The sequence below is a fragment of the Thalia democratica genome, chromosome 5, assembly GCF_965202585.1.
Source record: "Thalia democratica chromosome 5, ktThaDemo2.hap1.1, whole genome shotgun sequence".
Lineage (NCBI taxonomy): Eukaryota > Metazoa > Chordata > Thaliacea > Salpida > Salpidae > Thalia > Thalia democratica.
The window spans coordinates 20761579-20833667 of NC_139169.1; the positions used below are offsets into that span (position 1 = coordinate 20761579).

The window sequence follows — 72089 nt, forward strand, 5'->3', positions numbered from 1 at the left end:
AGTTTTAATGACGTTTTAAATGCCTTCAAGAAAGAAAAAGAAACCGTCTGCGAAAGATAAAGCTGATGCAATCAAAGCGGTAAGGAAGGATTCGTTCGAGAAAAACGAGCTTGTTTTTGCTTTCGTTTCGGGACACCCGCACTGGCCCGCCATGGTTGAGAGATTCAACGAGAAATCGTTCGACTATTTCGTGTTGTTCTTCGGCACCTTTGAAACTGGGAACGTGCGCGTCAGAAACTTGTTCCCGTTCGAAGAAAACCGCGGAAAGTACGGCGTGCCCTCCAGAAAGATCGCGCCGAAAAAGATGAAGCTGTTTGAGAGGAGCGTTGAGGATTGCGTGAAATTTAAAGCTGGAGAAAACGAGGATTACTTTCACAGGCTTCTATCTCAGCTCAACGAAAGTCGAACCTCTGACTCGTCACAAAACGAGTCCGCTGAAGACTATGAGACCGATTCAGGCACAGTTCATGGCAATTTTAGCTTATGGTTTCCTCAACCTAGGAAAAATATACTTTCGAGAACCACACTTAGAGGCCCATCTACTTCCCATCCAATCAAGCGAGGACTGAAAGAGCGAAACCCTAACTTATCACAAAAAAAAGACCGACCCTCGAGAGCTCCAAACGGAAAGAGAAGACGTTCAGGGTCTAGTGCGTCCAACGCACCCCTGCCACCGAAAAGACTGAAAACCGTCAAAAGCCCGTCCACTCTGCTCTTTGAAGAAACGCACGCAGCGCTGAAGACGCAAATAAGCACCGGATCGTCGGAAGGAATCTACCGGGCGCTGGGGAAGGTCGGCTCCTTGGACTTCACCCAGGCGGCGAGCGTCGAAGTCGTGGGGCCGATAGCCAGCTTGCTCGTCGACCTGCGCAAGGACACGCGGAGGAGGGAGGTGATGAAGGAGCTGTGGAGGATCCACGAGAAGATGGAGGAGGAGCTGGTGGAGAAGTTCGGCATCGACCGGTACAACTGCATGCTAGAGTGATTTTTTGCACGCTCGAGTGAACGCAGTGTTGTGAGTGTCGACTTTTATTGTTGAACAGATCAGTATTTAAACGGCCTCACTCAACATAATTTTATAAGTTTTTAAGCAATTGAATGTGTTAGAATGCAATTTTCCCTCTGAATTCTGAAATGATTGAATATACGTGATGCAATTCATTCATTTAAAGTCATATTTATAACGTAATGAAATGTTTTAGTTTGTTATTTTGAATAAAAAATCTAAAAATAAAAAAACAAAAAAAAATCATCTTTTTTGTAAACTAGTATAAAGATTTTCGTATAAATAAATTCTCATCTAAATATTAATTTCCCATTGAAGGCTGTACTAAGTAACTGAAGATAAATAGCGCGAAAAACGTACGCGGTAATCTGAATATGATGTAGTTAAATAAAAACAATTATAATAAATTAGAAAGTGTTGCTTACGAAAATAAAACTATATATGAACTTGAAATTGTGTACAGTACTCAGTATAGTAAAGCTTATAGGTTAGAATTGTCAAATTATCGTCATATCAAAGTTTTTTAATCATTATTAAAGAACATAATAAACATTATTGAAATTATGAACTAAACTACTATTGTATACCAATGAAAAGGTCCATGGACTTGTATTATTATCAAGTGTTATCTATAACTAAGACACCGATTTCTAGTCGAATAACGTATGATGTTAAATTAGTGCGAACCCAATAAGTTTCTTATCTTTTTAAATATAAATAATTAATTTTACCGCAAGATCAACACCAATAGCATCCGAGACAATCCCACGACCGGTTTCGTCCTAATTAGGACTCTTCAGTCAGGAATTGTCGCGAGAAACCACTGTTGTGATTTTAACCAAACGGGCTTTAGTACAAAGCACTGAAGCGACCGTTTGTGGGTAAAGTTGAAAAAGTGTTGTTGTTGATCTTGCGGTAAAGTTCATTTTTATTATCGATGGAATATAACATCTCAATGTTGATGATGGCTAAAATACATACTGGCTTTTTTAATATACTGAGTTAAAACTTTAGATTTGAAGTTATAAACACAATTTTCTTGAAGTCGTTCAAGTTTTATTGAAATCAGATGCTACACTAACTAAAATTTATTATACACCAATCCAGATATTATGACGTTTAAAAAAGTTTTTATCGATCTTAGACGCATGGTATTTTTGAATGAACTTTAATCTAAAAATAATTTTTGATTTATAAACTATGTTTCTATAATTTATGTTTTTATATAATAACAGTTTAAAACTATAAAAAAATTAATTAAGTTTGACACATGATTTTTCTTTTACAAAATTACTTCTACATATTTTGGTGTGTATAAAAGTTGTACCAATAATAGTATTTAGGACTTAAGAAATTAACAACGAATTTACGGAGGTGACTGTTAAGTAAAAACAAGTTTTTCGATTAATTTGATTAGTAAAATGTCTCTAATAAGGCAAACTAAAAACTAAATAAAGACGTACTAAACTTAACAAGCAAAAATCAGTTTTAATTAGATAATGGTATACTTTTAAAAAATTATGAAACTTGTTTCCTGTATTACATTCTATTTTAACAAAAAAAAAAACCAGAACAGATAGTTTTTTACTTAATTTTTAAAACAGTTGTCAAAATATCTGTCTTCTTAAATAAAGCTTTTTAATGTTTGTACTTTGGTAAAATCATTTAGTAGCTTGTTTTAGAAAATTTGTCTAAGTTTCATAGAAAGTTTGTTTTAAACAACTTCATTTTTGCTTGTTGATAAATGTTAGCAGTACTTTTAATCCTGGTAGCACATAATTTATACTTGAAAAACTCACTACTACAAAAACTTGTTTTATATTTAGTTAAAGAATGGGTTCACTTAAGTTAGTTCACATCAGAATATTAATATATTTAAGTCATTTGCATTTTAGTTTTATTGTTGGTTGTTACGTTTTAAAACAATAGAGTAAGTTTAGCTGAACACAATCATCAGAATAGAATTGTTTTAAATCAAAAGCTCAAGTTCAATTGAACAACCATTAGCTAGTGTTTGTTTTCTGGACAAGACACTAAACTGTATCCGCGGAGTATGACTCGATAACCGAAAAGTTTTTTCGTACACCAGGTCCATGGACCAAACTTTTTGAGCGCTTGTTATTTTTTGCCGTTGAATAAACTTTTTAAGTTTTGTTACAACACATGGTGAAGTAACTTTTATTTGGCATAAAAATTACTAAATCGATCCAAAAATTAACCTACAATAATTTGTAGAAGTCGTCCTACGTCATACTGTTTCTAAATTCTACTTGACTACCATTGCATAAAATTTGAATTAAGTTACTAAAATAAACTAATTTAAAAGAATAAGTTTATAAATACTATGGTCGATTGAAGTAATCGGTATGTTATGTGGATGATATTTCTATGCATCCGAAAAGTTGTTCTCAAGGAGGATTAAATATACTTTGTAATGAAAAAGTACTACGTGTATACAATACAACTTTTGTTTTACACCATCATCTTCGGAACCTGTCTTTCTAGTGGTAAGTTAAAACATTTGTTTGGATTCTTAGTTAAACTTGAATATAACATTAACAAAATGTTTATACAGATAAATTTCCTGAGTTAAAATATAAACCATACCAAGAAAATTACTCAAAAAATAATACTAATGAAAAAGATTCATACGCCGAAAGTTTTGTTGAAGATAAGTCAGTACAGTTTTTTTATATTTATAACTGATTTTTTGGTTGTTTTAACTGCATTAAAGACTTTTTTGTATGAGATATAAGCATTTTAAGACATAAAAGAACTAAATATAAGTGCATCTTTTGCTATAGAAAGTTTTTATTAAGTAAATATACCAGTGAGAGTAGAAATGTTGTAGTTTTAAGCATATCTTTGACCTTGCAACAGTTTAGTTTATTTTTTAAAGTAGGTGTTTATTGAGGTTTTAAGTACCACTTCAAAGACTATATGATTACTAGTTTTTAACAATAAAAAACAACGTTAACAGGTATCTTGACTACAAAACTACTTCTACTGTAAAACCAAGTTTACCAAAAAAAGGTAAGTTTTGTTTAACTATGAATCTCGGTTGTAGCTTACTTACAATATATTAGTGGAAAATTAAATAAGAAATAATGTGTACTGAATAATTAAAAAAATAATGAGCCCTAAATTTTAATACAATATAACCTGATATAAAAAAGTGGAGCTTGTTTAAAATTGTTAATTTTTTTTATTGACTCCAATTCAAGAAATTTTACAAGTTCGATTGTTGTACAAAAAATAAAAGTTTCTGTTTTTATGTATAGTGTTTTTACTTATGGTTAAGAAGTCAAATTGGTTTTCAGTCCATTTAAAAGTAAACTGGACCTAATCTGTACTTCTTTTTGAAATTGTTTTAAACCAAAAATATATCTAAACAGTTTTACATTGAAAACATCAGTTTCAGACTAGCTAATTTAAAACTTACAAGCGTACAGATCAAGCAAATCAAACTATACTAACATTAAGTGTATAAATTTTAATTTGTTTTAAGTTTGCTAAAAAATAATATAAAATACCGCTCAAAAAATTAGTTTGTTTTGAAAACAAGCTAAGCTGGCTAAAAAAGCAGTTTTTTGTTAAACACTTTATTTCTAAATGTATTCAACGGCTGTGTTAAGGTAGATATAAAAACAGGAAAAATGTAGTAGTTCAACTAATTATCTTCCAGATCACAAAAAGAGAAGCATCATTAGGCAGTTTGATTATGGTTTCGTTTTAGAAACTAGTATTGACTCAATTTTTGCCTATGAGTATGCCTTGGATGCTAAGTTGAGATTTATTGATAGCCTTGTAAGTTTTTGTATTTTAATCTTTCAAATTGATAATTCTAAAAAAAATTGTTTTATTTAAAATTTAGGGATACTATTTTGACACGGATGACCTTGACGAAATGTTGGTTTCCAGAATTGATGTTTTGCCGTTTCTTGGTAGAAAATCTGGAATTATAGGACCTCAAAAATCTGTATTTCAGAAGGTAATTGTAGCTTATTTATTCTACACTTAAATACCAGCTAGAGTAAAGTTCTTTCGAGAAATGAAAGTGTTTTAAGCACAAAATAAAAAATTAATGAAAAATAATAATTTGTAAAAAACCAAAAAATAACATACTGTAAAAGTTTTGTTTAATTATCTTTTAAAAAAGCTGTTATGTTAAACTCTTATTAGTTTTCGTTTTATAAAGATGTCTTTAGATTATTTTCAATTATAAGTTATTTCAGAAAAGAAAACAGTATAAAGGCTAACAACTATTTTGTTGATGTATGTCTTAGATCTTTATACATTTTTTTTTGTTGAGTCATAGTGTATTATGGTATCTCTTAAAAACAAAACGCGAAAAAAAAAGTATTTAACTAGTTTTATAAAATACAAAAACTCTCTAAACTTATTTCGTCAAATTTTAAGTACATATAAAGAATTATTAGAGCTGTTCTTTTAAGAAAATTGTTTAATTATAATAGCTAAATAATTCTTTATCTCTTTTTCTAAATTTTATTACTCTGTATACACTTTTTGTAAACAAAAAAACACCAAGCGATGTATACGTATTGAGGTTTTGAGTACATATTAATGGCTAAAGACCTTTAATGTATAAAACAGAAGTGTAGCAGCTATACACAACGATATGTAGAAACATTAAACAATAGTTAATTTTGTAATCTAGAGCTAATTTTCCAAGGGCTTCAAAACCTATACTAAATTATAAAATTTAGGGCAGAGCTAATTTTCAAAAAGTTGGATTTACGTTGCCTGGAACTCATATTGTGAAGTTTTACGTTAGTTTTAATCAAAAAATACTTTAATTTTTTAAATAAACTCAAGCAAACAGTTTAAAGTAAGTCGTATAGCTTTTATAACTCAAGAGATTGCGTCTCAACAGATTCAAGAGCCGACCAAGTACGAAGTTGAGCCGCATTACTTCAGAATAGAAGTCAAGCCACGGCAATTAAAAGCTGTCTTTGTTTCCACAAAAGCAAAAACTCCTGATGAAAAGACAGAGTTGGAAACTATCGTTGAATTGTCAGGCGGAATGACTGATCTGATTGAAACGGTATGAAATCTGTTAAACATAACCTTTATTTATCTTTAGAAGATTTGGTCAAAGTAAAACAAAAAATATATTAAAACAATTTGATTTTGCTGACATAAAACAGTTTAAAATTTTGTAGCACCAAATAGTTTAAAAAATTATTGTACAGATTTTTAACACTTTGTCGTAATGATTTTTATTTCAAGTAGTTATGTAAATAGAGGCTTAAATAACTTGAATAAAAGTATACTAGATATTGCTAGTATATATATATTTATATATATATACTTAATAATATTAATATAATTTTTAAATAAAACTTTCAAACTACGCTCACAGCATCGAACAGAAAATATGTAAAAATAACTAAAAATATCCAGAGTGCAAAGTAAAACCTATCAAAAGCACTTTTAGATTTTTGAAGTTATTGTGTTTTTTTTATAATTCACCGCGGCTTTTAAAAAATCGTGTTATAACAATAAACTCTGAACTTAGACCTAATCAACTATTCTATTTATTTTAAATTGAGAAACGGACACTTTTTAGGGTGGTATCTTTAGTGGAAACCTTGAACTAATAAAACACACGTTTGTCAAACCAAATTCACAAGTAAAGCCTGACAACACTGCTATATTGCGGCCAGAAAAGAATTTTTTTATAAAGCAGTCTGATAAACTTCTTTCTGATAAAGTTTTTATTAAGAACATAGTTCGTGGGTATAAGTATAGTGTGCAACTGACCTATGATGACGACGAAGGATATGAAAATATTGTTTATCTTCCAACAATTAAAGTGAGTCGTAATGTTAATTAAATATTTCATTTATAAAAAAATTTTAAACTTTGTAATTTAAATGATGAGGGTTTCAAAAGTATCAAAAGTGTCTAAAAAGCTTTTCAAATTATAATAAACCTTAAAAATTTTGTTTTTTAGATTAAAAGTGAAACTAGTGGACAAACTTCTGATAGGACCCTTTTATCTAAATACAGGTTAGTAATTCTTTATGTGAATTAAAAAAAGTAAAACCATGGAGTATTAATATTATTGTACAATAAAGAAACAAAGTATTTTAGGTAAAAACAAACTTGAACTTAGTTACCGACAAAAAGTTTCGTCTTTTCTACTAATAATGTACAAACAAAAACTAGTTTTATTAGATTAACTTATTAATCAACTTTTTTCTTAGTTTCAATTAAATTTAAAATATTTTATCCTTGTTCTGTTATTTTTATCAATGTAGTGTAGATCTTTAAAAAATGTTACAGAATGACGTTTTTGGGAGAACTTCATGTAGATGTTGGGAGTACCACAGGAAAAGGAGCAAACAAAGCTCCGGAAGACGCCCAGCGAATATTTTCTTCTGCTTTTAACAACTTTCTTGTCAGCAACAAATTGACCGTTGTTTCTGTCAATTCTACACTTATTTGTAAGTTTAAACTATTAAAAGTATTGCATACAACTTTTACAATTAATAAATAATATAAAATGCAAAGTCATAATTAGCATTGTTTATGAATTTATCTTATTTTGTACAGGGACTTTGTTAAAATTAAACATATATAAACATGTAGCATTCATTTTATAAAGTACTTATTAGCTTTGAATGCTATGTTATTATTGAATGCAGTAGTTAGCGTAACTTCAGATACATGAGTTTATACAACATTTATAAAGCTGCAGACTTCCAAGTATCTTATCACAATCTAAAAAAAAAACTTGATAGACAAGCATCTGCTTTTACTAGAAAAATAAAAAATAAAACCAAGTAAAAAACAAACAAGTTTAATAATTTCACAACAGCCCCATACGCTATCGGCGTGGAGTTTGTGACGAGTCACTCGACCGACCAGGACCGCGAGACCAAGCAGCTGATCATCAGGAACATCTTCTCCGTCAACTCGGCCTTCCTCTACAACGATCGCAGGCTGATACTGCAGGTGATAGAGAATGGAGTCTACTGCACGATCAAAGTCGACGGGGACTGCTTCAGCGCCAGCAAGCCCGAAGTCATTCTGTCGGACCAGGTGAAGGAGAAACCTAAAAATCCTGTGGTTTCGGACGAGGTTTTCAATGCTACTCAGCCGATTACTGTTAAAACTGTGAAAGCTGAACAAGTTGCAGTGGAAGAGGGTGACAGTGGGGTAGGATATTATTGTTTAAAAAAAAGACTTGTTTGTTTTGATTTTTATTCGACTTGTACCACTTATCACCTAGCTTTTAAATATAACAGTATGTATTATTCAATATCAAATTTTTTTTATCATTTAAAGTCTTTAATTAAAGTTGATTAGATATTTGAAATATTAGTGATGTTTAGATCGTTACGATCTTTAAAAGCTTAACTTTAAAAGTGTCTTATTGATAAAAAACAAAAAGGTTATTTACCAAAATGTATAACAACTAATCATTACCAAAACAAAACTTTTATATCAATAAAACAGTTTTCACCTTTTGTGATGGCAACTTTCGGGTTTCTAGTTGGATTTGTTGTGTTTGGTGTTGCTTCTTATTCTTTGAAAGATGGCAATAAGGACAACACTGCAGCTGTAGGTAAGGTCTAACAAAACAATCAAATATCTTTTATCAGAGACTGTGCAAAAAAGTACCCAAAGTTACTTCATTTTTGTCACAAAAGTTTATAGCTTTTTTTCAACTTTTTATCTAGTTGAAATGTAGCTATTTTTACTGACAAACAGAAGACGAAGTATGTTTTTATCTTTTGAAGGTCTTCTCTACAAAATTGAACTAAGCTGCTTAGTAGCTTTATAAATACACATCACATTCATTTACCACTTGTTAAATATTTTTTCCAACCAAAAGCTTGTTTAAACAAGCTTCAACATCTGGGATTAAACAAAAAAATTTATTAAAAGTAAATGAATAAGTACCTTGTATAAAAAGCATATATTCAACTGAATAGTTTTTATTGTTATTCAGAAATAGCAAGCGAGCTGGAGAACAGTAAGAAGCTACTACGACAGCAAGTAGAAACAAACAACAAACTCGCGTAAGTTTTATTGAAAGTTCACTATAATACAACATTTCTTTAACTTCTTTTACTCCTTTATAAAAATTTAAAAATGACAATCATAAGCTCATCTTTGAGTGCTATTATCTGTTTAATTGTTTTTAAACTAGCAGCGTTTTTTATTCGATCCTTGTAAAATACTTGTAACTTTATTTTTTTGTTATTTCTGACCATATCAAGTAAGTCTTATTTATATTAAATTGCTTCAATAAGCTAAATTACAGTAAAATGTTCATCTTTTTATTTGTATTAAACAATTTTATAATTTTTCAAAACTTAAAAATAAAATTTCTTCAGGCTTGTGTCAGAAGTGAACGAGAAAGAAAAGGAGTCTTCAAAGAAAATGTTCAGCCAGTTCATGGAGTCCTTTGAGAATGAAAGAAGGCCGAAGCTGAAGCATGATGAAGATTCAAAAGATTACGAAAACGACGACGATTTTGGTGACGAGCCTCCCCCCTGTATGATGACCGAGCCGAAAAAACCCGCCATCAAGAAATCGACCAGCAAGTTCCAACCCGCGGTTCCCGGCATCAACGTCAACAAGAACAAGGCTGGGAGTCGGGTCCAAGAAGACGAAGAGGACTACAAGTTGAAAGTCACAGAAGTCCCAGCACCAGGACTAAGCGTGCCACCGGTCACCGTTCCAGGAACCAGTGCACCGGAAACCCCCGCCAAGTTCGGCACCTCTCAGGTGCGCTTCAGCCCTTCGATCGATCTGCAGCTGCCCTTAGACAACGAGAAGAACGTGCGCAACGACAACCGCTTCTTCATCAGCAGGTCCCTCAACAGGACCCACAGCGACGCCAGCTGCGACGGCAGGCTGCCCCAGAGCGTGTCCAGGGTCATCGACGATGACGTGACGGGCAAAACTAAAACGAAGCAGGGTACCTCGAACCAGATGTTGTCCAAGCTGCCCAGCGACACGAGCTACGTGTGCATGCACAGGCCGCGCAACAGCGAGGACGGGGCGAAGGGGTACGACAGCGACGACGCGCTGTACTCGCGCAGAGTGCAGAGTGTGCTGGGGGGCCTGCAGGAGAGGGAGGACGCCATGCTGCAGAGGGACGGAGTGATGAGGAAGAGGGTGGAGCTGCTGACGAACCGCGAGGGCTTTTTGCAGGTTTCAGCTTGTTTTTATGTGAAACTTTGAGAGGCTAGCTACCGCGAAATTGTTTCGTTAAAAAAATATTTTACTTTAAATTTGAATGAGAATGTAGTTTTTGTACATTCTAAGTTACGAATAAAGTATAAGTTGAACAGTAGCTTGAATGAACAAAAATGTAAGTTTTAGTAAAACTCAGCGTAGAAAACAGTACGTATGCTCTAAAACATAGCAACTTGTACAGAGTATTATTTTTAAACAGGGAAAGATAAAAAAGTTAAGCGAAGAGAAAAAAGCGCAGCAAGAAGAAATCAGGAAGCTTGGCGACACAAACTTCAAAAAAACGGCCAGATTAGTTGGAGCTTTTGTTTCAAAGTCAGTTTAATAATTTTGACAAAAAGTTTAAAAAGAAATGTTCAATTTCGACTAGTAAACACTTTTTTAGAAAAATCTTACTACGTTGGGCATACAAATAATTCTTTTTAGTTTACAATGTATAAATATTTAGTTATAGAAGTTTTACCCAACTTTTATATTTAAAATTATATTTTTTTTTTCAAATAGACTCTTTAAATTTTTTGACGCACATTTTATTTAATCTTTACATGCAAACAGGCATTCTACAAAGGTGAAATATGTAAAAGCTCTTTTTTAAGTTAAAAGGTTAAAGATGAACCAAATACTAGTGAACAGTAATAACATAATACAATAAAACTTTTAGATTTGTATTTACATGCTTAGTTTAACCTTCATAAGACTTGCTACCTCAGTAAAAAGAAAATATTTTGCGTAAATTTTAAATTGAAGATTAAAACATGTCTGTAATAGTTCAATTCATCTGCAATAGTTCAATTCATCAAATAACAATTTTTTTAATACTTTGAATTAGAAAAAAATACAAAAACTTGCGAAAAGTATAATGCTTTTTCTTTAATCTTTTTCTTCACAAATTAACTCACATATAAGCTTAAATATAAACAATACATTTCCCATCTACTTCTTGCTATAATATTTTTAAAACAAATCTAGTAGATATTTTAAAGCTTCAGACAAGTAACAACTTTTCACAACCTCGACTTTTCAAGCGTTCTTATATTTACTAATTTCTTTTGTTACAGCAAAAAAGTCAAGCCCGATCCTCCGCCGGAGTCCGAGGAAGAAGGCAGAGACCTGATCCTTCCCGAACTGCCCCCGATGAAGTTGATCGAGATCCCGCAGGTTAATATGAAGGTGTCGCAGACGAGCTCCATGTACTCTACTGCCAGCAAGCGGAGGAGAATGAGGCACGTTGGGAGGCGCGAGAAGCAGAAGGGATGGCTGTGCGCGTGAGTCGACTTTGCACTTTGTTTATATAATGTTTCATGTCATAACTACCGCTGTTTGTTGCAAACTGTATATTTTTTGTTAAATGATGTCGGCTTTAGCCTTGATCTCTAGGTTTTAGTTGAAAGTATTGTCAACTTAACTTTTTTTTTTAAGTTGTAAAGCTCATTGTGAATGTTTTAACTTTAACTGTTTTTTTATATATACTAATATAAGCTAAGTGAATGTTATTATAAACATTTTTTTTTATAAAGTTTATTTTCATCATAACGCTGCAACTAAAAATTTAAAGTCTGTTTATCACTTGACGTTTTTAAATTCTTAGCGACTTGATCTCTGATTTTACATTGATAATCATCGACTTTGAGCCCGAAAAAAAACTTCACTCACTTAGTGTAATTTAAAAAACCACAAACAGGTGTCCGTCCGACACGGAGTGTGGACAGCGCAGGGAGAGGTACCTGGCCCACCGTCAGAAGCAGCTGACCGCCAAGTTCCTGGTGAACCTGAGTCACATGACCATACAGTCCCACCAGCAGGTCAAAATGGAAAAGTCGAAGAAGAAGAACTTGGATGTGCAAAAATAAAAAAACTATTGAAAAATTGTTATAGTTTAATTTTTTTTGAGTATTGTTTTCTTTAATCTGATAGTAGAATATTTTCGTGCACACTCTTAAATTTTTAATCTATTGTTATAAAAATGTTTCATAAGTGAAAAGTTTGAAGATTGAATTCATTGTTATTTTTGTTAGCTAACTGTATTTTGTTTTTTCTTTTAGTTAGAGATATTATTAAACATTTATTGTATGCTTATTGTGTTTTAAAACCATTTAAATATTTTGAACAAAAAATAACATTTACTAAGCCAATATATCATGCTTTTGTTTTTCATAAAAAAGTAATAAGAAAAATATTTTGTTAACAAATTTATCTTAGTCCAACTAAAGTTAGTCAAAAAGAACATACTTGAAAGTTTATGTAAACTACTGTCAAAACTTAAAAAGAAAACAATAGGGGTTTCTGCATTACAAAACCTGGCTAGATTTAGTAAAAAAATAAACTACGGGCCATGTTATTAAAACAAATTTCTTAAAAGTGAACAGTATGTGCAAGAGCAAAGAAATAAACTTACAATAGTTAGAATAACTAGCTCACAAGCACATTAAAAAAGTTACTGAAAACAGCTCAAATTTGCACTAATAATTTTAAGCAGGTCGCAGTTTGCTTACCCATTGGTTATGGCATATTTAAAAAAAATTCTTGATAATTCAAACGCACAACTTAAGTTTATTCAAAATAGGTATTTTTGTACTGCTTTACTATTTAAACTTTCGATATCTATGATGTATTTTTTTATTTCAATTTTGTGTGAATACATACAAGAAAATACCAACTTTTAAAGCCTATTGTTCAAATGTTAGGCGCTATAGTTTATTTTATGTATAGCTTAATAAAAAAACTGAATATTGTTTTAACAACTCTATAACATTTAACTTAAATTATGTTTATAATTATTTTTTTTTATTTAACTGCAGTATGACTAATAAATAACATTAAATTATTTAACAACTAGATATCCCTTGTTTTGTTTAAGCAAATTTTAATTAAAACCAAATAAACTGAGGTAACTAATTATTGTTGGAATTTTACAAGTGATACCATATTTTACAAATTGACTGAATTAAGTAGGTGTTAAAGTTTTATTGCTTACTCATACTATTTACAGGGTTGCCAAATTTTTTAAAGAAATTTCTTCCAGGTTTTCTGAATTTCTTTTTGGTTTTCAAAATTAAACGTTTTTGGGTCGATTTTTAGTTTAAAGCTAAGTTTAAGTTTAAAAACTTTGCTAAGTAGTATAAAAACATTGAAAAGATACTTTAAATGTGTTTTTTGTTAAACAAAATATTTTGATGATGACAAAAAAATTTTATCTACATGGTAGACTTTGTGTGGTTAACAGAAATTTTACTACTTAAATTGTAAAAATTGTTTGAAACTCCAGGTTTTTTCAAGTTTTTGGTAATTTTGTTCAAAATTCAAGGATTCTTCCAGGTTTTTTGGCAACCCTGTATTTAAAGTCTTGAATTCATTTTACAAAAAAAAAAGAAAGCTATTGAGTTAAAAAAAACACTTAATTACTTTTTTCAAAACAATTAGATCGACAGAATGACAAAACTAAGATATTTACAAAAAAAAAGTAAACCATATGGCCATATACAGAAAAAAGAAGAAGAATAAGTTGTAAAATCATGATACGTACATTTAAACGATTAAAAAATTCAAGACAAACAATAGAAACAATTTTTTTGGTACTTAAGTTTTGTGAGGTTGCATAATGTTCAGATTGTATTAATGTTGAAGAAAAACAGGCTAAAAACAAAGGCACGTGGTAAAATGCATAATATTGTTGTTATTCACCAAACAGGCACCAAATTTAAGTGAACGAATATTATACTCTGCTGTTTAGCTTTATGTAGCCAAAAAGTAACTTTGTATCAAGAAAATACACACACTTAAAAGAACAGAACAAAAAAAAACAATCTCTAAGACAAGTATGATTTTGTTTTGAAGGTTGATTCTATATTTTAAGTTGATTGTATACAGCAAATATTATCGCTCACTCTAATATTTTTTATCCAAAACTTAAAATGTTTCACATTTAGTTCAAACTAATGTGATAGATTTACTACTAAAAAATTTAAACTTATGGAAAAAACTTGTTGTTATTACAATATAGAACTAACAAAACTTGATACATAAAAGATCCTTAAAAATGAGAAAACAAAATATATAACACAATTAATTGCATAAAATTATGATACAATCTCAGATTAAATCACAATAATTAGGTGAGGTTCAAAATACATTAGTCCAACAAAAAAAGCAGAAAAATACACTATAATACAAAAGGAATGTTAATATATAACTCTTACTTTATCAACATGTTCACAAAAATACTGTCTATTGGAATATATATATAATAAATAACCAAGTTAAAACATATACAATAAATATATATAAAAGTTTTAAGTTAAGCGGTAATGAAGTGATTCAAAAATACAATTTTAATTGATTGTTTAAATTAGAAGTTTTTGATAACAACTGAAAAATTGAACATTTCTTTACAATCAGGGTTCGTGCGCGAAATTTTTTTCATTTAGCCTGACTGAGAACAATTTAGCCTGACATTTTTTAAAAGTAAGGAAAATCCCCTTTAGAAGTCAATTTAGGTATTGGTAACTACTTGATTACTACTATTGTAGTCTCTGACTTCAACAAGCTTTATCTCAAAAATATTTTGAGCATTAAAAATCAACAAAAAGCAACTCATAGCTTAATTACAACTCAATAAAATAAGACTAAATTGTAAAAAGGTGATTTGACCCCCTTATACCCGTGCATTGTCGTGTTTTTTTAAAATTTAAAATGAAACGCTTACACGAGAATTAAGATTTAAAATAAGCAAAAGTGTTTATTATAGTATTTTGACTAACACTTAAAGTGATACATAATTATAGATCCTAAAATCTAAATAAATACAGTGATTGTTGACGTCGTATCGGATTTAAAAAGCTTACACTTAAAAAAAAAAAAACCCTTAATGTTTTGTTTTTGTAAAGAAAAATTAATTATACCTAAAATTTGTAATCCCACAAAACTTAGTACTTATATCTTAAAGCTAAGTTTTAGTGTTGTGAATATCTCTTATAACTTTAAACAAACAATAGAACAAATGAATAAACTGCTAAGAGTTTTATGGTATTTGGTATAGTGCCTTTAAATTAGAAATTAAAACAGTGCAACTAACTAAGCTCTAAATAACATAGCTGATGTAAACAAATTCAAACAAACAGCTAAGTTGTTGAACTAAATTGTAATGTTAAACTGTATTTTTTTATGAAGTTTCATAATTATGACGTCTATAATCTACTCAAAACAAAATAATGAAGATTCTTAAAAACTTTTTAGATATTCAACAAAAGGTCTTAAGCATTTATATTTACAAATATTGACTGATTTTGTCTTTAATAACCAAATCTTTGTTTAGAATTATATTCACATTTCAATTTGATCTTAAAAAGATTTCTCAATTTTTTCTAATCAAAAATTTTCAAGCATTTGAACTGAGAAAAACTGAGATTATCAAACTTTAAAATAAAAAAACTGATTTAGCCTGACGTTTTTCAACTTTTTTCAAAAAAACTGATTTAGCCTGACTTAGCCTGATTTAGCCTGACGCGCACGAACCCTGTACAATAAAACATACGTAATTTATAAGGTGGGGTTTGAATAATAATAGTTCAATAAGGTTGAAAAAATAACAACATATTAAGCCAAAAGTATTTTAAAATATATTTAAATGTTATTTGATTATAGAAAATAATAAGTGTTGAAATTATATGAGGAATGACAACGTACAGTTGAATGTTGTGCTTTAAGTAACTTACAGAACTTACTTTCGGCAGGATTAAACGTCTAATTAAAATTAAACCTTATAAATAAAAAATTCTGAAGTCTGTAATAATGATTTGAAAAAATGAAAAACTTCAATCTACATTGAAGACAAAAACTTCTTTTACAAGTTTAAATGAAAATTATTATTAAAAGCACTTATGCACATTGATGTAATAAACTCAATTAATTAAAATAAAATAAATTTTATTTCAATACCTTGTGAAACTCTTAAAAAATAACTATTTTTGAGCTAATTGACTATTTTGATATAAATGATTACAAAACTAATGTTGTATCTAAAATCTGTAAAATACAAAAAAAAAAAAACATTAATATGAATTAAGTTTTAAACCGTACAGATTTCAAATCAAGTGAAATTAATGATTCCAAAAGATGAAATAGTAACAAATATACCTTATTCTCTTATCTATCTTGCCAAAAACTTTGTTTATTTTTATGTTTTTAATCAGCACCCTTATATACTTACCTTATATACTTACCCTTATATTAGTTTATATTTTCCGTTTTTATACACCTAACCCACTTTACTTAAAAATCAAAGTTAAAAAGTATTAAAAAAAAACTCTTGATCAACAACTTTCACTTGACCCCATGCACATTCACTGCATGGTGACGCGAGCGTACAACTCAGGAAGGTTGTCTCTCACCAGGTTGCAAGGTTTCAAGTCTTCCAGCTTCCCGCCTTCAACCATGTTTCTCACTATCACCACCTTGCGCACCTCCTTTAATGCCATTCCTGTGTTGTGATCATATAAACAAACATTGTTAAATGTAACGACTTTTTGTTAAAATGGTATATATGTAGCAGGCTTAAAAATATTTAAAGTGTTTCACTTCTAGTACATTAACAAACAAAAAACTTATTTATGTATAACTGAGGTAAATGCGAACATTTATAAAGTTACGCTTTTTTATGCGGTATTAGCTTACCTAATAACTCAGTTTCAAACGTTTTATAATAAATATGCATTAATTACCTTTAAAAAATCACGTTTTAGCTTTCAAACGCAAAAAACTAAATTTCAAAAATACTATTTTACATGCAGTATGAGATAACACAAAGGATATTTCAGATATTTTTGCACTTGAACAGTTATTCTGTGTTAATCTTTTGTTTTAAGCTTACTTTAAACCTTATCTTGTAAAATTTGGTGTCAATTTATGGAACTACAAACATTTTGCCTCAACTATTGTGAATAGCTTCAGCTTTTAACAAAGCTGATTTTCTTGTTGGTTGCTAACAAAGATAAGCACCTAAATCCTGTACATAAGTTATCAAGTAAAATATCAAGGTAATCTAAGTAAAACAAATCTAAGCATTAATTTTCACTTAAATTTATGTTTTTAACAAAAAGTCACATGCATTTTCAGAAAGCTTTATTACATTAAAATGCTACTGTTCGTTTCGTGAGGTACAACTAAAGTTTTTTTTAATATAAACTATTTGACCAAAAAGATTCTTTAAGTTTATTTTACGCTCGTACCTTTAATCTCTTTTGTACTTTATCTAACAAATCAACTTTCGCATGCTGCAGTTTCATCAAATTCTCATACTTAAGAATTTGATATTATAACTAAGAAGGAATGACGTACTCATGAAAATTTAAGTCAGCAAGTGGAAGTCCACAAATAATTAGCTAACAAGAATATGCTATATATATATATATGTTTTTTTAATCAAAATAAAATTCAATGACGTGAGTAAAAGCTTTTCATGTAAGACTTAAATCTTAAAACTGTTTATTATTCAGCTGGTATTTGTATATGGAAATGGTTTTAAATAAAAAAGTTTTTTTTTATTTAACAAAAATATCTACATATTTATTAGTATTCGTTAATCTAATAAATTTGTAGATTTTTTTGTTAAATAAATTTTTTTTTTTTTTAAACGATTTTGATAAAGACAAAAAAATCACGAAGAACAACACACAACCAAGAGAAGATTTGAGATACTTAAAACTAAAATATTCTTACTGTATTTGGAAGTGATGTAATTTTTTTATCAAACTAGTATTTAAATAATTTAAAAACTTCATTGTACTAAATAACTTAAAACGCTTTGTTTTGAGACCAAATTAGCATAGACTCAAATTTCAGATTATGTATAATAAGTTGCTCGTGAAATTGTACCAGATGAATAGCTGGTAGTCTATACTTTTTTAAAAGCAGAATCGGACAGCTTATAATAATTTGAATAATAAAGTTGTGGTTTAAAAACCTGTACATTCTGTTTGAGAAAGTAGAATTTTAACTAGTTATCTCAAATACACTCAAGTAGCAAGACCCAAGAAAATTATGTTGAGCCAAATAAATTCTACTAATAATCATAGCACATTACGAAAACACAATTTTATTTAATCAACGAAAAGTAACTAAACAACATAACTGCAACAAAAATGAGTATAAGCTAAAGCTGATTGATAAAGAAAGAAGTTTTGTAGAAGAATAAAACTGCAAGTGTATTATTGCACCATTCAAAAAGAGAGTTTTCAATAAATATAAACATTTAGAATTTAAGCCAAATTCCTACCAAAGCAAGAAGAAGAACACAAACGATTCGAAAATGATATGTTCAACCTTGTAAAACTATTGAAATTCAGAAAAGTCAACGACTAGCTTAAAGAGTTAATAAAAAAAGATATTTAAATGATCAGGAACAAAAAATAATATTTGTAGCTGCTGAAAAAATCACAAAATAGTATAAATCAAACTATGAAAAAATTCCATTAGAAAAACCTACAAAAAGATTAGCAATACTATCATTAACAACATATTTAATGAAGCTACGTAAATAAAAAGAAATATAAAGAGTGAAAATAACTTAATTTACCATCTTTCATTAAAGCAATGTTATCTCATGTGACACTAAAAGATCAAAAAACGATTTCTTTTCAAACTCAGACATAGGACAAATCATAAAAATTTTAGTAGAAAAAAAAACAATACAAAAATAAACAATTTTGTCCAGTGAAGAAGTACTGAAGTAGATTTAATATGGCACACAGGCCTAGAAAAGAATAAATACAAACTGATTAAGTTTGACATAAATGACTTATATCCAAGTATAACTGAAAAACGTTAAGAAAAAACATTAAACTTTGATAAAAATAATAGAACAAGAAAAAAGAGATAGGGAAACATGTGACTGTTTATTATTTAACAAACTATTGTTTGACAAAACTATTGTTTTATACAAACTCAATTACACTTAGGGCAGCTAACAAAGTAAGAAACTAAATCTTATTAATAAATTCATACCAATTATTTAAACTTATTAATAAAGTCAGATACCAAGTTATTAGTAACTTGCAGATAAACCTATGCGCTACTTATAACTTTAAGATATTTAAAAAATTGTTCACATCTTTTACCATTAGATTTTGTGGTCTTTATTTCATTCGGAGAGTAAGTTTTAAAAGATAGAAAACTGTGTTTCAATTAAATCAAAAAAATGCCTGAAGTTTGTTTTACATTAGCATCATATAAATTTGTTGTAGATAGACTCGCGCAAGCCGTTATTCTATCATTAACTAAAGTTTAAATTGCACCGTTTATGTAAAAGCGAGCATTATCAGCTCGTGCAAATCCTTCTAAGTGTATTCAAGATGGCCTGACTACCCACATTGCATATCATACTTATAAATAAACTAGTCTATTTAAAATTAACTCGAAAATAAGTTAATGACGCCACTTTAAGCTTTTCATGCACAATTTAAAATCAAATTCCTTTTTTTAGATAGTATCAATGGGAACGGGTCACTTTTGCACAAAGCGTCACTTTAGTACAAGGGGACACTTATGCTTACTTTTTTAATATTAACGTAATTAAATTTAGGTTTAGCAGACGCTTTTGTTATATAAGTTATAGTTTTTAATTGTATAAAAAACAAATTAAGTATTTAATTTAAAAGGGAAAATTTTTCATCGTTTTAATTGTTTAATATACATATAAACTTTTTAAATACTACTTTTTATTTTAGATATTTTTCTCTTATATTCTGTAATAAGAAAAATAATTAAAAATAAATGTTACAACTTTGTCGTATTTAAAGCAAGTTAATATTTTAAAGATACACTTTTATATATTTTTAGTACATTGAAAATGTAAATATATAAATAAGTTTTTTAAACTAGTTTTAAAGATTTAATTGATGTCGCCGTGCGAAGATGTCGCCATGCAAAAGTGACACCTACCCAGTATCAATATGTGTAAGCGGTAAAATAGATTGTAAATGTGGTTTTGAACCAAATAAAAACATCATACTCATAATAGTAATATATAGTAAAATGCTTGTTTTAATGTAATACTAACTAAGACTCAAACTTTTCAAGTACAACAAAATTGAACTAAATAGGGCTACTATATTAGCTAGGTTTACTTTTATAATAAAAAGTGGTTATATTTTTTCTTAAAGTTTTTAATTTCTTTTTACTAAAATATTTATATTCGTGTGGATATCAGTCAAAACACTTTATCGTCAATATATAATAGAAAAATATTTAATGCACTTCATTAACCTTGGCAAATAGTTAAACTTGATTTATAATTAGAATTACAAAAAAAAAAAAAAACAATAATGATACTAGACTGCATGGAATTTATAAGCTAATAATTTAGTTATTAAAAAAATATTCACACACTAACAATTCAAAATATAGTATTGCTTTTATTTTTATAGGTACTAGCTTACTTATTTTTAAACCTATATAAACATCAATGTTATTAATAGTACTTAAACTATATATATATATCTGAAAAATATTTTACATTTTAATACTTGACAAATTTAAAACCATTAATGCCAATATCAAGGGACTATTAGCAATATGCTATATTATCATGTTTAAAAGATTTAAAAATAATCTATAAAAATATGAAGGGATATTTGCAATCAGCAAGTCTAAGTGCTACTACACATTAAATTTACTAATTAATTTAAAACTATTTCCACAATCGGAAAGATTTATGAAAATAAAACCATGTTGATCTAAACAATTCTGCCATGCTGTTAAGAAATGACAAATTCATTTAAAAATAAACCTATCATAAAATATCTAAAATTTGTTTTATGCTTATATCTTGAAATTGTATCAAGATAGAATTTCGCAAGTCGCTGTATACTTAATCAGGTATTCTGAAAGTATGTAATTAATTATGTTAGTGGCGAGCCTACTGGCTCGTTAAAATTTCTTCACATAGATTCTACCATGAGTTCTTTTAGTTATTAACAAAACGAAAAAGTTATCAACAAGTATGTTGTAAATTTATTCGTAAAAAAATTTAATGACGTCACCGCAAGCTTTCCGTGCAATATTCTGAGCATTTAATTCAACTAACTATTTACAAAGGTACAATTCATTACTGATGGGGTTTTTACCAGAAACAACTCTAATATATCAAATAAGATGAGACTTTATTCAAATATCAAATAATCTAAACTTAAAATTCCAAGTATAATAAATTTGTTTATAAAACTGTATCTATCTAGTGAATATTACTGTTTACTGAAAAAAAAACTTTTTTTTTTTTTTCTAGCATAAAACTAATTACAAATAGTTTTTCATAGTTTTAAACTATCATAGTTTCTTATTTTAAAGTTAAACTTAATTTTATCAAAAAAAAAAAAAAAAACAAGACTTGACAAGTGTAGAAAATCACTAACTAAAACAATTTACCTTGAAAACTTTAAAATTATTATACGCTACTTATGATCAGGTTCAAAATTTAAAGAAACATAAGCAGAAGTTAAAAAAATGTACCAATGTTCCGCCTAGTTAAAATACTAATATATGAAGTAATTATTAAAATAAAAGTTTCAAACGTAATAGCTGCGAGTCACTAATAAATTATTTAAGTATTTTACAGGATTTCTGAACTTGTTCAAGTTTTATCTCTTTTTAAAAGTAAAACTGTATTATTATAAAAAAAGGTGTTGTTTTTATTATCATAATAGTACACAACCTTTCTGATCAAAAAATTAGAGAACTTCATGGCTAAATTTTGAGTGTAGAGAAAAAGGAACTGAAAGCTTGCACGTTTTACATTTGAAAAATAGAATACAAAACTTAAAGCCTTTAATGTTCAAAAGTCTTAAAATTAAACATTCTCTCAACTTCTGAAAAACAAATTTTAAGCTTTTAAAGCCGCATAATTCCAATGGGTTTAAAAAATATTTTATACGTATACAATGTTCAACTTTGTTTTCTAAAAGGATTTATTTTCTGGGTAGACTTTACAAAGAAACCTATATAGATTCTGATTTTATTCATAAAACAAAAACAAATAAATATTTCAATTTGGTGAACGAAGTTTAGGCTATCTATAGCAAAACATGAAAAAAAACATAGCATTCGTACCAACCAGTACAAAAAATGAAACATTTTTTTAAGTAAAAAACGAAAAGTATCACTAAACTTTCTTCTTTTAAATTCAATTACTTAAAATTATTTAAACTTAAATAAAAAATTCTTAAAAACAAGTACATATTTTGATTCTTATTTCAGAAAATTTAATAAAACCACAAACAGACAAATTATTAGTTGTATATGTCTTCAAAAATATGTTAATAAAATTCAATGTTATTTTTACTAGAAAAATCAAATAAAACAAATTAGTTTTAAACAATAGTAACAGAATGCTGTCTGCATGCTACTTAAAACTAGTAAATAAGATTGTAAAATAAATTTCATTAAGATCATGTGGATTTTTTAATTTAAGGCATTATTTTTTGACAAATATACACGAATTTAATTTCACTTAGCTAACTTATAGCAGATAACAATGCAAAAATAACCAAATCATTTCAAAAAATATTAATTAAAACGTCAAAGTAATAGTTCCGCATAGACAGAACCTAAGCTACCTTAAGATATTTTTACAAAACAAAATTCACGCTTTTTATCAGGAGTATTTGTGACTTTTGAATTCGCAGACTACCGTTTAGTTTTAATGCTAGATTTTCTTAATGGTTTTATTAAGAGTTTTTAACAACTGCTAATCGACCCTACAGGAAGTCTAATAATCGTAGTTTGATCATATCAACAATGCAAAATTAAAAAATGTAATAGTTAAGCGGATAGACTTTTACAAGGCGCTGCTACTTGAAAGAGTGAAATTGATGTTGATTAAACATATCGGGAGTTAACAACTCGTTTTAAATAATGCTGTATCAATTGCATTATGTTTCACCCTTCATGGACCGCAGTTTTCCGACCCCTGACTTAGTGTTAGTTTTGAAATTTAGATTTACATGCTTGCGGGCCGTACGTTGCCTACCCCTACTCTGGCAGTGTCACCTTAAGGTGTTATAATAGACTTTTGATTGTTTTTTTGTGCAAACATTTAAAGCTCGTTGAAAATTTTACCTTGAATTTACAGGTAGTGTAACAATCGTAGCTAGAACACATTAACAATAAAAGTTTTATATTGAAAAATATTAAAATTAAGGTATTTAAAATCTTACTACAAACTTTATTAACACGTACAAACAGTACAATTTATTACAAATGGTTTTGTACCCGAGACAAAAACATTACAACAGAAAAAATTATCACATTCGAGAAAAGGTAAAACGTTTTGTTTTAAGAGAATCCACGTAAAAGTTTTTAAAGTGAAATAAGGTTAATTATAAATTTGTATTTCATATTACTATCTAGTCATTGTTACTACTTGTTAAGAATAAGAGACTTTTTACAACGATAACAGCTTCTGTGAATGTGTAGTTTGTTAATTTGTAATAAAGTTTAACTTTAGAAAAAAATACATATGTTACATTTTTTTTAATAAAAAGGTTGCCAAATGTTTTTGGCAAATTTTCTCCAGGTTTTTAAAATTACACGTTTTAGGGTCTATTTTTAGTTAAAATTAGTTTAAGGTAAAAAAAAATTGTGTTAAATAGTATAAAAACATTGAAAAGATATCTTAAAGCTTCTTTAAATACTTTTTTTATTTTAAAAATATTTTTGATGATGACAAAAAACTTTATCTTTACGACAGATTTCTTGTGTTATACTGTAATATTTTCACTAAACATGTAGAACTTGTTTAAAATACCAGGTTTTTCAGTAAATTTTGTTCAAAATTCCAGTTTTTTTCTTCAAAATTTAACAAATTCCAGGATTTTTTAGCAAACCTGTAGAAAACTAAAATATCTATCAAACATTTTTATTAACAAAGTTTTATTAACAAAGTACTTAAAACTAATTTAAATGTTTAAATAAACAACTCAAAATATAAGACAAAATGTATTATAACAGCGACTAATTGATGTTAAATATTAGAAAAATTTGATACTTAAAACTTCATTGTTTCTAAGTGCTTTTAAAACAGAATAATAGATAAGATGCAGTATAAATTAATATATTTTGCTACAGAAATAACAAAACAATATAAAATCTGTTATAAGACCCGGTAGTCTTTGGAGAAACTTATATACAGAGTAACCTTTCCATTGATTTTGAAGCAAAAAATCTAGCTTTTTAATTCATATATTATATCTTCAGAAAAAATTAACTAATAGTCAACAAACAATAGAAAAGTACAACTTATTACACTATAATTTATTAAAAACCACATTTAGTTACGAAAAAATATTCGTGATTTTTTTTTTGTAAGGAGTTTTCAAGTAAGATATTGTACTTTTTTTCTATTTTTTACTGACGCAGGTTTTTCTGTGTTAAGTTAACAGACTGAATGAGACAAACTTTAGGTTATCATATCAGTAAAATTTTAACAAATAGAGCTATGTGTTGTGTTTGTTATTGCTGTTTATTTTGAAAACACTCATAAAATTTACTATCAAAATACAAAAGTTGTACTTTCAGAAACTAAAAAAGTGCTACTTCATAGTTAAAGATTTTTTTCACAAAGCAAAAATTTACTACTGTTTCTGGAAACTTTAATGATTTCAAAACAATCCTGCTAGTTTCTTTCCTAGCCTACTGTTATAAATTAGAGTTAACTTTTTTTAAAGAAATAATTGAGTAATATAATATCTCGGGTCTGTTTTATGCTACTACCTCATAACTTTATTTAAATATTTTTTGCGGGACACACTCAAAATCCACCCAGTCAAATTCGAGAACCGCTTATCGATCTAGGGTAGGGGTGGGCAACGTAAATAGTTGACGGGCCGGATCCAGAAAAAATAATCCTCAGCGGGCCGGAGCATTTCGAAATAGTGATCTACTGGTTTCAGCTGTATCCTTTTTTAGATCCGGATCCTAATTTGAAAATATTATTCTGAACCGGTTAATTACTAATTTTAAACAAAGATCTAGATCCGAATGGAAGCTAATTTGAAAAAGATTTCGATCCAGCTGGATGCTAATTGATCGGGTATTTCAGAACTTTGAATCAGTATTTTAATTACCAAGGTTCTCACGTATGAAATTTTGTACTAATTTTTATTAAGTATTCATAACTCTGTATTTGTTATAACTCTGGACCGAAATAGTTCTAGATAGTCTTATAAAAACAATAACTTACTTAGTAAAAAATACTCGAGGCTAATTTTTCAAGCTAAAACATTAAAGAATTGTTAACTATCCGAAATTGTCTAATTTTGGAAATCCTTGGCTGGAGTTTTCATTAATAATAATATTTAGAAGTTAACTAACATTACAAAATTAAACTACTAACTTTTAATTTGATCAAACTAATAAAGATTCATTTAATATTTTTGCACGTATAAAAGAAACCAAACTACAAATAGTTCTGATATAATAAACAGTTTTACCATAAAAAGCGAAAAAATAAAATAAAAAGATCTCGATGAAACACTTAAGATTAATCATATATTAAAGTTGGTTAAATCTAGTTGCATGACGGTTTGGAGAAATCTGCAAGTGTACTGAAATACCGATTAGGTTTGAAATTAGCTTATCCTTGCTAATAATTATGGTCAGAAATGTTTGTTTTCAAATGTATGAAGTCTCGAACAAAACAACTAGTTTCATGGTCATATTTTGAAGTTTACAAACTTTGGCTCGTTTAATAATAGATAAAAATCTACTAAAAGCAACGAGAATTATATGTTTGATTTAAATTGTCATATCAAAATATTTAAAAACCAGTTAAACCTAGATAAAAAACTACTTTAGCTTAAAATTCTAGTACTTTTACTTTCAAAATATCAAACAGTAATGATCAACTTATGAAACTTAACTAATTTCTGTACTCTAAAATAATATTATCAAACAATTCATCTAAAACACTTTTATAAAAGTATAACATAAAATAACGAAATACTAAAATAAAAAAGAGATTAATTTATAATTAAACATGATAACCATATTAATTTAATAAACTTTTAGATTAAGATCAGTTTCACTAATGAAAATAGTACTAAACAAAAAGCTAACATATAAAACTGTCATATTATATTTTAAATGTAAGGTTAAAGAGTTTAGCAAGTATATGTAGACCTAAACAGAACAAGTAAATTTATTGCCATCTTTTTTAAATTAACAAACTTTGACTTGTTAAGTAGGGCGTAAAATCTGTCAAAATTTTAATGTTATTTTTAGTGTACTGTCACATTGAAGTTTAGCAGTTCTAACTGTATATTACTAGGTGCATTTTCGGTGTAAAACGTCAACTATGGTGACACAATATCAAACTTTTCTATTAGTTGTTGAAAGTCTGCAAAACGACGACCAAACTCATTATCAAGTGAAACTATTGTCATCAATTCTTTTCTAAACAAGTATAAAAACAACTCAATACACATCTGAGAAAGACAGCAATTTTTAACACGTCCATTTTTTATGAAAGTCATTATGGTAGGTAAGATCATCAAAGCTAGTTATGCAAACAACTGTTTTTGGATAATTTGAGAAAGGATTACTTCAACTGACTCAAAACAGAAAAAGATACTTTAACTAAAGAGTGTTTTTTTCACCACAAAAATAAAAAGCCAGTTTTACAAACGTTGTTAAGGTCAAAGTCTTACATTTTTGTTTTATTGAAATAATTCTAAAAAGTATTTTTACAAATTTTGTAATATTTACATTGGTTGGCCGGATTTCATATAAATTTTGAAAATGCTTAGCGGGCCGGATCATCTACTCGCGGGCCGGATCAATTTTGTCCGCGGGCCGGATACCATTTAAATTTAAAAAAGGTTTGGGGGCCGGTCATTTTCACTTCGCGGGCCGGATCCGGCCCGCGGGCCGTACGTTGACCACCCCTAATCTAGGGTAAGGATTAACAGTGATAGAAAAAATTCAGAAAAATATAACATAAATTGATAATTAAAGAATAAATCGGGTGGATTTTGTTAGTTTCGCAGGCCGCCATTTGATAAATTATATACGAAATATAGGTAACGAGCACATGTGCTCGTTTTCAAATTAAAATTGTTGCAGCGACGGTTGTACTGAAACTGGGTACTACTTAAAATTGATTATGTTATCAATTTAAACTCGTCTATTGAAATTTATTCAAAAATAAAGTTAATGACGTCACTAAAAGCTTCTCATGCAGGGTTTTGAAAATTTAACTAATTTCTATCAGATAAGATAATTTTGTAAAAACGGTACAACCTTATTACAAATTGGGTTTTAACGGATAACACGTTATATTTTAGAAGGTAAAACGCTTTTTTAAAGTCAAACTAGCCGAGACTCAAACATTTAAAGTATGACAAGCTTGTTCGTAAAATTATACCAGTAATTGCTATCTGATCTTTTTCAACAACTGTTAAAAAAAAACTTTTATTGTAAACTAATTTGATTTCTTAAATTCATATATGAATTTTATTTCACTTAGCTACTTTATGGCAGATAACAATGCAAAAATAACCACATCATTTCAAAAAATATTAATTAAAACGTCAAGGTATTAGTTCCGCATAGACAGAACCTAAGCTACCTTAAGATATTTTTACAAAACGAAATTCACGCTTTTTATCAGAAGGTATTGTGACTTTTGAGTTCGCATACTTCGGGATAATTTAAGTGTTATATTTTTTTAATAGTTTTATTAAGAGTATCGAGTGCTCTTCAACAACTGATAACCGATCCTACAGGAAGTCTAATAAATGTGGTTTGATCATATCGATATAAAATAAAAAAATTAAAAAATGTAATCATTAAGCAATTATCTACACTTATAGTCAACAAACAATATGAAAGTACAACTTATTACACTATAGTATACAAAAATCACACTTAGTTACGAAACTTTTTCAAGGAGTGTTTTCAAGTAAGATGTTGTACTTTTTTATTATATTTTACTACTGAGAAACGTTTTTCTGTGTTAAGTTAACAGATTGGATAAGACAATCTTTAAATTACCATATCCGTAAAATAGAGCTATGTGATGTGATTTTTTTTTTAAACACTCATAAAATTTGCTAACAAAATACAAAATTTGTACTTTTAGAAACTAAACAAGTGCTACTTCTTAGTTAAAGATTAATTTTTCACGAAGCAAAAATTTACTACTGTTTTTGGAAACTTTTATTATTTTAAAACAATTCTGCTAGTTCCTTTCCTAGCCTACGATTATAAATTATAGTTTACGTTTTTTCTAAGAAATAATCAGACGCCCGAAGTCTGTTTTATGGGGAACGGGTCAGAAAAGCACGGGTGACAATTTAGCACAGAGTGACAATTTAACACAGAGTGACAATTTAACACGGTGTGATACTTTAGTACAGAGTATCACTTTAGCACGGTGTGACACTTTAGCACGGAGTGACACTTTAGCACGGTGCGACACTTTAGCACGGTGCGACACTTTAGCACAGAGCTTCACTTTAGCACGGTGTGACAATTTAGCACGGAGTGACACATTAGCACACAGTGTCACTTTAGCACAAAATTTATTTAGCTTTTCTTTTCTTTGCTTAATATACATTAGGTACTGTATTGTTTAAAAACCTAAAAAACGAACTATGCAACATGTTAACTAAAAGTTAACAAGCTTAAATGATTTATAAGTTTAAGCTTTAATTAAAACTATAAAAAAGTAAATTTAAAACTTTATTAACTTATTTTACTATTTTTATTTTAGATGAAAATATTTTGATACATTTACTTTAAAGCTTTCGACATAAAACAATTTTAATATAGCTAGCAATAAATACAAGCTCTAGGATTATTAAAACTTTTTTAAATGCTTAAACTAATTTTAATAAGGCTAAACTTTAAGCTTAAGTTTTAAATAAAAAATGAGACATATAAAGATTGAAAACTTTCTTATTTCATTTTAAGCCCATAGTAAAAACTTTATTCATAATTTTTTTAAGACAATATTTCTAAAAGAATTAGAACAATTATTTGTTTGTTAAGTTAATAATTTTAGATAATTAAACATTCTTTAAATCAACATTTTAAAAGATTTAAAATTATTACTTTCTAAATAAACGCTGTGCTTTTCTGACACCTACTCATATTTGCTAGTAGCTCAAAACTTTTTACTCATTTTCACAGGCAACCCTATCATTAAATATAGATGAATCATGGATAACGAGCACTAAGTGCCCGATTTCAAATTTAAGTCTTTGCAGCGAAATCGGGTGCGTAAATTTAATTGATTATGTTAGCAATTTAAACTCATCTGTTAATATTTATTCAAAAATAAAGTTAATGACGTCACTAAGATCTTCTCATGCAAGATTTTGAGCATTTAACTAGTTTCTATCAGATAGCATAATTTTGTAAAAACGGTACAACCTTATTACAAATTGGGTTTTAACGGATAACACGTTATATTTGAGTAGCTGAAACGCTTTATTAAAGTCAAATTAGCCGAGAATCAAAAAATATTACAAGTATAGCAAGCTTGTTCGTAAAATTATACCATTAATAGCTATCTGATCTTTTTCAACAACTCTTTACAACAAAATGATTAAAAAAAACTTTTATTGTAAAGTAGTTGGAATTCTTAAATTCATGAACTTACAACAAACTTTTAAAAATATTAAGGCCATAGGGGGGGATCCACTTTGTTTTTTACAACTTGATCTTATTTTGTAGAATTTAATCTGAGCTATCAGACACTTTTAACTGCTTAAAAAAACTCAAAGTAACTTTTGAGATATAAGCGATCAAAGAAATGGCATTCAATAGGTTCCTTATGAAAGGCGAAAACTAAAAATGCGAAAAAAGACTATTTCACTAAAAATCTATCTCCTCCTTCATTTTTTGAGTAATCTTTCTCAAATTTTTACAGAATGTGTATCATTAAACTTTAAAGAGATCTATTGTAGGATTTTTTTTAATTTTTAGTAAAAAAAAAATATTGTCAAAAAACTACCCTTTTTTTTAGTTTTTTGTGAATAAAATTTTTATTTTTAAAAATTTCAAAAATTCCAACATTCAGATTCTTCAAAATATTAAAAGGAACATTTCCTGAAAATTTGAAGACTCTAGGTCAAAAAATGAAGGAGGAGATAGGTTTTTAGTGAATTTTTAAATTTTCGAGAAAATTGACCCCGAAAAATTTGCGGTCCATACGTTTGTATCGGAAACTTTTTACAAAAAATAAAATATCTCAAAAGTTTAATCATATTTTTGAATTCTATAAAAACAGGCTTGTAGTTTGTATTTAAAGCTTTCATATAAAATTCAAAGTTATTTTTTGTAAAAAAAAAAGTCGGACCCCCCTATGGCCTTAATTGTTTTAACTTAAGACATATACTTTACAAAATGTAGAAAAAAAACTATTATTTTTAATAAAACTCAACTGATATTGCAATTAGTTATAAGTATTTTAAATGTGCCCTGATTTAAAGCTATAAAATAAATCTAAACAAACAAAACCTTGACGTTAGTTAAAGTGAACAATAAATAATATGTTATTCTTAGTAGTTATATTTTTAGAACTAACTGCACTTTAACTTTATAAAAGACAATATTTGTTGAAATATATATCGGATACATATTACCTATTTTACTAGTCAGAAAGGCGAAACAATAATGAAGGCTGTTAATTTGTAAGAATGAATAACTACAATCACTGATATCCTTACCAAATGCAATATTAAAACTATGGACTGTTGTTGTAAAAGAAGTTAAAATATCGTGATAAGAAATTAATTTTTAGTATTGCTGGAGAAAAGACTTGTCATTGCCTGCAATTTTCTAAACGCCCATAGTTATTTCTATCACAAACCATATATTATATTTCACCTTTTAGATAAAATGTTATGATGGCAACTTTGTAAAAATAACCTAATTATTATTATAAAAAAGATGACTTGAAGCATACAACTTACAATCTAAGATGTGTCATGTATTATACATGTGTTAAAGCTTCATATACTTTTATAAAAAATTTTACCTCCTACGGGTAGTTTTCTAACGCTAAAAAATTTATAAGAAAGAAAAAAAGATGTAGAGTCTAAAGCAATTGATGAAGCACATAGGTTAACAAATATTTTAACTTTATATAAGAAATTTATTCTACATTAAGCTATCTGTGAGAGTGTACTGATTTCGCTGATGTTTTCTTTGATCGTACTGGATGTCTTGCCTAGTGGACAAAGTATGACTGATAAGGGCGAAACCGGTCGCAACCGAAGCTAATTTTTCTTGCCTACTAGTATCAATAAAAAAAGTAAACAATCAAACCCATAACTAAACAGCCTTTTTTAAATTAAATGATTTCAAAAAAGAAAACGTTGTTAATTTTACATAGTTACCAAAAGTTTTTTTTTCAGGTTTTCTGAAGTTCTTCCAGATTTTTGAAAATAGTGTGAGCTGCTGTATCTGCCCTGGTATCCATTTTCTTCTTATTGGAGCGCGTGGTGATTTGTTGTAAAGACAACGGTTTATAATTATCCTTATTCTTATTATGATGTTTCGACATATATGATTTTAATAAAGTAGGTTTAAGCTAAAATATATTTCTTTTTTAGTTGTGAAATTTATTTACAAAATTATAAGAGAAATAAGTGCATGCAAAAACTACAACACGTGATTAAAAAATAATACAATAGTTACAAGACTAACAGTTTCTTCGAATTTATACTAACTATCACCCAACAATCGTAGTGAATTTCCGAACTCTTAGTCCCTTATGCGTCGATAGCAACTATTGATTTAATATCTTGAGTGAATAGATTCTCTACGACGTTACTTCCCACAGTTTAACAATGTTTAGTGACGGATGGTTTTTAGAACTCACTCTTTTAAGAAAACGCGCTGATTTTATATTAATTCAAAGGAAGTTTTACTCCTTATATAAAAAAAATGTTTGTTTTTTTATAAAAATATGTTTGTTTTTTTAATACTGGAAGCACGTCACAAAGTCTGCGTAAAACAGTCCACAACATTCGCTTTTTAAATAAATTTATCGAGTGTTCACCACGACAATAGAAGTATTTTTGTTTATTTTTAGTATAAAGTTAAATTTGTGCTTAACAGGATAAAATTATTGAAAAGAAACAGTAATAATGCTTTAAATAAATAAAACTTTAAGATACAAAAAAATTGTTGCATTTGATAGATTTATTATATCTTATCTAAATTTAACTATTTCACATGTGAAAATTGTTTAAAATTATATATTTTTGTGCCTGAAATGACAAATTTCAGGATTCCAGGTTTTTTGGGCAACCCTGCTATGAGCACAATCAGACATATAACTTGCATTTTTCTTTTAAAAATGTATATAAAGTACAAGGTTATCATAACTAGATAAAATATAGGAAAACTAAGAAGTTTAGAATAAAACTTAAATAATTCTAAACGGTATATAATTTAAAACTATCATATAAAGTTTTTAAATATGCTTCAGTCAAAGCACGTGGCTTTTTACTACTAAAAGAACTATTTTGGACAACATATATAAACTCAATTCTACTAAGCTAGTTTATATTGTAACTAACAAAGCAAGTCGTATTCATAACTTATAAAATAAATTATCAAGTTATAGGTTTTGCTAAGACAAAACCTAATCATTATTCTTTTTTCAAGATTGTTTCAAAAACAAAAGTTCAGCTCTATAATTTGAAAGTTAAAATACTCATATACAATGATCTACTGCTGTTTTATCGTTTCCTTAAGTTTTAGAGTTATAAAAGTTGAATGTTAATATAAAAATTGACCTAGAACGGCCTGAATTTTGTTTTGCTAGTACATACTTATTCACTTATCCGGACACGTTGGGCAAAATTTTTCTGTAAACATGTCCGGATAACCAAAAATCCGGATAAGTACACATCCAAATAGTAGTAATCCCAACTGTCCTAACTATTAATTTTGAAAAAAGATTAATTTTTCTTTAAAAGAAAATATTTATTAAAAAAATTAATTGATTAAATAAAAAATTTCTAAACTGAACTACTTTACATGCTTTAAGATTAATGATTACTAAGCTAGTTTTAAACAAATATAGAATGTAATTCTTAGTAGTATTATTACGTCATAATAGTAAAAAAAATTGTATAATTTATAAAATCACTTTAAAATTTTCTTACAGCATAAGAGCTTAGATATTTGTATCATACAAAAATGTATGAGTTTAATATTGAATATTTTTTGAATATTCTTCAGACTGAAAATGTCCGGATAAGTGAAGTCCAGATAAGTGAACAAGCACTGTATCTCAAAAATTTGTATAAAATAGACCTTATCATGCAGCTGTATAATTGAAAATTAATATTTGATATTTTATTACTGATAAAGAAGCGATCTTAATGTGCTCGTTGAAAACTGCTTGTAAATACTCCAGGAGACCGAATAGTTAAATTTTAACATAATAACAATATAATAAGATGTTCAAAATCAGATAAGAAGTACCTTTATACCAAATACGAACTTCTTTGAATTTCAAAAGGTAACAAACTATGTTTAAAGGCAAAATTAGCAATAATCAAACTTTTCAAGTGTAGTAACCTGTCACCTAGGTACGCAATTTACACAACGCAAAAGTGCATACCTAGGAAATTAGGCCTTAATTTACCTATGTTAAGTCTAATATAAAGATGTTAAAAGACATTATAGTTTACAAACAACTATTTTAAAAAAAACCCAAAACTAAAACTTTTATCATAAAAGCAACAAATTTGTTGAAAATAAGTAAAAGTCTTGAGTATTTATCTAGTATATTTACACATATGTAAGTATTTATTTATGTAACTTATATTAACGAAGTTTTTTAATTTATCTTGTACTTCCTTTCATCTGTTACATCTTCATAATTTAGTATATATAATTATGTTATTACTTATATAAAATCAAAAAATATTAATGTAAACAGTCATCATGCTAAAACTAAACTGTGTTTACTAAAGAAACTCGTCTAGGATTATAAAAAACATCAAAAAGTGTCTGCTAAACTAAAACGAAAAACTATACCAATAAACATGTTTTCAAAAGCATCTACTAAAATAAAATAGCAATGTTATTTGTTTTCATTAGTATCGCGTGTTTATGAGATTTTTACACCTTTTTCCTATTAAAAGGTGTGTAAGTGTTAAATGTAATGTTCTTTAACTTCGTTTGTAACGATTTGTATATGTTTTTTACATTTGTGTTGCAACTATGGGGTTTGTAAATGTTAACTGCACTGTTTGTTATTTTCGTTAAATAAATAAACTGTAATATATTTCTTTTAATTATTGGATTTTATAAACAATTTGTAAAGTTATACTTTTTTTTCTGGTTCTTATATTTATTTTTTTTTCAAACACATTATAACTAATTTTAATATTTTAATATTATCATTTTAATACTACTTTAAGTCTTTTTTTATTTCAAAAGAAAAAAAACTGGTTTTTGAACACAGCCTTTTTTGGCTAAAAAGTGCATATTATACCGGCAGTTCGCACCTAGGAAGTGCGTACCTAGTTGGAAGGTTACTGTATAATAAATTTGTGAAATAAATTGTATGAAATAAATTTATCTGTTAAGTGTTGTGACTGCTTAGTAAAAAAGAAAACAACTTTCTAGCAAAATGTTAAAATTATATTTCATAACTTTAGCAGCTTGGCTAATTTCATTAGAAACCTTAAAAATTAATTCTGAAATCATTGTGTGCTTTATTATTTTAAATGAAATAGTGATAGTGACTAAAATTTTATCAAATAATATAAATAAATAAAAAATCAAATCGATTCAGCTACAAATGAACAACTATTTAACTACATCGGTAATTCAACAATTAATAAAAAATTATCTTACTCGGTAATAGCTGTTGAAAGAAAGTATCTTTTATAAGGGTTTTAAAGTTAATGTAGATTTAAACTAGTAAAGTAAAAATTGTTCACAAAAACTTAAAATATATAACTGAGTGAAGTTGTGCAAATTTGTATTTTTTTTGTTCATTTGTAAGTTTAATAATTAAGTTATCTGTGAATTAGAGTACAATGCATGTAGTTGGTTACATGACAATTCAACATTTTCAAAGGAAAAAAGTTAAAAAATGTTCAAAGTTGCAGAAAATCAAAACTCACCAGAATTGGTTTCATTTAGTTTTTAGTATAGTATATAGTGTTACAAACGTTCTTCAAATTAAACATACTTAAAAAAGTAACAAGTCCAAATTTTATAAACAGCGTACAAGGTTGACTGTAATCGCTAGCATATAAATAGACAAAGTTCTCGGCCACCAATACATCAAAGGTACATTATAAACATACAAAAATCAATTTTAAAAATAAAACAAACCAGTAACAAGAGTGCACAGCTGATCAACAACTTTCATTGTGGAATCTTCATTGACCAATGGCACGTGCCGGTTGATAACAGCCGGTTTCGACAGGCAGTCCACTACGATGAGAAACTCATCCGGGTATCGGTTTATGTACTCCATCGCTTTTTTACTCTATAAACAAATTTGAAAATGAGTTTAATTATTTAGAAGCTTGATTGTATTCTAGTTTAAAAATGATACATTTTTATGACATATTTCGTTTTAGAATACAAGTCTTAAAATTTAATAATAAAAAGATACTTCTGAAAGCCAAAAACATTTGTTGTTGTAAGAAGCTTTTAGTACAAATTTCAAACCGTTTACATAACTAAAAATTTAGTTAGCCTTGCACGAAGATGTTAAGTAAAGTAATGTGACGCTGATAAGTTTATACTTGGTTTTATTGAAAAATGAGCTAATAAACCTATCTTAGTCAGCGGGTAAAATTAAAAAAAAAGTATTATGGGGGCCGGACTTGTTGATAAATCTTAGCTCGTCGTTTAAGTTTGAAAAATTTTACTATGAAAATTTAACTTTTTAATTTAAAAACGTAAGGGAGTCATCATTTAAAATACACCAATGCGTATTGTAGAAATCAAATAAGAGCAAATTTCAAACTAACACGTCTAATAAATCTTATTATTTCTTAAGTAAAAAACAAGACACAGGTTGAACTTAACTGATCTTTGTTTTCAATGAAAAGTTATTGATAATGGCAGCTTCTTTATACTCGATTTCAACAGTATATCAAATATGTATGGTAATATTAAAATATTTACAAAACGAACGGTGTTCTTATCGTTATGTAATAATGATAAACAACTTATTTAACAACGTGCCTTGTATCTTGTCAAAAATCCTATTAGAACAATTATAAGAAATAATGGCAATTACAAAAAGTAATATCAAATTCGTACATTTTTTCAAGAAACTTCTGCACATATAAAGGTTCGTGACGTCGCTACTAACTTTTGGTGCTCGTATAAACAATTTTTATTAGTTTTAAACTTTATGGCAATCAAAACGTTTGTTATTATAGATCGGGGATCGGCAAATTGCAGCCCGCGAGCATGTAGATCTGGCCCGCGAAACCAGAAATTGTTGCAACTTGTACTAGATATTCTAAAGCTTGTAATTACGAGTAAAAAAAAACAATTGTCACGTTATAACTAAAATTGCAACCCGTGAACATTATATCTAAGAGATTTGGCAACCCAATGTCTCCCGGCTCTTGCTTGATATTTAAACTTTGAAAAAAAAGTTCGTTAATGGTAAGCAAGTAAAGCCTTTAGGTTTAGGATTTACCTTGAAATATAAACAAATAAAAACAAGGCAGAGTTTACTAGGTCTTATTAAACTTTTTAAATAAGTTCCGGTAGCCCATACCAAAACTTTATATCTTTTTTTAAAAACACTATTTTCCTTAAACCTTTAAAATTTATTTAATAAAATATAATTAGTTTTGTAACACGTTTTGTAATGACGTCAGTTATTTAATACCTGGTTTTTTGAAACATTAATAAACAACTAATTCCATATAATGTTTAAGCTTTAAAAACTTTCAATTATGACTTTATTAAACGTGCTCTTCACTTCTTTGAAATGTTTTGATGATATTCAAACATTTAGTGTTACTTTATTTAAAGTCAACTTAAAAAAATTGTAGGTAAAACTTAAGTGCAGTTAAAAAAAGTGTATATATTCTTATTTTACGAACAACAAACATTTGAATTCAGATTTATTATGACTAAAAGCACTCTAAGTTGAGTTTTTGTTGGTGAAAAATCAATTCAAACTAAAATATAAAAAACTTTCTTTTTTAATCTTCCGCATCACAACCGACAATAAAAAGAACACTTAACTAAAAATAAAGTCAAACTCAAACACACCTGGTACTGGCAGCAGTCGTCCCTCCTCAACCGCTTGTCGATGCAAAACTTCTGCAGGTTGACCTCCCCACCGACTTCATCGTAGCTGAACACCAGAGTGGTGATGTTTTCCAGCTTGGCTTGGTGGGCGATCGCGCAGGGCAGGTTGGTGTTGACGCCCTTGTTTTCGAATATCATCATCTTCTCGCCCCTTGCCAGTCTCGCGTTTTCGCTGAACGTTTTCGTTTTGATTTCTACTTTTTTGAATAAAAAAAAAAGCTTGAGGGAATGGTATACTCACAATTCTCACCCGAACAAATTTCCACCCAAATCAAATCCCTTTTTTTTCAAATTATTTTTCATTTGCTATCACTGTTAACCCTAACCCTTGGGTGTATATTTATTTTTTCCCCTTTTATTTTATTTTTATTTTTTTTTTTTATTCAACTAATATTTATGTACTAGGTATTGATGCTTTGGAAAAGTTAATATCATTACTCTTTATAAGAATTTGCTTTTTATTGAACTTTTTATGAAGTAATATAAAGCAGAAAGCATTTATGCGTATGTATAATAACCACAGGGTAGTTAATTTACATGGAAATATAAAAATTAATAATTAAAGCCAAAAAATCTGGGAAACCAAGAATTTTGAAAAACAACTTTAATATGTGTAATGAAAAATTTAGACTAGATAAGAAACAAATATTAAACCAATACAACAATTATATACAGGGTTGCCAAATGTTTTGGGCCAATTTTCTCCAGATTTTTAAAAGTACACATTTTTGGGTTTATTTTTAGTTTAAAGTTAAGTTTAAGGTAAAATTAAGGCTAAATAGTAAAATAAAACATTGAAAAGATGCTGTAAAGCTACTTCAAATGTGTTTTAGAATAAAAAAAAATTCATTATGACAAATTTGTTTTATCTATATGGTAGACTTTTTGAGTCAAATCAAATTTTTCTATTTAACAAGTAAAAAATATTTAAAATTCCAGGTTTTTTAGTGATTTTTGTTCAAAATTACAAGTTTTTCCAGGTTTTTTGACAAAATTTCTTAAATTTAATGTTTTTCCAGGTTTCCAAGTATTTTGGCAACTCTGTTTATATCATAAGGAATTTTATTCACAATAAATAATACACACTTAAATTAGCAATACAAGTATCTTTTCAGTAACCTTATACTACAAAAATATTTTTTACAATACACTTTTTTCTAAAAAATTACAAAAAACCTTGTGCTTAAAAAGCATGGAATAAAATAAGTAAACTTGAAACATAAAATAAAAGATCCAGGCAAATAAGAACCGTCAAAAATCAAATTAACTTTAGTACAATTAACTTTAGCTAAGTGACGCAAAAAAAAAAAAGTTTCGCAAAGACATTTAAAGTTTATGTAAATTAGAACCATTTAGCTGTGAAAAATAAGAATTTCTCAAACTCTTCAAATTAGAAAAATATAAAAAGGGGATGCATTCAACATTATTCAATTAATTTCATATATCAAAAAAAGACTAAAAATAACAAGATGCTAACCATGTTACTTTTAATTTAAACTATTTTTCGTTTCGCTTTATTTGTTATATGTTGGGTAATATGGGTTAGAGGTAAGGTTAAAGGTTTAAAAATTAAAACTATAAATCTTGTTTTGGTATGTGCAAATAAGTTGCATGTTTTCAAATGTACCCAGAAAATGGTACCAATTGACATAAGTTTAACTTTTTAACAGCTATTTTAGTTACTTTTGACGAAAGTTTTTTTTAAACAATAACCAACCAACCCAATGAAAACTTGTTGAAAAGTAGCTTCCTGGCTGAAATTGCTGGTATTTCCGCAACCTTCAGTTTGCACGTTCCACATGCTAGATTGACAGTGTTTATTGCACAGCAGAAACCTCATGGTTGAAGTAGGCGGGTCTTCCCGGTATTTTTCCATGTTCATTTCGTCGATACTTTGTATCAACTCCGAGCCTTGTGAAATTTTTATTCTAAATCTTTTTCAAACTGTCAAACTGGTGTTGTTTGATTTTTAACAATGTGCTTAATAGACGAGCTTAAACTTAAATTTTGCGTATTTTTTGTTTCTTATTCAGTTTCGTGGTTATGAAATTTCAAATAAAAAACTTCTTTCTGAAACGAAAGTTTAAATTAATAAATTATGCTAATAAGTATTTGTAAAGTTAAAGTTTTAAAATAAAGTATACAGACTAGCATAAAAAATTGTCATGCAAGTATGTTTTGTAATACAAATTTGATTTTTATTCCATAATCCAGTCGTTTTTATAAAAAATTATTAAGCAAAAAAACTTACATTTTTAAAATATTAATGTTTTAAAAATATTGATCTTCATATTAAAGTTCTATTTATTTATTAAATTTTAGACAAGTTTTACTTTAGGTAATTAAGTGTAATTTAAAAATAAAGTTATACAAAAAATGTTATTTATTATAAAGCAAAACTTTTTTGATATCTAAGCTTATGTTTTTATGCACAGATCTAATAAGCTATTTTATTAAAATAACTATTTTCTATGGGCTGAAAACATTTTTTTAAAATTTTTTAAAAATTTCTTCCAGCTTTTATAAAGAATAAGTTTTTTAATCTATTTTTAGAATAAAACTAAAGTTAAGGTAAAACTGTCTTGAAAAGTATAACAACATTAAAAAGTACTGTAAAGCTAATTTAATGTGTTTCTTAATAAAACTAATTTTTAAAGGTTTTTTTTATTTATGAAAAATTTAGTTGGTATTTAAGTTTTTTTTTATTTACATTTTTTTAAATTCCAGGTTTTTAAAAATATTTATTTAAAGTTCCAGGTTTTTCTCAAAGTTTCTCAAACTCTAGGTTTTTAAAGGATTCCAGATTTTTTGGAAACCCTGTTTTAAATTTAAAACAAAAGAAGAAGTACATTAAAATAGTTTTGTAAGATATATAACTTAAAATTCAGACTTATTTTATTTAGAAAATAATTAACAATTAAAACAACGTAGAACACCATTACAACTTCTAATAATCCTTTAAGTAAAGAATAAGTTAAACTAGTCTTTAAAAAATTCAAAACTATAACATTAAAACAGCTAAGTATACTCACAACTACTTGAAAATATTACTAGTACATAAAAGAAAGCAGTTATATACATGGTTGCCACTGGTCAAGCTGAGAAAAAATTCCTGACTTTTCCTGACTTTTTACCAAAATTTTCCTGACTTTTATAAACCAAACTCTTAAATTAAACTTATTCTAAAATACATAATCTAACACTTGAATTTATATAAAGCTTTCAATCTAATTTTTTTACAGGTTAAAAACAACAGTTTTTTGCTGAATTCTATCATCAAACTTCCAGTACTTAAGTGAAGTAATTTAAAAAAAAAGACATAAAAAGTAAACTATATATCTGTTGTATAAAATATTTCCTCTAATCATTTAGTATAAAATTTGTAACAAATAAATATACTCTGATTTACTTTTAAAACTTAAGTTACTCTACAAAAAATACAAATAATGTGTAAACTTAATCTTGGCATATACCTCTCTTAAAACTTATTTCATAAATTTAAACAACTTTAAAAAATTATAAAGAGATAAAGTATACACATCAACTTGATCCATAAAATACTAAACTAACTGCTTAACTATAAAGAACTTAACTAATTACTTAAACAAAAAACACTTAGATTCTAAAATTATGCTAGATAAAAGTTTGTGTATATATCAGTTTCACTATGGAAGTGTCCTTGCTACAGATTATCAATACTAAAAAGCTTACAAAATCTGCTTGTTAAAGTAGGGTACTTGTTCAATATGTTAATAGAAATTTTTTGCAGTTTTATAAAGGATATTTTTTTTCGAAAGCAAAATTATTGGACTCTATTAGCAAATTTCTATCGTGACGTAACTATAGTGGTAGGATGAAGCTGATTTTCATTTCTACTGATACTGACGTCGTTCCAAGGACGCATACAAATTTTCATCAACAATAATCGAGATACTTTGCTGAAATCGTGTTCCAATTTTATTTTTACAATTTCCACTGTGAGGAGTTTTTTATCTTAACTTATACCAGGTGAAGGCATTGGAAATAAAATTAAATATTTTTGTAAATTTCTAGGAAAATTTTGGAATTTTTTTCTGACTTCAAAGGACTTTTAATTAATTTTTACCGTTTGAAGGCTTTGGAAAACAAGGAATTTTGTAAAGTTAAAATGACATAATCTGTCTTTTTTTTAATTTTATCAATTTTCCTGACTTTTCCTGACTTTTTTCAAAACCCCCCATTTTTTCCTGATTTTTTTCTTTTTTTTTAATTTCTCCTGACTTTTCCTGATTTCCTGACTTTTCCTGACCGAGTGGCAACCCTGTATATATTCTTGGTGCTTTTTGAGTTTTAAATTATTAAATACCTATTACTATAAGCAAGATTCTTTTTAATAAGCTTTAAACTTATGATTTACATATAGGAATTAAAAAAAGTATTTCTTTAAATGTCAGCTCATTATAAAGGTATTTTATGGTAAATAAAAAAAAGTGAACAAGTACAAACACTAGTAAAAAGTTGTTAACATTAACCACTGACATGTTGAAACTTTTAGCAGCTGTTTTATCAGTAAGTAAACATTAATAAACTAAATTATGTAAAAACTTTATAAAAAGCTAACTAACATGTCCTTCCTACTTTAGCAGCATAAGCACGCCGTTCAGCTTCAGCTGAAAAAATAAAAAAAATTTAAAAACAACATCAGTTTATAAATAAGTAAGTAGAAAAATAATTATATGTACATTACTTCTTTAAGCTAAAGAATTCTAACTTTCTTGGATAACTATATAACATTATTAAAACCTTCACACAACACATTTTGCTTTTTTTTATTGACCAAACAATCCAAAAAAAATTGAACATATAGTAAAATAGATTGAACATATAGAAGATATATAAAAAACTAAAGAAACTGTGTTACACTGTTAAAGTTTAAGAAAATAAAGTTGTAAGAGAGATATACTAGGTTGCCTAAGTTTTTTTGAAAATTTCTTTTAGGTTTTTGAAAACCATTTTTTTTTGGTTGATTCCTAGTATAAAATTTATAATAAATGTTTCAAACAGTATAACAACATTAAATGATACTGTTAGCTTACTATAAATGCATTTTTTGATGAAAAAAATTTAATGATACAAAATTGTTTTTTATACTTATGATAAAATTTTCAAATCTAATCTAACTACACAATACTTTTTGTAGAAAAAAAAATTAACTTTTGAAATATAACAAGCTTTGTAAAAAAAATCGATACAACCGTATAGAAGCAAAATTTTGACTTTGATCACTTATATCTCGCTTAATATGTAGCTTATCTAATCATGTAAAAAAAAGGACGGAGTTTGGAAATAAAGTTTTTTAGCCTATGTCCTTAATTTTACTTACTTAAATACTACTTCAAAAAATATAAATTAAAATTTTATAACAAGGTTGATTCCACAGAGGGTAACCTTTTTTAAAAGTTGATCTTGTTTTGTAAATCTTTATCTCAACTATTTGACACTTTAAAACATTTTAAAAAATCAAAGTAATTACTAGGACATTAGGAATCGAAGTTGGCGAGCTAAACAGGTTTATTATGAAAAATAACAAAAATATTTATTCCCTTTATTTTTGCATTAGTCTTCTTAAAATTTTACAGTATGTAATACAGTATTCTCTACTATTTTAGTCATTCTAAAAAAGAAAACATTGTAATTAAAACAAAATATTTGTAAAAAAATACCATTACTCATAATAATTTTATTCATTAACATTTAAAGAATTCTTATGCTACAAACTTTTCAAACAACTTTAAAATATTCTTAAAATTATGATGTTTCTAGCTTAGAGAACAACACTTAATAAAAGATATTTTTAATGCAGAACAAAAACCAACTTGGTTCAATTAATTCTCTAGTAACTTCCATCTCGTTAAAATCCAGTGTCTCGTAGATGGCATCTGACCAGCCTACTCCAAGCTCAAACTCTTCTGCCTTGTTAAGCCACTGATTTATGCAGTAATCAGGACCTTTCACTTTAAGCATGTGACGCAACCCTTGCTGTTAATAAAGTTGTTACTTATAATTTGTAAAAAAAGGTGTTTGATCATTTTTTGTTTTATTTTTTGTGAATGTAAATATATCTTTCGGAATAAACAAGAGTAAACAATAAATATCTACATTTATATTAAAATGTGTGTATTAAACAGCTCAACTTTTGAAATACTTTATAAGTATTTGCTTTTAAATTTCATTATAACATTATCTGACTATAAATAATCTAAAAGTAATTATCAAGTACAGAAATAAGTTATCTATATCTTATAACTTAACAACTAAATAACAGTCAATAGTATTACTTTTTAACTTATATTTTAGAATAGTTGTACATAATGTTTACTTTAAAAATAGTGACTGTTTATATCTAAAAGAATAATAAAATTCTCAAAAAGTAATTATTTAAAAAAAAAATTAAGAGTTTTTTTCATTTGTTTGTCGGAACACTTAAAATTTAAATATAAATTAAGTTTTTTGGATATGTAGCATTTAAAACTTGTTTAATTGATTAAAATTTTAAATAAGATTTAAAGTTTCTTGGAAAACTTAACAAGTGGTTTAAAATATTATTAGTAAACTATTATTTTTTGAACCTTTTAATATGGAACTTATTGAATATTCAAAATCTACAACTATATATCTAAAAAAGTACTTTGATATAAAAAAGTTATAAAAAGTGTCTGATGGGTAAGGTGAGACTGTGCAAATTAAAATAACTTTTTGAATACAAAGTTGTCACCAATATTGCCTTGACAGATGAATTAGCTTTTATTTTATCAAAAATCATATATTCAAGCCAAATTTAAAGATACTCATTATTTAAAAATTAGCAGGTTTTATTTATTTTAATCTTCTAATATACAATTAAAGTCAATCAGAATAGTAATTCAGTACAGAACTTTTTTATAGTGAAAAGTTTGTCGTTACACAGAATAAAGAAACTTGGCTAAAGTTTACAGAACCTAAGCCTGGACATCCGACAAGCTGAACTTAACATAAAGGTCAATTATACCAATTCGATTATCATAGCTTTTAGTAGACAGTCTATAAAGTTATGTTATACATAATCAGAAAATGCACAAGCTACTAAATATTTCAAAGTCAGAACGACTAAGGACTTACAATATATTTAATGTGAGTACTAGATGTAAGCAACTCCACACTAATTTCTACTCCTTCTTCAAACAGCTCTTTGAATCTTCTAAGTACATCACGATGGTTTCTGAACTTTTCCAACAAAGCACCATCTTGTATCCTTTTATCTATCTATAAAAATATAAAGTATTGTACCAAATAAATAATCAACTAACTTGCATTGAATTTTTATTGTCATTTTCCATTTATTTTGAATTAACTTGGAAATATTTTTATAATTACTTTGACTAGTAACCTTGTACAGGTGATTTTTTAGATCAAAGCAATCTTAAAATAACAATATTTGTTAGTTTTAAACTAACAATGACAATTTGTAATAAACATATTTATAACACAGGAAAGTTAGTCAGACTAATGTTTTGATTTTGTAAAAAAAGCATGTGCAAAGATAGGATATGTCAATTGTCAACTATTTAGTTGATAATTGTTAAACTTTATCAAAAATATTTTAACTAAAATGATTAAAAGTTATTAATTTATAGCCTGTTGATAAAACTACTTAACATATTTATAGTTTAAACTTGTTATTTCTTTAAAGTTAAATTAAATAGGATTTTATTTAAACTTAAAAAAATAAATACATATTCATGAAAGTGATTTTGGGAAAGCTATATGTTCTTTAACTTGCAAAATGTTGTTGATAGAAAATATTTAAACAATTCAATATATATTTTCCTGGTATCAAAGCAAACATATCTTTTAAGATTTTTTAAAAAGTTTTTGATCTGAAACTTTTAAATATTTGTTAAAACTACTTATTTAGTTTTTTCTAATAAATTTAATAGTTATATATTGTATATAGTTACATAAAAAAACCAAATACTGTGTTTCTCTTTTAATTGAAAGGCTTTAAACTGAAAAAGGCTTTAACTTATGTTAGGTCATTGTTTACAACTTATTATACCTTGACTTACTACATATATTTTTGAATGTGAAAAAATTACAACTAATCTACTTAAAAGATAAAACTTATAAATAAAAACTAACTTCTTCATGGTTGTACCCCATTCTCAGTTAGCTTATATTTTAAATTAATAATAAGCTGTAAAAAAAATACACATTTTACTAATTATTTGCATGTAATGATTAAACTAAAACTTCAGTTTTAAAAATGTTATGTTTAATTAATAATATGCTAGGTTGTACAACAATACAATATTGACACATATTCATAAAACAATAATTGTTCAAAAGTTAAAATTTAACAAAAGTTTAATATATCTAAACAATTTTATAAAACAAGGCTTCGTAAAACTAACAAAATTCAACAAGCAAACATGGTGTTTTAAGGGCACAGGAAGTACAACAACCTTTTTTTACAAAAAACAACATTGGCTCTTGTATGAAAGCAGGTATGAACTTTAAGCTAGTTTTTACACAACTAAAAAAATCATTTGACTTTTCAGATATTGCAATTTTTGTAAAAAGTTTTTGATAAAATGTATGGATCGCAAATTTTTCAAGGTCAACTTTCTCAAAAATTAAAAAATCATTAAAAATCTATCTTCTAATTTATTTTTGAGCAAGAGCCCTTAAATTTTCAGTTATTTGAGTTTTTAGCCCTATTGAGCACACCAACTTTGATTGCTTAAACCTCAAAAGTTTTTTTAAGCCCTTAAAAAATTCTAATGGCTCAGATAGAACTCTGCAAAATAAGAAGAAATTGTATAATTCAAGGGGGAACCCCTATGCACTTATTTAACCATAAAATAACTTTATTTGACAAATTAATTCTCAAAGTATACCAACTTTTAAAAAATTTTAAGGTTACTAGGCTGACAATTAGTTTTTAGAAATTTCTTCCTGATTTAGTTTAGTTGTCCCATTTTAGTATAGAAAAAGCTTAAGTAAAAATTTAGTCTTTGACTGGAGAAAACTTCTAGAGGAGAACCAAAATCTTGTCTATGACAAAGTTAGTGCAAATATAATTATAAAAATTTGTATTTAATTTTTATGTCAATTCATTCAGTAACTAAGACATCATAACAATCAACAAATTCTTATATTTTATGTTTTCTTGAATTTAACTAACATTAAATAATGGTTTTCAATACTATATATAAAGTTTTCCTATTTATATGTGCAGTGACTATGTATTAAGGTTTTTAGATACTTTTTGTTATTAAGTCATAATTACTGTAACAGGTTGACTAAAAATTTAATTAAATTTATTGGATTATATTGTTCTTCAAAAATATGTATACAAACTTGCATAACTGTATGTGCAGTAACTTTGCTATAAAAATGTTATTAAATCAGAAATACACTTAAACTGTCCTCCCATAACAAATCATTTAGAGTTTTAAATAAAAAATGTTTTTTTTTCTAAATTGAAATATTTCACTTTGTAGTTATACTTAATAGGGTTGCCACTCTTTGAGTCAAAAAATCTTCACTGAGTGACCCAAACTTCCCTGATTTTCCCTGAGTTTTTAAAATCCTTAAAAATTTTATTATTTATTAAAAATATACAATGTTAATTCTAAGAATATTTAAGAACTAGCTGCAAGGCTAAAAAATTCTAAATAAGCACTTAAAAATAAATAAAATTAACCTTTATATAAAAAATATTGAAACTCGATAAACTAAATCTCATTCTAGATCTGGAAAAATTTTTCCCTTAGATTTTTTAAAAAGTCATAAAACTTCCCTGAAATTTTTAGAAAAAACTAAAACCGCTCTGAGTTTCCCTGAATTAAAAAAAAAATCAAAACTCCCTGAGTTTTCCTGATATTTTCTATAATTTGAAAATTCTCTGAGTTTCCGCAAGTTCCTTGAGTGTGTGGCAACCCTGAGTTTATTGAACAACAAAAAAAGACACTCAATATAATTTGTCCTAAGTCCAGGTGCACAAAGAACATTTTGGTTATCAAGTTGCACACCACAGATACCTTTTAACATCTGTACACTATTTAGCTATTACTATTCAAATAATTTTTAATTCAGTCTAGACTTTTAGAAATATTTACATAAAAGTAATGGACTAAATGTAAAAAATAAAGAAGATTTGTTGAAAGTTTGGGGAAGCTAGGTTATACACCTATTTTTGAAAGAAAGAAAAGTATGAACGCTCACAACTAAGGTAAATGGATTGGTGTGGAGAAAGACATTTCAGTCATCAAGCTGCGCACCATTTCCTTGTAACTAACACTTTACAGCTAACTTCAAAACAATTATGAAAAAATATAAACAAATTACTGAAAAAAACTATATATATATTTTTTTAAGTTCAAAAATGGTAAGCACCCTTTTAACCTATTACTGCCAATATTGACCATGGAAACTATAGTCTACCATGGGCTCCACACCATCTCCTCCCCTAGATTTTGATTTTTATGATCATTTACATTCACATTTTTCTTGTTGCCCTTTCTACAAGAGCAACTACAAAAAATGCAACAAATATCTTAAAATTAAATACTATATTAGAAATGTAGAAATATTAGAATATGTAGAAAAATTATATTACTGAAGTACAGTAGTAGAATTAGTTCTAAAAAAGAAATACTTTTTTAGTAAAGTGATTGTAACTAAAGTTATGATATTTTTTTAGTTACTAATTAAGACCATTCTAAAACCACAATATATTTTTTAAAAACTAAAACTGATCAAATTGAACTGGATTTTTTTTTGTTGTCATTAAGAAACCTCAAACTGGATTCATACTTTTTGCAGTATTTTTGTATGTATTAGAAAGAAAGAAAAGTGTGAATGCTCACAACTATGTTCAATGGATTGGTGTGGAGTGACACAGAGCCACACATCATATATTTTGTAAATAGCTTTGATAAGTTTTAATTACAACTTTAATAAAATTTAGATTTAAGATCAATTTAATTTTTTTTTTACTTAAGTTAAATAATAAAAAATTATTCTATAACAAAAAAATAGTATGCATTCATTTTTAAACCAATAACTGCCAATATTAATTATGAAAACCATGGTCTACCATGGCATATAAAAACCACACTGTATAAAAAAAACATATAAGTATACTTTATAGTTGTTATTTTAGGCCAGGGGTTGGCAAACTGCAGCCCTCAGGTCACATTAAAAAAAATTTTTAAACTAGTTTAATACAATAATGTTCTGAAAAACAAAAATTTAGTTTTAGTGTTATCTTTAACAACTTGGCAATTGTGTTGGCTGGGTGTGAGCAGAGTTTATTCAATCTTGGTTATAGTTTTTGAACAGGCAGTTTTTATTTACTAACTTAACTTATTTTTTTCATGTGATTTTGTATTTAAGTATGATTATTGTTTTTATTTATTTATTATTATTTTTTATTTAAAAAAAATAATTGTTGAGTTTGTTTTAAAGTAACAAAGTTTTTGCGCAAGTATAGTTGAAACTTATTTTCTTTATTTCTTTTTTTAAGTGAGATTTATCAACTAATTTTTTAATCAATTAAGTAGTTGTTAAGTTTTTTTTTTCTTATTTTTGTTTAAATAAAAAAAAAGTTTTAGAAAAGGAAAACATGTTAGTTATAGCATTTTCACCACTTCTCCCTTTTTGTTTTATCATTGACCTTTTTATTGCATTTTTCATTGTTGCTCTTGTAGAGAAGGCAACAAGAAAATGTGAACCTACATGATCATAAAAATCAAATTCTTTGGGAGGAGACGGTGTGGTGCACATGGTAGAGTATGATTTTCATGGTTAATATAAATTAAAAAAGAGTGCATACCATTTTAATCCTTTAAGATTTTTTTTTAAGGTAGAAAAACATCAGAAAAAACTCATTCTCCCCTCTGCAACAATAAACGTTTTCTGAAGGTCAAGCAAGTGAGTTTGAGCTCATCACATGTTATTCCACCTGCCCTATTTTTAAATTTACTAAGAAAAAAAATTACCTTTTAACTAAAAATAAAAATGTCTATGTAATAAAAAAAAAAATATTTAACTAACTGAAATAAAAACTAACCCTAACCAGGGTTCGTGCGCAAAATTTTTTTCATTTAGCCTGACTGAGACCTTTTAAGCCTGACACTTTTTCAAATTAAGGAAAAACCCCTTTAGAAGTCATTTTAGGTATTGGGGGGTCTTGATTAGTACTATTTTAGTCTCTGACTTCAACCAGCTTTATCTCAAAAATATTTTGAGCTATAAAATCTGAAAAAAGCAACTCATAGCTTAATTACAACTCAATAAAATAAGACTAAGTTGTGAAAAAGGTGATTGATTCTCCCTATACCCTTAACAAAACAAATTCAATGATAAGTTTTAAAATAAATATTATATCTAATCTATTACTGGTGTAAAAATTCAATATATATAACTAAACACAATTGTTCAACTTAATTAAGCACTAAGTGAAAACATTATAACCAGAAGATTTGTATTAAAACGACGTGCATTATCGTGTTTTATTAAAATTAAAAATGAAACATTTACACAAGTATTAAAATTTAAATTAACAGCTAAGTTGTTAACTAAGCTGTAATGTTTAAACTACATTTTTTAATGAGTTTTTATAATTATGACGTATATAATTTACTAAAAACAAAATAATAAAGATTCTTAAAATTTTTTCTGAGATTCAACAAAAGATTTTAAGCATTTATTTTTACAAATACTGACTGATTTTGTCTTTAATAAAAAAACTTTTATTTAGAAATAAATTCACATCTCAATTTGATTGTAAAAATATTTCTCAATTTATTTTAATAAAAATTTCCAAGCATTTGAACTGAGAAAAACTGAGATTCTCAAATTTTTAAATAGAAAAACTGATTTAGCCTGACGTTTTTCAATTTTTTTCAAAAAAACTGATTTAGCCTGACTTAGCCTGATTTAGCCTGACGCGCACAAACCCTGCCTAACCCTTTATTGAAAAAAAAAACCTTTGGTGACACGTCATTTAGCAAACACTCACAAGGTTAAAATCTCAACACTAAAAACCACAAAGTGTGGGAAAATCATGAAGCTCAAATCCCGACGCTACAACAAAAAACACACCAACAATCCAATCATGTGATCACTGCCACCAGTGTGAACTCACAATCAGCTGTTGCAAACTCAAATAAACAAATATCTAATTAAAAGTATTTAGTTCTAAATACATAAAAAACTAACTAGAATAAAGAAATACTGTAATTATGAAAAAAAATACTACTTGTATGGATAATAATATATACATATATATCAACAATAAAGTCAATAAATAATAAGAGTTTTTAAAATTTGTAAGTATTGAGTTTGTACAAAACTCAAAAAAAATAACAATAAAAATAAAATAAAAAATAAACAAATAAAATAAGTAAAAATAAAATAAATAAAATATTAAATAAAATTAAAAAAAAAAAAAAAACTAAAATTTAAAAAAAAAAATTAGTTAAAAAAATAAATAAAAAATTTATACTTATACATCTAATTTCTAATAAAAAACATAAAAAACTATCTTAAATCTAACACAATAACAAAATAAAAACAAGTAAAATAACTCAACATTAAACAAATTTATTACAATAATTTATAACAATCACTCTTTCATTACCAGGACAATTATAAAATAAAGACCTACACATCACAATTTGATGCCCAAATAACATAAATCAAATTTTAACTCAAACAAAACATACATGTAGAAGCACTCTAGATCTACTCCATGTCATTCAACAAAAAGTTTTTATATCTAAATTTAATAGATCTTTCTTTAAGTTTTTAAAAGTTTCAGGGACACTAGACCAAAATTTGGGACCCAAATACCTAAAGCAGTTTAGGCCAAGTCTCGTTCTAGGTCTTTCAGTTACAAAATTCATTTTCTTTGAAAATCTTGTGTTGTGTGTGTGAACAGAGCTAGCAAGTGTAAATCTATTGTGTTCTACATCAAACCCTTTTATAGTATTACACATCAACTTACAAATTTGCAATTTATACACATCCTTTAATTTTAGCACACCAGTTTTTTTTTTCAATAAAGGGTTTGTTGTTGTCAAGGCAGGCACACGACAAACATACCTGATCACTCTTTTTTATGCATACAAATAATTGGTTTTAAGTAACAGTCAGCACTACCCCAAACACATATACAATATTGGATATGCGAATAAAACAAACTATAATACACCATTTTAAATGTAAATGTGTCCAAATAATATCTCAATTTTGACAAAACATAACAGCTCCTAGACAATTTCGATTCCAGAGAACTCAAATGTTTCTTCCAATTCAGCTTATCATCCAAAACCACACCTAAGTATTTTATACTATCACTCTGCTCAATAAGAAAACCATTAACCTTGACAATAAATTCACAATTTTTTGAAGTTTTATTAAAAAGCAAAAACTTAGTTTTTGAATAATTAATAAAAAGTTTATTAGCATGCAACCATTTATTAACTTTAACCAACTCCTTTTTAATAATTTCATTTAAATACTCAGGATCACTATGTTGGTAGCTCAAGCAGGCATCATCCGCAAACAATCTCATATTTATCTCAGTTGAGGAAAAAATATCATTAATATACACAAGAAACAACAAAGGACCCAAACAAGAACCTTGTGGTATTCCAACATTCACAATTTCATGCTCAGACACAACATTATTTATGACCGTTGATTGACTTCTATCATTTAAATAATCTTTAAGTAAATTTAACATTGAACCTTCTATATCATAATTTTTAAGTTTAGATATTAGAATGTTATGATTAACCGTGTTAAATGCTTTAGCCAAATCCAAAAATACAGAGCAATTTATTAATTTTCTCTCACCAGCCTCAATTAACTCATCAACAATCTGATTCACAGCTAGTTCAATTGTACTATTCTCTCTAAACTCATACTGTTTTTCATGTAGCACCTCATTCAACAAAAAGAATTTTTTTAAATCTCTCACACACTAAAAACTCAAAAATTTTCGAAAATGGGGATAAAAGAGAAATAGGTCTGTAGTTATTAATGTTATTTTTTTTACCAGATTTATAAATAGGGATTACCTTGGCAAATTTAAGCGACTCAGGAAACACACCATACTCAACACATTTATTATACAATTTAGAAAGATAAGGAGAAATTATTTTTGCACTGAGCTTCACAAAACTAATATTAGGGACATCAGAACGCACACTTTTGTTTGGATTTTAAGTTTTAATATAATTCAGAATCTCACTATCAGAAATTTCATTAAAGACATAATAATTTTCAACTGAACCAGACAAATACTCATCATTCTTTACACCAACAACATCTTTTCTCTTTTTTAACAAATTGTCAGCATTATTTACAAAATTTTTATTCATTAGATTGCCTACACATTTTAGGTCATTCACAATTTCACCAAACTCATCAAGCACACCTTTAATTTTACAACTAGAACTCTAGTTAGTTTAAGTTAAAAAAAACAATAATCATACATTAACTTAAAATTAAATTTTATCAAAATTTAATAAAACTTATCAAAGTTGTTTAAACATGTATGGTGTGAGGCTCGATGACCGAAAAGTGTTTTTCCACACCAATCCATTGACCATAGTTGTGAACGTTAACATTTTTCTTTCTTTGAAGGATAATCTATTGCCAAAAAAATTTTTGTTGAAAAATATTATCTTTAAATATGTTTTTTAAAGCACATAAAAACGTTCCTTTTTTGACCTGCCGATCCCTGCTTTACGCACGAGGCTGAAGTTTGATAGAAATTCATATTTACTAAATTCATACACATTCTAATTATTTTAAATTGTAGACATCCTTTGTTGTCTACGCTATTGAAGTCGCCCCAATTATATTAGACCAATAAAATTTTTAAAAACTTGTTTATTATGCGTAGAACTACAGGTTCTGAAAGACTCAACGATTAACTTTGAAAACTAAAGTAGTTATAGCGTATAGAAAATATGTATTAAAAAGATCAAAAAGATAACCAAGTTTTCGAAAAGTTCAACTATACCGATTATTGTCTACGCTATTGAAGTCGCCCCAATTATATTAGACCAATAAAACTTTAAAAAACTTGTTTAATATGCGCAGAACTACAGGTTCTGAAAGACTCAACGATTAACTTTGAAAACTAAAGTAGTTATAGCGTATAGAAAATATGTATTAAAAAAATCAAAAAGATAACCAAGTTTTCGAAAAGTTCAACTACACCGATTATTGTCTACGCTATTGAAGTCGCCCCAATTATATTAAACCAATAAAACTTTAAAAAACTTGTTTATTATGCGCAGAACTACAGGTTCAGAAAGACTCAACGATTAACTTTGAAAACTAAAGTAGTTATAGCGTATAGAAAATATGTATTAAAAAAATCAAAAAAATAACCAAGTTTTCGAAAAGTTCAACTACACCGATTATTGTCTACGCTATTGAAGTCGCCCCAATTATATTAAACCAATAAAACTTTAAAAAACTTGTTTATTATGCGTAGAACTACAGGTTCTGAAAGACTCAACGATTAACTTTGAAAACTAAAGTAGTTATAGCGTATAGAAAATATGTATTAAAAAAATCAAAAAAATAACCAAGTTTTCGAAAAGTTCAACTACACCGATTATTGTCTACGCTATTGAAGTCGCCCCAATTATATTAGACCAATAAAACTTTAAAAAACTTGTTTATTATGCGTAGAACTACAGGTTCTGAAAGACTCAACGATTAACTTTGAAAACTAAAGTAGTTATAGCGTATAGAAAATATGTATTAAAAAAATCAAAAAGATAACCAAGTTTTCGAAAAGTTCAACTACACCGATTATTGTCTACGCTATTGAAGTCGCCCCAATTATATTAGACCAATAAAACTTTAAAAAACTTGTTTAATATGCGTAGAACTACAGGTTCTGAAAGACTCAACGATTAACTTTGAAAACTAAAGTAGTTATAGCGTATAGAAAATATGTATTAAAAAAATCAAAAAAATAATCAAGTTTTCGAAAAGTTCAACTACACCGATTATTGTCTACGCTATTGAAGTCGCCCCAATTATATTAGACCAATAAAACTTTAAAAAACTTGTTTAATATGCGTAGAACTACAGGTTCTGAAAGATTCAACTTAAATTGTTTTTAAGACCACTTAGTTCAAAATAAAATCATAAATTATCTATATCATTAAACATATAGCTTTGCAACTAAAGATTAGTTTACTAATTGTGTACAATAAATAACTAACATTAATTTTTGAAATATGTTACTAAAAAACATTTTGTATAAGTTTAATTTTGAAAATAAAAAGCTTATGTTTGTAAAAGTTTTCAAATTTATTTTTTAAATTTTAGTCATTACCATTGGACACAAATAACATAAAACTGTACAAGTTTCGTACTCATGTTGTCAAGTATAAAGCCTAGTTTAAATAACATTTTTTTGTTCTTACTACTGTTTTAAAATTTAATCACCAGTTGACCTTTACTTTAAAAACCAAACTTTCTTTGTTCAGTTTTATTTTTTCCAGTTGAGAACGACTATAACTGGGTCGGCAAACGGCGGCCAGCGAGCATTATTGTTTTCTGAATGGTATATGACCCACGAAAGAAAAACCTGCGGCCCGCAAGCATGTAAATGTGGCTCGCCCACCAAATCAATTAAAGTTGTTTTTTTTTTGACAAAAATGCTTTAATTTGATTAATTTATTTTTAAGTCCCTGGATATGTTTCAAAAAAAAATTTTACTAGACTTAAAACTGTAAAAGACGTTTTGACTTTCTCGCAGTTTTTTTCCTCTTTTAGTAAATAACTTCCATTTTACAATAGCAACAGCTGAACCAAAACAAGAACTTACAGTAGTATTTGAGCTCTATAAACTAATTTTCTAATACTAAAAATCTAACTAAATATAAATGTTTTGCAATATGTCTAAAAGAAATGCATAGTAATTAACTAAAATATCATGTCTTTAAAATTTAGATATCTTTTAAATGTGTAGTTTCTAACTATGAATTATTATAGATGCTTATCACAATCACAATACATTAAATTTTAGTGTGCACAGAAACATTTGAAACATCATATCAACAACAACAAGGTAAACATTTTTGTTTATTTTCAAATTCTTGATCTAAAAATTTTGTTATTTATTCGAAATATACTTTCTGTGCACATTGAATTTATTCCTATGCATACAAATGTGAACAAATGAAAATTTTCAGATTGGTTTTAAGTTTGTATTAATTAAGACAGTTTTTTACCTAAATCTTAATATTATACTGAAATTATACCCAAAAAGTTCTACTTTTGAAAACCTGGAACAATTTATCAAAAACCTTTGGCAACCTGTGTTTATTTTGTAGATTTTTATTTTCAAACGCAAAAATCATGGTCTATATAGGACTATTATTATTTCTACATATGTAAGTTGTTACTTTACAAAGACTAAAATTAATTTCTTTGTTTAAAATTTCTTTTGAAAACAAAACTATATGTATTTGGTATTTCAGTTAGTGTTAAATTTTAGACTATAAAAGTGATGAAAATCTAAATAATCCTTATATGTGTTAAATTTGATCAAATGTGTTAAGTTTTAGCTTTTGGAGTTTGCTTTAATATATTTAGATTAATACACATTTATAATGATAATTGATATAACACTAATTTTAATTTCACTAGTTTGTTGATCATGAATATATATTTAAACAGAAAATTTAAAGATGGTAATGTACAAAAAAGTAGTAGCAAAGGTTCTTTCAGATAAAAAAAAGTTGTTTAAAGAGGCGGATAGGTGTAACTTTTTTAAATTATTCAAAGAAAATCAAGACCTAGCTTTTAGAAGGTTATACCAAGGTCTCAATCTAAACTTTAGATGCGCAACTAAAGTTGAGAAAAACGCAATTAAAAAGAAGTTTAGGAAAACATTATTTAAACCAAGAGATGATGTAAGTTTACTAAATAATTCTTTAAATAATAAGCAGCGTGGTTCTTAGTTAATTACATTGTTATAAATTAATCAGCAAGTTTAACAATCTAAATACTATATATATAAACCATTTTTTTTCATTAAGGTTGATCAGCCGTTCGAAAGAGATACAGATGATTTGATGGAAAATGCAAATGTTAGTTAATTACATTTGTTGCTTTAAATATTAAAATTATTATAAATTAATCAGCAAGTTTAACAATCTAAATACTATATATATAAACCATTTTTTTTCATTAAGGTTGATCAGCCGTTGGAAAGAGATACAGATGATTTGATGGAGAGTGCAAATGTTAGTTAATTACATTTGTTGCTTTAAATATTAAAATTATTATAAATTAATCAGCAAGTTTAACAATCTAAATACTATATATATAAACCATTTTTTATTCATTAAGGTTGATCAGCCGTTGGAAAGAGATACAGATGATTTGATGGAGGATGCAAATGTTAGTTAATTACATTTGTTGCTTTAAATATTAAAATTATTATAAATTAATCAGCAAGTTTAACAATCTAAATCAGGGTTTCCCAAACTCATTTTCTAAATCGCCCCCTTTTCAGAAATTTGAAAAATAATCGCCCCCCACGATTTTACAAAGTATTTTTTTTCTTGAGTACAAATTTTTGAGCCGAAAAAGTTGTGTTCGAAATGTAATTTAGTCTGGCACTTCTTATGCACGCACTTTTGGGCTGTGTTCAAAGTAGTTTACAGGGCTTGAGAAAATAAGTTACATTTGTTTTCTTATAAAACCAGTAAAGTGTATTGAAATACTTAATTATTAAAAAGCCTTGTGTAATCTGTAATCAATCCTTTTTAGGTATGAATTGTTTTGAAACTAATGAAACTTTTAGGGTAGTGGTGGACAACTTTTGTAGTCGGCAATTCATACTTACTAATAAAATCTTTTTTAGTTTTAACTCGTTAAAAAAGTGTATTTGTGGGCTGAATAATTAAAAAAAAACATGTATGAAAATAAAAAAACTCGAACAAAATTGTAATGAAATTATTTAGTATTATTGTGATCTAGGAAATACTATTGTTAATTGAAAACCAAGTTGAAAGTGTATTTCAAAATAATAAGTATCAAAAAACTAAATTTTGTTTATTTTGCACAAGTAGTTTTTAAGTTACTTAGCGGGTCTAAATTTGACCAGATCTTAACTATACATTACCCATCTGAAATCTTAACTTAAACCTGACATTATAATAATCTCTCATATAACGAATTTCGGATATTTAGAAATTATTACTATGTAACTTATTTAAGCCGCACAAAATACTTAAATTATCTTATAAATAGGCATATTCTGAAATTACTTTTACCATAGATTAAAAAACTACAAAAGAATGAACAGTTTATTTTACACATAATAAAATAATATTAAAGCATAATTTCTGATCTAGTTTGAAGAAGTTTGACTGACTGGTTGATTATCTCACATGAAAAGTGGTTTCATAATAAGTTTCATTTAATGCAGTAAAATTATTAATTTCAATGCTAATATATATTGTAAGCAAGTTAGTTGTAAAGTTAAAAACTTAATTTTTAACTTTTTAAACTATACGCTTTGTAGTAGAATACCATTAAATAGTAATTGACTTGGAATAACCTTTAGGAAACTAAACCTTAATTTTACATTTTCATTTTCTTAATTTAAATTCAAAAATATAAATCCAAAGCTTTACAGTTAATTCTGTGAACAGAAAGTAATCGATTATAAAATTCTTTTAATTAGGTTAAAATTTTGTTTTGTAACTTTAGCAGCCTTTTTGATGGCTTATTTAATACTGTTTAAATTTATATTTTCTCTAGTTATTAGCCTATAATAATTTACAAGAAGAAAATAGTGAAAAACTAAAAGCTAGTGTTGAACTATTAAAATAAACAACACATTCTAATTGCTAAAATATTAAGAATTAAGATAAAACAAAAAAACAGTTGTATTAATAGTTTAAAAATCCTTAATATGTAGATTTTTTAACAATAATAAATCAAGTTAGAAAATAAAGTTGAGTTTAAGAAACTTTTAAATGAAAAATTTGAAGTCATTTCAATACGAGATCTCAAATCTATACTCTTTTAAAACAAAAAAAAAAATTTAAATAAAAACTTTAATAGTAATCAAGATTTTTTTATTTATACAGGTTAAACAAATAAAAACAAAAATATGTCAAGTAAAATTCTTTCAAACAAATACTTTAATCACTATGCTATAAAAACTTTTAGTGTACTGTATAACGACAAATATAAACTACAAAATTAACCAGGTCAAAATAAAACTATTAAAATGTTTAAAACATAAACCATTTAATAAATACAGTAGACTTTCGCTTGAGTTCGCACTTTGAACAAAATCAAAAAGTGCAAACTCAAAAATAATTACCATTGTTTTTAAAAAATGATAAATTTAAATATGTTATATGCATATAACATGAAATCAACTAAAACATAAAACAAACATTCATTAAAAAATAGATCTATATAAGCTATTAAATATTATGTATTTTTTGTTTTATTAATACTTAATAGTAATAGACTTTATTAATTTAATTAATTTTATAAGTTAAGTTTTAGAAAATATAAGTTTGCATTTTTTTTGGGTAAAAAGTGCGAACTCAAGAGGAAGTCTACCGTAATTAATATTTATTAGGCACTATGCAAACCTGTTGTAGAATAAATAACTTAATAAAATTTTTATTATAAAAAGACTACTTAAATACAATACAAACCAGGTTAAATAAGAAGTATTTTAAAAGATTTAATAAAATAAAAATTACTTTCATAAAATTATGTCTGCTACTGAAGTCTAAAATAATGTGAAGGATTAGGTTCATGACTGCTTGCAAGTTTTTCTAATATGATTCTTAATGAGTAAAATAAAGCCTCCTTTACAAATATCTAGATTAGATCTTTTGCTCAAGATGTTGATAACTGATTTAAAATCTTTCTTAACAACATAGCTAGAAGGAAAAACTATAAACAACAATCTAAATTCCTCTCAAATGATTGGATACTTTTGCCTTAGTTTTTGTTGAGTCCTAAAGCTTTCATATCGTTCTTTTGAAAAATATACTTAAAGTTCAAGGTCAGTTTGTAAGTCTGAGAAGGTTTCCTTTAAGTCGTTTACTACAAAAACATCTGCCTCGAAAAGATCCATATTCTTATCTATATGATAGCTTTTTTGTGTCAAATCGAAATTAAACTACCTAATATGTTGAAATTGTTAAAAACTCTATTTTTTTTAGGTTTTTTTTTTTTGCGTAAATTGTCAAATTTCAGGTTTTTCCAGGTTTCTAGGTTAATTGGCAACCCTGTATAGTTTTATTTCTTAGTCTAACTTAGTGACTTTTCAAAAAACAATTTGAAATATCATGAGGTGATATAACTATCACCTCATGATATTTCCAATAAAAATAAAAGTATACAGGGTTGCCAGTTTACCTAGAAATTTAATAATATATAACATAGATTTTTACAAACCATTTATGATCCCAAATAACATATATGCCAGGTTATAAAATGGTGAGAGGGATTCCGATCGTCTATGATCTATGTAAATGTTAAATAATAAAATATATGAATGAAAATATGTAATTTACTTGAAAGTAGGAGTCATAAGTACTTGATTTTTTTCTCTATATTTTACATAAACAAAATAAACTTTTTTTGTTTAAGTTTTACCTCAGGGTCAAATATTTAAACGCAATCTAAAATTAGTAAAACAGCAATATAAAAAGTAAAAATTTTATGACAGCGCAAAATTTTAAAATCGCCCCCTTTTCGCCCCCTTACTAGTTATCGCCCACCCTTTCGCCCCCTTACTAATTATCGCCCCCCAACTTACTAAAATCGCCCCCAGGGGGGCGATATCGCCCACTTTGGGAAACCCTGATCTAAATACTATACATATAAACCATTTTTTTTCATTAAGGTTGATCAGCCGTTGGAAAGAGATACAGATGATTTGATGGAGAATGCAAATGTTAGTTAATTACATTTGTTGCTTTAAATATTAAAATTATTATAAATTAATCAGCAAGTTTAACAATCTAAATACTATATATATAAACCATATTTTTTCATTAAGGCTGATCAGCCGTTGGAAAGAGATACAGATGATTTGATGGAGAATGCAAATGTTAGTTAATTACATTTGTTGCTTTAAATATTAAAATTATTATAAATTAATCAGCAAGTTTAACAATCTAAATACTATATATATAAACCATTTTTTATTCATTAAGGTTGATCAGCCGTTGGAAAGAGATACAGATGATTTGATGGAGAATGCAAGTGTTAGTTAATTACATTTGTTGCTTTAAATATTAAAATTATTATAAATTAATCAGCAAGTTTAACAATCTAAATACTATATATATAAACCATTTTTTTCATTAAGGCTGATCAGCCGTTGGAAAGAGATACAGATGATTTGATGGAAAATGCAAATGTTAGTTAATTACATTTGTTGCTTTAAATATTAAAATTATTATAAATTAATCAGCAAGTTTAACAATCTAAATACTATATATATAAACCATTTTTTATTCATTAAGGTTGATCAGCCGTTGGAAAGAGATACAGATGATTTGATGGAGGATGCAAATGTTAGTTAATTACATTTGTTGCTTTAAATATTAAAATTATTATAAATTAATCAGCAAGTTTAACAATCTAAATACTATATATATAAACCATATTTTTTCATTAAGGTTGATCAGCCGTTGGAAAGAGATACAGATGATTTGATGGAGAATGCAAATGTTAGTTAATTACTTTTGTTGCTTTAAATATTAAAATTATTATAAATTAATCAGCAAGTTTAACAATCTAAATACTATATATATAAACCATTTTTTTTCATTAAGGTTGATCAGCCGTTGGAAAGAGATACAGATGATTTGATGGAGAATGCAAATGTTAGTTAATTACATTTGTTGCTTTAAATATTAAAATTATTATAAATTAATCAGCAAGTTTAACAATCTAAATACTATATATATAAACCATTTTTTTTCATTAAGGTTGATCAGCCGTTCGAAAGAGATACAGACAACTTAATGGAGGATGCAAATGTTAGTTAATTACATTTGTTGCTTTAAATATTAAAATTATTATAAATTAATCAGCAAGTTTAACAATCTAAATACTATATATATAAAACATTTTTTTCATTAAGGCTGATCAGCCGTTGGAAAGAGATACAGATGATTTGATGGAGAATGCAAATGTTAGTTAATTACATTTGTTGCTTTAAATATTAAAATTATTATAAATTAATCAGCAAGTTTAACAATCTAAATACTATATATATAAACCATTTTTATTCATTAAGGTTGATCAGCCGTTGGAAAGAGATACAGATGATTTGATGGAGAATGCAAATGTTAGTTAATTACATTTGTTGCTTTAAATATTAAAATTATTATAAATTAATCAGCAAGTTTAACAATCTAAATACTATATATATAAACCATTTTTTTTCATTAAGGTTGATCAGCCGTTGGAAAGAGATACAGATGATTTGATGGAGGATGCAAATGTTAGTTAATTACATTTGTTGCTTTAAATATTAAAATTATTATAAATTAATCAGCAAGTTTAACAATCTAAATACTATATATATAAACCATTTTTTTTCATTAAGGTTGATCAGCCGTTCGAAAGAGATACAGACAATTTAATGGAGGATGCAAATGTTAGTTAATTACATTTGTTGCTTTAAATATTAAAATTATTATAAATTAATCAGCAAGTTTAACAATCTAAATACTATATATATAAACCATTTTTTTCATTAAGGCTGATCAGCCGTTGGAAAGAGATACAGATGATTTGATGGAAAATGCAAATGTTAGTTAATTACATTTGTTGCTTTAAATATTAAAATTATTATAAATTAATCAGCAAGTTTAACAATCTAAATACTATATATATAAACCTTTTTTTTCATAAAGGTTGATCAGCCGTTGGAAAGAGATACAGATGATTTAATGGAGGATGCAGATGTTAGTTAATTACATTTGTTGCTTTAAATATTAAAATTATTATAAATTATTCAAGCAAGTTAGTTTTTCTAAAAAAAATTAAATTTGTAAGAATAAGAGTTCATAATTAAGTTCCCTAATTTAACAGAGTCAATATTTGCCTCTGCCAGAAATTCCTAGTGTTCTTCCATTTAATTTATCTGAAGAGAAAGTTAATAACTTGTACAATTTTAACACCTCACGGTTTAAACCTGCATGGAGAGACTATCTAAGAAATCTTTTTGGAGAGAAAAACCGTTACTGTGTTTTAAAATTTGGCTACCATCATGCAATAAAGCAAAATTCAAATAAAAAAAATAGCTCACTATTCAAAATAAAGGCAGTGTGTAAATTACCGAGTTAGTTTGCTTTACAAGTTAAATTCAATTTTATTTGTTGTTTAAGTCATAACATAACAATGTTATTCAGCTAATGTCTTTTTCTTTGATTAACAGAAAATTGTAAAATGTACTTTTAATCTAGAATATAAAAGCTATTCCTCATTGTTGTACTAAAAGTGAGAATTTTAAGTACAAAATGTTTTAGGTTGTAATGCGAAATACACTATAGTTGGAAATTTAGGCAAAAATATAGGAGAAAATGTTTTTTTCCAAATTAACTTGATCCGCAATGGCAAAATAACGCACAAAGAAGGGGAACAGGCTAAAATTCAATTAAGAGGCGCTAAACGACGCAATCTAGCTAGAAGGATGTTAAAAGAAAAGCTATCACCGCACGAAGTGCATATGGAGTCTCTAAACAAGTAAGTTTCATAATTAAACCTCATAACAACTTATACTAAAATAATTTATGTATATTTAAAGGAACACTCCTGAGGATAAATACTATGCAGGAAACTTAGAGACTGTTTTGAATGAAAATGTTCTAATAAAGATGATGTCAGAATACCGTCATAAAGACAGGAAAGACTGGTTTACTGAACTAAAGACAGTTAAAAAAGTTCTGGAAATTATTGATGCTCCTTACAAAAAGCATCCAGGGTTTGTCCACTCAGTGTTCTAATTAATTATTTTTCCGTTAAAAAACTTGATAAAAAGTCTTTAAATTTTTTGTTGTATTCACAGATTTAACAATATTAAATTTTAACTTTACTGAATTTGTAGGTATATTAAGCAGCTAAATTATGATGCTTTCAGCTGTACAATGTACACTGATAAAAGCTTTACAATCTTGCAAACACATTTAAAAAAAAAGAATAAAGTTTCGTTGTATCTGGATGCGACCGGAAGTGTCATACGGAAAATGGAGGGAATGCATAAACAACCATATTATTATGCACTTTGTTTAGCAGGTAAGTAATTTTTTTCTTAATCTCTTATAAAAATTTTAAAAACTTTTTTTTCAGGTAACGGAAAGGGTAATCCGCCTTTGCCTGTTTCCGGGTTTATCAGCACAGCCCACAGTCTCCAGCACGTTCAAACGTGGCTGAGTGAATTTTTTTTAATTTTCCAAAAGTAAGTAAGCAACAAGTTTAGTTTCTAGACAAAAATATTAAGAATAAATATAATTAAAAAATCAATATTATTTAGATATAGTTCCAAAACTGTTTGGAAGATTGAAATAGATCAATCTTGGGTCTTTATTCATTCAGTATGTAGAGTTGTAAATATTGAATCAGTAGATGATTATCTAAAAAGGTCTGTAAAAGTAAAACTATTTCATAACCTTGGTAGTTTAAAACTTTATTTTATATATTAACTTTTAAGGTGCTTTAAAATCGCGAAAGGGGAAGAGAAGCAGCCTAATAACAAAGTGCTGATACACATCTGTGCGTCGCATGTTATGAAGACGATCACAACTAAACTAGCAAATTTAACCTCTTCAGAAAAAATTAAAGAGTTTTACGCGTTCGTTTTTGCTAGAATGATTAATTGTGTTGATTTAGAGGAATTAAAAGAAATTTTTAAAGGATTGTGTCAGTTAAGCTTATCTAAGTTTATGGGAAAAGAAGAAAAAGTAAGTTATTCTGTACTTATTTTAACTTTACATTTAAACGATTTGAAATAAATAAATATTTATTGTGTTGTTATCAAATTAGCCATTTGTATTTTTGAAAGGCTGCTTTAGCACTACTGCAAAGCAAAATATCGAACAAGTCTTCTTGGAATGAACCTGATGAGAGTAATTTTTCTTTAATATTTGAAGAAAAAAACCAAAACGCACGCGAGACTATGTGTAAAAGATCACCATTCGGTATTATGTTTAAACAATTTTATGACGTTGCACAAAGAAATACATGTACAGAAGGTGACTACAACTGATATCATTTGCCTACGTTTACACAATCACTACTTGTGTTTTTCATGCCACTTGCTCCTTTTTGGACTGGCTTGATGATAGGTGATGGCAATACTCAAATCACCAGGTTAATAACTTAATATTAATATAATAAATTAGTAGTTAATCTTGTCCTGGACAAGACTTTAAAAGGTATCTGTGGTGTGCGACGTAATAACATAAAGGTTCTTCGTGCACCAGGTCCTAGGACCAAATGTTTTGAGCGTTACTTTTTGTTGTCCAATGAAAAATAATTAATGTCAAAGTAATTACTGAAAATCATATTTTTTAGGGACACCAATTCGCACGCGGAGAACTGGTTCCGCATTGTAAAGCATCAAATATTGAAAAGACAAACGCACCTTATGATCGACGACTTTGTGCTAAAAGTTTATGAATCGTTGCGTGGCAGGTAGTTCTTATTAAACTGTTAAAATATTTTTTTTTAATGTATTAGTTATTCATCAATTAAATGGTTTAGGTACAAAAGTCATAAAATTAAAAATAAATTTCAAAAGTCTGCATTGACAAAGAAACCTGAATACGACATTACTTTATCCATTGAACAGGTTTGGAAGTGTAGAAAGCAGAAGACATTGAACTCAGAGTTAAAAACAACTTCAAAATATTTTGCGCCGGCTGATATGGATAAAGTTACGCCTAAAGTAAGTAGAATTTTAAAAGAAAACTAAGCATTTTGTTTCAGTGACAACATTCATTTTTTAGGTGCCTCAACCTCGTAGAAAACCGAACATAAAATGTCAAAGTCAGGTAATTTTCATATTTTTGTACTTAAACTGCTGATTATTAAAAAATCATTAGTTTTTTAATGTAGTAGCATATTTTAAAACATAATTTTGTACTTAAAGAACCTTTTTAATAATTTTAGTATACTGTTATTTTTAGAATGTGGAGAACAGAATAAAAAACCAGGTAAGCTTTTAGCTTTTTTACTTTTTAAATAAAACCAAAAGCACATAAAATAAAAACAATACCATTAGGTCGATGTTGATGAATTAGAAACTGAAAGAAAAAATAGTACAGTGAAGCCGATTGTAAGTTAAAAATATTGTATTTACAAATAAAGTAAGTCCACAATAACGTTCTTTTTTTAGTGGGAACCGACCACAGCAAAAGACATAAAAAAACAGGTAAGATTGCTAAATGTTTTAGTATTTCAAATTATCTTTCTCAAAACAATAATATTATATCAATAAAACCACAGTTGGAACATATTTGGGAGCATTGTAATAATGATCCTTCAGGAAGAACTTTAATTACGGTCAGAAGCTATACCGGAGAAATAATGAGTATTACAATCGAAGGCATGTTATCCCTCAACCCAAGAAACGTAGGAAGGCGCTCTTGGCTTAATGTTACAGTTTGTGACTAATTGTAGCAATTGTTTAACAAAAAACTTAATTATTTAATTTCGTTATACAACTCAAACTTCAATAGCGTAGACAATAATCGGTGTAGTTGAACTTTTTGAAAACTTGGTTATTTTTTTGATTTTTTTAATACATATTTTCTATACGCTATAACTACTTTAGTTTTCAAAGTTAATCGTTGAGTCTTTCAGAACCTGTAGTTCTACGCATAATAAACAAGTTTTTTAAAGTTTTATTGGTCTAATATAATTGGGGCGACTTCAATAGCGTAGACAATAATCGGTGTAGTTGAACTTTTCGAAAACTTGATTTTTTTTTTGATTTTTTTAATACATATTTTCTATACGCTATAACTACTTTAGTTTTCAAAGTTAATCGTTGAGTCTTTCAGAACCTGTAGTTCTACGCATAATAAACAAGTTTTTTAAAGTTTTATCGGTCTAATATAATTGGGGCGACTTCAATAGCGTAGACAATAATCGGTGTAGTTGAACTTTTCGAAAACTTGATTATTTTTTTGATTTTTTTAATACATATTTTCTATACGCTATAACTACTTTAGTTTTCAAAGTTAATCGTTGAGTCTTTCAGAACCTGTAGTTCTGCGCATAATAAACAAGTTTTTTAAAGTTTTATTGGTCTAATATAATTGAGGCGACTTCAATAGCGTAGACAATAATCGGTGTAGTTGAACTTTTCGAAAACTTGGTTATTTTTTTGATTTTTTTAATACATATTTTCTATACGCTATAACTACTTTAGTTTTCAAAGTTAATCGTTGAGTCTTTCAGAACCTGTAGTTCTACGCATAATAAACAAGTTTTTAAAAGTTTTATTGGTCTAATATAATTGGGGCGACTTCAATAGCGTAGACAATAATCGGTGTAGTTGAACTTTTCGAAAACTTGGTTATTTTTTTGATTTTTTTAATACATATTTTCTATACGCTATAACTACTTTAGTTTTCAAAGTTAATCGTTGAGTCTTTCAGAACCTGTAGTTCTACGCATAATAAACAAGTTTTTTAAAGTTTTATTGGTCTAATATAATTGGGGCGACTTCAATAGCGTAGACAATAATAGGTGTAGTTGAACTTTTCGAAAACTTGGTTATTTTTTTGATTTTTTTAATACATATTTTCTATACGCTATAACTACTTTAGTTTTCAAAGTTAATCGTTGAGTCTTTCAGAACCTGTAGTTCTACGCATAATAAACAAGTTTTTTAAAGTTTTATTGGTCTAATATAATTGGGGCGACTTCAATAGCGTAGACAATAATCGGTGTAGTTGAACTTTTCGAAAACTTGGTTATTTTTTTGATTTTTTTAATACATATTTTCTATACGCTATAACTACTTTAGTTTTAAAAGTTAATCGTTGAGTCTTTCAGAACCTGTAGTTCTACGCATAATAAACAAGTTTTTTAAAGTTTTATTGGTTTAATATAATTGGGGCGACTTCAATAGAGTAGACAATAATCGATGTAGTTGAACTTTTCGAAAACTTGGTTATCTTTTTGATTTTTTTAATACATATTTTCTATACGCTATAACTACTTTAGTTTTCAAAGTTAATCGTTGAGTCTTTCAGAACCTGTAGTTCTGCGCATAATAAACAAGTTTTTTAAAGTTTTATTGGTCTAATATAATTGGGGCGACTTCAATAGCGTAGACAATAATCGGTGTAGTTGAACTTTTCGAAAACTTGGTTTTCTTTTTGATTTTTTTAATTTATATTTTCTATACGCTATAACTACTTTAGTTTTCAAAGTTAATCGTTGAGTCTTTCAGAACCTGTAGTTCTGCGCATAATAAACAAGTTTTTTAAAGTTTTATTGGTCTAATATAATTGGGGCGACTTCAATAGCGTAGACAATAATCGGTGTAGTTGAACTTTTTGAAAACTTGGTTATTTTTTTGATTTTTTTAATACATATTTTCTATACGCTATAACTACTTTAGTTTTCAAAGTTAATCGTTGAGTCTTTCAGAACCTGTAGTTCTACGCATAATAAACAAGTTTTATAAAGTTTTATTGGTCTAATATAATTGGGGCGACTTCAATAGCGTAGACAATAATCGGTGTAGTTGAACTTTTCGAAAACTTGGTTTTCTTTTTGATTTTTTTAATTTATATTTTCTATACGCTATAACTACTTTAGTTTTCAAAGTTAATCGTTGAGTCTTTCAGAACCTGTAGTTCTGCGCATAATAAACAAGTTTTTTAAAGTTTTATTGGTCTAATATAATTGGGGCGACTTCAATAGCGTAGACAATAATCGGTGTAGTTGAACTTTTTGAAAACTTGGTTATTTTTTTGATTTTTTTAATACATATTTTCTATACGCTATAACTACTTTAGTTTTCAAAGTTAATCGTTGAGTCTTTCAGAACCTGTAGTTCTACGCATAATAAACAAGTTTTATAAAGTTTTATTGGTCTAATATAATTGGGGCGACTTCAATAGCGTAGACAATAATCGGTGTAGTTGAACTTTTCGAAAACTTGATTATTTTTTTGATTTTTTTAATACATATTTTCTATACGCTATAACTACTTTAGTTTTCAAAGTTAATCGTTGAGTCTTTCAGAACCTGTAGTTCTACGCATATTAAACAAGTTTTTTAAAGTTTTATTGGTCTAATATAATTGTGGCGACTTCAATAGCGTAGACAATAATCGGTGTAGTTGAACTTTTCGAAAACTTGGTTATCTTTTTGATTTTTTTAATACATATTTTCTATACGCTATAACTACTTTAGTTTTCAAAGTTAATCGTTGAGTCTTTCAGAACCTGTAGTTCTACGCATAATAAACAAGTTTCTTAAAGTTTTATTGGTCTAATATAATTGGGGCGACTTCAATAGCGTAGACAACAAAGGATGTCTACAATTTAAAATAATTAGAATGTGTATGAATTTACTAAATATGAATTTCTATCAAACTTCAGCCTCGTGCTTTAGGCTACAGCTTGTAAACTTAATAATAATATTTAATCTATAGGCCCTTTTTTTACTACAACTACAATTAATAAAGTTGCATTGTTTACAAAATTTATCAATTATAGCTTGAAGACCAAAAGGTCTTTTTTAACAGTGGAGTCAATAACTTCACGTTTTTCTTTTTTATTAGGTACTTTGAAACATCATACAACACTGAGTTTTTGAATCTACCAATTCTTTTTATACTTATAAAATGAAGACTAAGCGTATTTATGTTTTTAACAATTTTTACTGTTGTTATGTGAGATTTTAGTATTCTAACTATTTATAACATTAGATTAGAATATAATGTTGTTTTAGATTACGGCTTCAGTAATTTATCTAGCTTGAAGCAACAAGTCGTTTAGTATATTGCTTGCAATTTTTAAGTATCTTAGTTAACTTATTTTTAAAAATAATTTTGATTTTATAAACGTTTGACCTTTTTACTTTCTAAACTTTTTCTATAGCTTTTGATACAGTTATGACTTACAGAATAATTACTAAAAGTTTATTAATTATTATTGATGGCGCGAAACATCTCAACTCTGTTGATGATGGCCGTAATAACTACTGGTTGTAACTTATCGAATAAACATAGATTATAACCTCACAATAAGCTGACAATGTCTGAGACGTAGGGCTGTGAATGATTTAGCTGTGTAAAATTTTTCAACTTACCCACAAACGGTCGCTTCAGAACTTTGTACTTAACCCCGCTTGGTTAAGATCTCAACAGCGGTTTCACCAACTATGCCTGCCTGATGAGTCCTAATAAGGACGAAACTGGACGTAGGTTGTCTTTGATGCTGTTGTAGTTGATCTTGCGGTAAAACTCATTAATTATTATAGAGTAGTACTAGTTGTAAAGTCGTTAACTTTGCAGATGATACAATCTTATACAAAACATTCACAAGAGAGAGACACATATCTAAAAGACGGTAAATATTTTGAACAGAACTAAAAAAGGTATAAGATTTGTTTATGGAAAACAAACTTAAATTTAACCTTAATAAAACCAGAAGCATGATTCTACATCAATCGAAAAAAAATTAGGAAAATAATAGATCTTAATCTAAAAATAGGTAAAACAGTCATAACAAACAAAAATAACTATAAAAGTTTGGAAATAATTATAAACAGAGACTTTAAATGGTCTGAAGCTTAACACATAGAAACTATAAAAACAAAGTTACAAAAAACTTTGGGTGTATTATATAAAACAAGACACTTCTTAAATGAAACAGCATTATATTTGTCCTTTAATTCTTTGCTTATGAGCATTGTTAGATACGGCTTGTTGTGCTGGGGAAGAGCAAATAAAAAATATATAAATGATTTCAATGTTCTTATAAACAGAGCATTTAGATGCATACACTATAAGAAATATGATGATAGTGTAAGAGACTTAATACTCAGAACAAAATACTAGATGTTGAAAGTCTGTATCTATATGAATTAAGTCTGTTTATTTTTAAGTTTAACAATATTTTTACCAGCTAACTTTATTAATTACTATAAAAGTGTAAAAAATGTCCATAATTATCATACAAGATATTCAGTAACAAATTTTTCCTACCTAGATTCAACAGCAAAATAGGTCATAAATCGCTATCCTACCAAATAAGTAAAATGTGGACCAAGCTTTTATTATAATTAAAAATAATAAGTCATTTTAGAAAGTTCCAGAATGAATTTAAAAGTTATTTATTAAATAGTAATTATCAAGATCATTAACGATCCCTACTACTCGTCTTTTTTCTAATGTTTAAAAAGTTAATAGTATTTGTCATTTAATACCAAACTTTTATTTATTTATATTGTTTGTACTTCTTTTTTTGTTTAATATTTCAGCGTATTACGTTTTTATTTTCTTCAAAGAAGTTGTAAGTTGTAACTTATCATTCAATTATTCACATATTTGATATTATTTGTATAGTTTATCTCATAAGTTTATTTAATATGCGTTGATTTAAAGTTATATATATTTTTCTAGTTCTTGTATTACTAAATAAGTTTTTAAGTACATTTTCAAACACAAAATTCTGTTAATTTTCGTTTTTTTTAATTAAAGTTTTTTTTTCTTTGATTTCGTTTAATTGATTGTTTTATTACCAAAGATTTGAATACTTAAATGACAAAAAAAATTATCTGTAATAGCTTGTAATAAAACATATAATCATGTGGTGTACGACTCGATAACCAAAAGCTTAGTTTGTACACCAGGTCCTTAGACCAAACTTTTTGAGCGCTTTTTTTTCATAGTTTAATAAACAATATACATGTATACCCAAAATAAAGTAGCTTAATAACTAAGCAAGAGGTATTTCTGCAGACCAAGTTTATTAATTATAGTGATTGTGATCTTTTAATTTTTGAATAAAACAGCAGACAAATAAGTTCTATAACTCTATAATTCATATAAGTTTTATGCACTACTATACTGCTAAAATTTATTTTTTATTTTTTTTTTATAAATGTTTTATTTCAACAATTGAGAAAAAAAAAGTTTCAATAGAAAATATAGTTTTTATAGCTTATTTATTGTAAATAAGAATTAAAAGTTTTGGTCATTTAAGCATTTAAATCTATTATGCAACTCAAAAAAAAAAGTATTTTCATTCGCTGTAAGTTTGTATTCCGACTTTTCATCTTTATTATGCGTGTTAACAAGTGATGTAAATTTACAACACACTATATTAAATACACAAGCTTTCAAGACGTCCAAATTTGTGTTATTATAATTTTAAAACTACTTGTTTATTGGGATTAAAAACAACTTACTACTTCAATACAAAGATTTACATTTGCATCA

General features: G+C 27.3%; 1 protein-coding gene across 1 annotated transcript; it reads right to left on the minus strand.

The window, feature by feature from the left end:
* Positions 1–16307: 16307 nt before the first annotated feature.
* LOC145836965 (uncharacterized) lies at positions 16308–45764 on the minus strand. The gene is made up of 8 exons (XM_082944734.1): positions 45710–45764; positions 44690–44833; positions 43408–43570; positions 42157–42201; positions 39274–39463; positions 37514–37724; positions 35600–35756; positions 16308–16715 (listed from the first exon to the last, which is right to left on the minus strand). The coding sequence occupies exons 1-8, from the start codon at positions 45728–45730 to the stop codon at positions 16579–16581; spliced, it is 1068 nt and encodes a 355-aa protein (XP_082800860.1). The 5' UTR covers positions 45731–45764; the 3' UTR covers positions 16308–16578.
* Between the last annotated feature and the right edge of the window lie 26325 nt (positions 45765–72089).

Excerpts from the sequence above, each read along its gene's own strand:
- LOC145836965 (XM_082944734.1), bottom strand. The coding sequence starts at position 45,730 with ATGGGGTACAACCATGAAGAA. Across the intron at positions 43,571-44,689 it reads GTACTCACATTAAATATATT|CAAGGGTTGCGTCACATGCT; the intron begins GTAAGTCCTTAG and ends CTTTATTAACAG. Across the intron at positions 16,716-35,599 it reads GCTGTGCACTCTTGTTACTG|GAATGGCATTAAAGGAGGTG; the intron begins GTTTGTTTTATT and ends ATCACAACACAG.